Below are 72089 nucleotides of genomic sequence, written 5' to 3' on the forward strand. Positions count from 1 at the left end.
TAAGCTTTGTTTCATTAATTAAAAAGAAAGTTGTAAAGTTGTTGTATCTTGTTGGTAAAGTGAAGTTTGCTACTGGTTTTATTATTACCTGTGTTGCGATTCGAAATCCCACAAAGAGTAAGTAAGTTCGTTATTAAATGTGGTAGGCCTCAGTACCCCCTCCAATCCCCAACATAGGCCTACACATTGACTCAATTACGGCGCGGATTCAGGTGGCTGACGCTCGCCCCCCAAATAAAGAGAAGAGAAGGGGAAGAACGGAGCAAAAGAGAAGAGAAAATGGAGGAAAGGAGGAGAGAAACTAAATTGCACGTAATTGAGTAGGCCCATGTGTAAATAACCGCACAGTCGGGACGATTGGAAGTAGGTCCTATATAGGCCTGCGATTATTTTAGGCATCAGTTGCTTGAAGGCGGGTCCTCGTCCTAAAAGCATGTGAAAATTACTGCGGGTCCGCCGATATGCAGGGCCCCTCACATTTTGCCACCAAAGTCAGTATTAACGGGTTATGCCATTTTAAATCGACTTTCGAAAAGTTTTTTGATACATTCATTGATTTCTCAAAGAGTAAAAATCGCAGTTTAACAAATAACGGTTCAAATGAAAGCCATTATTGGGGGCTAATTGTTGTATCACTATGATAGGCCTGACACCAATATAAACACTTGTTTCGGTGACCCAAGTTCATGGTCATTTCTGCTCACGCACTTTTTACAGATGGCCTGGAATTTCATATTTCGGTTTCAGCGATTGCCCGAAAAAGGTGGTATGTTTTTGAAAAGCGTTTCCGCTTGGAATGTAGATAGTTATTGTTGCTATTACTCTTCGCGATTTTAATTTATGCCCTCTTTAGCCGACAATTTTCAATGCATTTTACACAATAGATACGTCGCTTGCATAAATACCGCTATTTTTTTAACAGTATCGTTTTTGTTAACCAACATAACATCAAAAGAGTTCTCAAGACTTTGATGAGACCATAGATACCAAATCGGACTACATGTGATGAACAGATTTTACACTAGAATCAAAAGAACCAGCGTAGGCCCTCTCAAAATGTACTTGTTTAAAATATCGCGTTGTGATAAAAATGACTGCCTTTTCCTTGTTTTTTATAACAAGGAAAAGCTTTACTTACCTCAAACTTCAAACGTAGTGCTGTCTCGGTGTCCGTTACTGGTTAGTATTATTCCGATTAAGCGATTTTCATGATTTAGGCCTACTTAGCCTACATTTGAGCAACTATTTGCCCACACCGTGTACGAATAAATTCCAAATATGGCGCTGCATTCAGTATCACGCTAACGACAAGCTTATACTAAGATGTGTAAGACTTTCTGACACTATATTCACGGTTGTTCTAATGGCTATTCAAACTTATGACAAATTTGGCTGGTTTAGGTTGTTCAATACCATTTCACCTAGTCTTGGTACCAGCCGGTTTGTGCTCCTCCGTCACTAACGGTGACGGAGGAGCACAAACCGGCTGGTACCGAGACTACATTTCACCCTGATGTGACAGTGACGTCACATCCGGGGTCACGTCAGTATAAAGCTGGTTTCCACAGAGGAGTAAGATATCTTACTCCTCTGTGCTGGTTTCATACTACCATGCCGGTTGCAATGAGCGGCGTGGCGCACGCGCATTGCAGACAAACGGACACAATCAAGACTTGTCATTGGTTGAAACGCTCTGCCGCTTGCCGGGTGTTCGTGATCGCGCGCCATTATCGTGATGATCGGGGATTCCTTTTTGTGATGAAGGCACCAGCCGAAATGTCCGTTTTCAGAATGCAATGAACATAACTCTGTACTCCCCCGGGGAGATGATGTATTTTGCGACACTCATGGCGGGAAAGAGATATGAAACGAATTTTATTAGGTGCAGCATCACTCGCTGGAGTTCGATGGCGCTGGTGTACATACGCACGCGCTTAAAGACACCGCATAGATGCGCGAGCGAAACAGCTGTTCACAACGCGTTGACATCACTGCCACATCGGGGTGAAAAATGGTAGGGCCTATAGGTAATAGATGACTATGAAACCTCAAACTCGCCCCTCGATAAAGGTTGGCAATTGAAGCAGGCCTCAGTTTAGCGAACTTTGTCTAGTTTAATGCGATGCGAGTGCAAGCGCCGCTCAGACTGTGAAGGTTTCTGGATACCGAATATGGGTTTAGATTAGGCCTATATCATGTCCTCTAGGCCATATAATTTATTTTTGGATAGGAAAGTCTAATCTCGGAGCCTATTCAATTGAGAAGGGACTGGATTTTGTCATAATAATATAAAAATTAATACTTAATGCCTCGCGATTTTTTTGATATCCAGCCATAGTATTTTAATTGATTAAACTGAACATAAAGCTAGATCTTTACTAGCTTCATGCACTAATTTGCAGACCCGCCCGGCCTTCTACATGTAGTGAGTACCACATTAGATTGTGTTTACAAGAAATAATAAGCGCTGCCTCCTCGAAATTTCTTATGCCATCAGCTTTGATGATTAAATATTATCTACAACTCGGCACCTGTGTTCAAGGCCTTTCTTTTATCTATTGACCTCAAAAGAAAGGATTAGAATGATCAGAATGCCGTCCCTGACCCCTTTCCACACATTAATAATGAGTCGGTAAGGGAATGTGCTACCGTTATACTTCAATGAGTACGTATGGCTACTACGCAGTTCAATGGCCTTATTGTGATCTGGCGGGAGTTTTAAAAGCACGGTCCCTGACTGCGTGGGCATATTTCCGGACAAGGAACAATAGAGACCAATTGCCTGGCAATGACGTCACATGTAATCCCAGTCTATAGTGTGATTAGAACATTATAGGCTGGTGGTCACTATAGTACGATCAGTACGAAAAGTCCAATGCGATTATTAATGTATTTTCTAAAATTAAAAGAACCACTTTTTAGCGGGAATTTTTGTAAGTTACACAGCTGAAGTTGTGAAAGGGTTGAAAGACTACAATATTACGGCTTAAACAAGAATTTCTTTGTTTGGTCGTTATTCCTATAGACTCATCCCTTAAGACGGACTCCATACCGACTTCATCGATTTATGCATGCTTTAGTAATTGCCAATCTCAAGTTTTGCAAATTGAGTTCGGGCCCTCAAATTGGCTTCAATTTGACCTTCATTTTGCAAATTTTTCAAACTTCTCAGGGGGAACATCCCCCTCAGACTCCCCTTGTGTAGTGGATAAACATATGACCATTTTCGCTCTTCTTCCAACATTTGCAAATTTAAGCCCTATGTTAACACAATTTGCGGTATAGGCTTACAGGGAAAACTTGTCCAAGGAAGGTTTCATGGACCATCATTTAACAAATTTGCGGCTTTTTCAAACTAAAATTTTACACACTAGTTCCAAAATGGTCCACCAAAACACTTCAATTTTCTTCATTTTCGATATACAAGTGGCCATTTTTGCTTCTTCTTTCGCCGATTTATGTTTAAAACAATTTATAGGCCTACGACAATAGGGAAACTTGTCCAAGAAAGGCTTCATGAACCGCACCATTTCACAAATTTTCGGCCGCCAAACTAAAATTTTACACTAGTAATAGTGCCAAAATTGTCCACCAAATCGCTTCAATTAGATCTTCATTTTGCACAAGTTTCTTACTTCTGAGGGGGGAACATCCTCCCTCAGACAACCTCCTGCGTCGCGCAAGCGCGCTCCGCGGCCATTTTTTAAAAATTTTATTTTATTTTTTTCTAAAAATTCGGCCCCCACCCCCTGACTGCTCTAGATCGACATTCGGTACCAAAAGCTGGTATCGCCCATCCCTATGGAGATTGACATCAAAGACCAGGCGGTGACGGAAGCGATATCGCCAATTTTGAGGTAGCCATAAGATTAACACATAATCATGAAATCGTCACAAACAATTCTAAATTTGGTATGTGGTGTCAAAGCAAAATTATCTTAGTCCAAAACCGTCGGGGTACGACAAAGTACCCCACTGCAAGTATGATAATTTTCTATTTGTAATTGCTAACCGTGTATTTTGAATGGGGCTGTCAGTGTATCTACGCCAGCCTCGTACGTCACGTGTTGCGCTTCCTACGCCGCCTGTCACAGACGTAAAAAGTGGATCGCTAAAAAAATAAGCGTCCTTACCAACCAGTCAACTTTGAGACAAATGGGTGAAAGAGGACACTTTTACGAAGTTTTTTCATAATTATTTTTATTTCACATGATCCGTGCATATATCGCCTAGCTATAAATGAAAACATATTTTTTTAGACCAAGCAAACCAATATATGGGTGTAGTACGGCCTTAAAGCCATAGAAGCTTTATATAATTTAATTTGGTTAGTCTTTGCCAAAAAGTTAGATTTTCTATGCGGAATTTCTTTTTGAATACATTACAATAAAAACAAGACGGGTATTACTTTTTAAACGTTCAACGCGTATGATTAGTAGGCCTTTACTAATTGTAGTTTTATTAATTTATCATGGCTGTTAATTATATTTAATAAAATTATATTTATTTTATTATAGTTGTATTAAAGTTTTATTAATTGCGGGTTTATTAGTGCCCCTATAAGAGGCGTTGCATATGATTAACATTATTCACGTTTTAATATGGATGTATTTGTGATGATATGAACATTCAAAAAGTGTTGCATAATAATAACCCAACGTGTTTATGATAAACCGTAACCAGTTATGCAACTCTTATTTATTTATTGTTTTACATGTGAGTAGAGTGGTTTAAAAATGTTTTGTGTTATCTGTTTTGTTTTGTTTGTTTTATTTTGGGTTTTTTTTGTTTGTTTTGGGTTTTTTTTTTATTCCAGCGTAGGCATCTCTCGATGTCTCTTCACAATTGTAGTGACTGGACCTTATGTAATTCCTAAAGCGGCACCAATACCCTTCTGTTTGTAGCCGCGATTACGTAAGTCAATGACGCGAGCGTATAAATCTACGCTCAACTTGTACCCCATGATCAGAAATATCGTATACAACAGACTAGACAGATGCATCAAAGTAAGGCTGGTTTCCTCACACCGTAATGCAAAAGCCAATGTAATCTTATGAATCATATCGCTAAAATAATTGCAAAAAGTATGCCCGATTGTTCATTGCTCAGGCATGAGAAGCCATTGTACTACATTAGGTATAGTGTGATATGGAATGGTACCTAAGACCTTGCCAGATACCCGTGATCCATTTTGCATGGCTGACGGGTCATTGATGGTAAGAAATCTGCACTTAAAAACAGGGTTATGCAAAAAAAAAATATTCCAAACTTTTGTCCATGACTGTAACTACCTTGTTGAATAGGAATGGTTTCTCGGGTGATTTCATCGAAAAACATTACTTTTGAAACAACCATTAATTTTTTTAAGGAATTTGTTTTCACTTACACCACAATAATAAATCAATATGCAAAGTACATCACTGCTCTTATACAATCATTAATCCTTTGTCTTTAATTAACCTCAGTCATTTCTCTTTTTGTTTCAAGTCCTTAAGCGAAAATACAATTCTACAAACCATGTCATTGTTCTTTTTCTCATCATTTCTATACATGTATAATTCAGAACATTACAACAGTTTTTCTTATCTACCTTTTACTTAAAATATTAGAAAGTGTATATTATCATTTTAATAATCAGTACCAAGTGCATCTTTATTCTTTTACTTACCCTGTAGAATAGGAATGGCTTCCCGGGTGATTTAATTGAAATCATGTTTTGAAACGACCATTAACACCCTTTTTAAAGGAATGTGTTTTCACTTACACCACATAATCTCAATATATATACAAAGTATATCACTACTATTATACATTAACTTTTTGTCTTTAATTAACCTCAATCGTCTCTCCTTTTGTTTCAAGTCCTTAAGCGAAAATACAAATCTGCAAACCATACCATTTCTCTGTTTCCCACCGTTTCTACATGTATTATTAGTTATCCCCTGTTTGTTCATGCAATACGAAAAATGTCACTGGTTTTGAAGTCGTATCACACGAGGCCGCAGGCCGATTGTGATACGACCTCAAAACCAGTGATATTTTTCGTAATGCATATGAACAGACAGGGTGGTAACGAATTTATCATTCAGTAGACATTAATTTAAAATAAATAAATAAATAAATAAATAAATAAATAAATAAATAAATAAATAAATAAATAAATAATACCAAAATCATAAAATAAATAAATAATACCACAATCATAAAATGATCAAGTTATAGGCCTACTCCAAACTCTTCCAAGTATGCTTTACAGTTTTCCGTCATGCAACTACCGCCAAGCCATGTAATACAGCGCGCCATTACCAACGCGTGACGCACACTTAGCACGCGACGCGAAGTAGCGCGTAATTGCCGTCTCTACTGCATACGCGATATGCAGGCCCGTTAATTGCCGGTACTGATTAAGAGCTAAATAATACGGCTATATGTTGTACGGTAATTTATGAACGCTGAACAATACGAAATTATATTATTTGGCTATTAACCAATGAAATGTCGTTATTCATGTCTACTGAATGATAAATGGTTATACAGAACATTACAACAACTTTTCTTATCCACCTTTTACTTAAATTACTAGAAGGTTTTTATTACCCTTTTGATAATCATTACCAAGTATAATCTTTTAGTAGGTTAAAATGGCACATGCCCCAATTTATAATTGAAAGTTATCCAAGTATTTCTGCAAACTCATATTTGCAATCTAACTTAAAGCCATAATGCACGCTTTCCGCCATTATTATTTTTTACCCAAAACGCTGAAATAACATTAGTAATAGCTGCCAGGACGGGTTTCTGTCCATTTTAAGCCGAGAAACAACGAAGAAAGGAAATAACGAGAAAAAGTGAAAAAAAAACCTCACGCGATTCAAGCTGTTATAACGTGGCAATCCATTGGGGACTTTTAAAATATCGTAAATTCGTATTTATGACTTTATGTCAAAAATTACTCTGTTAACTTAAAAGCAACGAATTTGGCTGATTCCATTCGTACATTATTGGGTAGTAAAGGTAACACAGCGAAATACGTCAAGAACCATTGAGGATTATAATTGACCTTGACCTATTTTGATGAATTACGAAACATCCTATTTTGTGTAATCCTAATATCTTTTTTGAATTGTTTTATCAAAACGAGCATTTTAACACCTCTTTTGACACTTTGATGTTTTTGACCTTCATGACTTTAGATCTTTTCCGTAATAAAAACGGTAGGTCCTATTATGTCGGTCTATACATTTTCTGAATCCTTATGACTAGAGGAATACATTTGTATGGTTTAAATAAAATTTGCACAAGTTTGATTTCAGTTTGATTTCATTTGATTTCACGAAGTTTTGATAAACTTGATGCTATCATTTATTTACATTGCCTTGTAAAAGTGGTACAATTGTGATTTTACCCTTTCGTTGAACTAAGATTTGAAAGCTATAAAGACTGCGTCCTGTCTCAACAGTACTTTCTAATTGCCAAAAAGGGCGCTTTTCACTTGCAACTTTTTGAGACATGCTGTACATAGCAAATGTGTAAAAGTTTTACTGAGTAACAACGTACTGTTTTCCCCCAAATAGCTAGGTTTATTTTCACAAAACATACGGTACGTAAAATTTTACACAATTTTTATGAGGTTCTATACATACATCGAAATAATTGTGTACAATTTTCTGTGTGTGTACATTATGGTTTTAACATAGCAAAGCTGGATGGTGGGTACTTGAAACCTCAAAATACCATGAAGACTGTCACGTGGACGATATGTATACCGTATACAGGGTGTCCCCGAAAAAAATACCGTGCGAATGAATTTAGACGTAAGTCGAAAAATTGAATTGAATAGAATTGAAATATCTAAAAATCAGCGTGTAGCCCATCTTATTCTGTATCTTATAGACTAATTTTACTGGAATTGGTTGATTAATTGCGAAGAAATGAGCGACTACATAACGCATGCGTCAATCCACTTCATTCCAAGTTTGAAAGAAAGATAATTCAACACGATGCGTACTAGTGGTTAATAACTGTCAATGGGCTTCATATTTTGTTCGGTGAAATCCTTATCGTTCTTTATAAACAATCTGTTTCTTGCCAAACATTTAATTAGGTTTTGTTCAAATTTGAAAACCTGCACGATATTGAAAATGAAGGCTTGCATGTCATGATGTAAGATGATGCTCGATACTTGTAAATATCTTTTTTCGTTAATGTTGATATAAACATGATAAATGTTGCATAAAGAATTATTGCACAAAGAATTCCAGCTGGCTTAAAATTTCTCACACACATTAATGTTTTTGGAATATTTCCAAGAAATTTTAGTGTACAGTTTGAATCTTTTAAAACTTCAACATTTATGTTGCACGATATCAAAAACCACATGCTGTAAGCACTCAAATTTTCTTTGGAAAGTTAGAATATAAGATATTTGCACAACCTAAAGAATTAAAGTTGGAAAGCTTCCAATTGCAGAAATTAAAGTTTTCTCGGGCAAACTGTTATTAATCTTCAGCGAAAGCATGAATAACATAACACCGTCGGATTATAAAATAGATAACATGGACTAAATTTAATGAGATACACAAACTTTAGGAAGCGGTGAGCGAGTATGAAAAAGGCACCTGTTAATCAAATATGGAATGAACTGCATTAATGCGCGCATTATGTAGTCGTTAATTTCTTCGCAACCAGTCAACCGAATCAAATACAATTTTCGTATGTGTTGCGCATTAAAATAGACTACAGGGTGTCCCAGAATCAAAAAATTAAAAATGTAATGCATAGCCTATTTTATTTGATTCGGTTTACTGGTTGCAAAGAAATTAACGATTACATAATGCGCGCATCAATGCAGTTCATTCCAAGTTTGATCAACAGACGTTTTTTCATACTCGCTCACCGCTTCCTAAAGTTTGTGTATCTCATTAAAACTAGTCCACAATATCTATTTTACAATCCGACGGGGTTATGTTATTCATGCTTTCACTGAAGACAAAATACAAGTTTGTACGAGAAAACTTTGATTTCTGCAATTGGAGGCTTTCCAACTTTCCATAATTTTGTAGGTTGTGCAAATATGTTATATTTTAACTTTCCAAAGAACATTTGAGCCAAGAAAGTCAATGATCAAGTGCTTAAAGCCAAAGTTGCGTGTGATTTGTGATACCATGCGATAATAATGTTGAAGTTTAAAAAAAAATTAACTTTGCATTACAATTTCGTGGAAATATTCCAAAAACATTAATCCGTGTGAGAAAGATTTTAAGCCAGCTGGAATTCTGTATGCAATAGTTCTTTATATCAACATTAACGAAAAAATATATTTACAAGTACTGAACATCATCTTACATTTTTAATATCGTGCAGATTTTCAAATTTGAACACAACCTAATTAAATGTTTTGCAAGAACGATTATTTAAAAAGAACGAAAAGGATTTCACCGAACAAAATATGTAGCAGATTGACAGTTAAACACTAGCGCGCATTCAGTTGAATGATGTTTCTTTCAAACTTGGAATGAAGTGAATTAAGGCATACGTTATGTAATCGCTCATTTCTTCGCAATCAGTCAATTGATTCCAGTAAAATTGGCGTATCAGATACAGAATAAGTTGAGCTACATGCTGTATTTAAGATTTTTGGGACACCCTGTATGCGCTACATTTTAAATTTTTTGATTCTGATGTCTATTTCTTGACTTACGTTCAATTTTATTTACTCGGTAATTTTTTCTGGGACACCCTGTATTAGGGTTATCCTTTTCTTCTGAAGGGGTCCCAAATTTACAAAAAGTAGGCGTCAATAAATTGCGACCCCAATATTTCGGCAACAAAAATTTCATGACCACCCACCCCAAGTCCCCCCACCAACACCACCCCTACCGATACACCTTGCCCCAGGCTAAAATTGTACTGAAATCAGTATTTTGGAATGAAATAAACACACTATCTGTGGTCATCTTGTGACTCCCTACATTTTGGTCATTGTTGACAATGTTATGACCTCCCTATTTTTATTTCCAAAAATTTACGATCCAGTAGTATTTGTGGGTCGGCCTTATTGTTGTTGGCAATTGACGCTCAATAGGTACATGACAATGTTCAGTCCTCATCAGTCCAGCCAAAGCTTGCAAACGAAAGGGGAATGATCTGTTTTACATGGAATATTAAGCCATTTAAACCTGTTTACAAAGTTATCATTTGCCCAGAGGGTACAATCTTTTGTAGGATAGCCCGTGGCCCATTCATTATAATCATAGGAGCTACCATCCGTCCAGACAAGACTACCGTCTACATTCCTGTCGTGCAACCCAAGATAGATGGTACAATCATAATATTCATCAGTGATGGGCGACGCGTTGGAGTCAGGAAGAAGCCGATGGATTAGGGAGTCATGCCAGAATTTATAGACAAAATCAGACTCTTCTACACTATGGATGGACACTAAATGTCCTTGAGCTGTGTCGGAGAACAATCCATTACAATGTGCTTCAGCTTCGTCCCAAGTCTTGGCAGTACCAAAGAATCGGTAGCAGTTGTCTCGGAAATGCGTCCAAAATGGCGGGCATTTATGACAACTTTGACCTGAAAGGGTAAGAAAATATGAAGAGTTTGTTTCCAAAAGGCGCTAAAAGTTTAACAGACATTTAACGATTGGAAAGGATACGTTTGTTGCCATTTTAGTTCCTTTTGGAACCCCCCCCCCCAAAAAAAAATCTTTTATATTCATGATATTTATCATTTTAAAGATAACGCACAAATTGTTATAACTATTCTAGTGGTCCAATGTTATTAGATTGGCAAGGTTGTTACTACTCTTAGTAATATTTTCAAGTGAGTTATACTCTGACAGCCAGAATGGAGTCGGGTGATTCTCGAAATGGAGTAAACTAGCACTGACTCTCAAAAGGAGTCGCCTAACTGTCACAAGAGTCCTGCACGGCGTGGATTTGCTATTTGCTATATCGATGCTAAAATTCTAGTCACCAAACCAGGGGGCAAAATTTCCAAATCTTCCTACTGATCTGCTCTAATCTGATCTGATCTAAAAGAACATTACATTAGACAAATGCGGGCGAAGCGCGCGAAAAACTTGCAATTTCAATGCTAACATGAACACAATTTAGGACGATATATACCCTAAAATCGTACTGAAGATATCACACCACCAAATAAATCCCCATAGAGATAGGTACTAAATTCGCCTCAAGAAAAAGTAATTTTTTCTTCGCAAGAGCGACTCAGTTCTTAGCCACAACAGCTATGATGGTTGAAATTAGCCCTAGCCTGATCCCTCTGACTGGGAAAAAATATAGGTTGACCGACATTATTTTTACGACTGGCCCTCGAAGTCTATGATGTATGGGAATTACCTAATTTACCTCCAAAATCATGCCAGTGTTTCTGTACAGAAACGACTGCTTAAAATCATTAAAAAATACTAGATCTCTCTATGGTACACTTGCAGGATTTGATATTACTAATCATGACCAATCCAAAGCCAATCTTATGCAAATTTCTGCTCATTTTAATGCTTACTGAAGGTTTTTTCTGAGAGATGCATTCAGGGCGCACGACCTTACAATACTATTTGGTGGTGTGAAATCTAAAGGAGGATGCATAGGTCTTTACATCTTTTAGTTAATTTAGTCTCAGTATTTTGATCCAGTACACAAGTTTTATGCTTTTTCCAGGCATCAGGAACTGCCCCAGCACTCATATTATTTTTGATTTACATTATAGAAAGGATGGAATTATATATAACTCTCATTTTTGAGATTCTTGTTCAAATTCGAGATCAAAAAATGGAATGTGAAAGGGGCACTCTAAAAATACCTATTCAAAAATGAATAGAATCTATTCAAATTTGAATAGGTAAACATGTACGGCGGGCACTTAAAATGAATAGAAAATTCTATTCAAACAAATGATCCCAAATTCTATTCAAAAATGAAGAGGTCACTTGTCAGAAAATGAAACCTTTATATTAGCAGATAGGCGAGATCTGCTTGTTCTCTGTTGACAAGGGGCAGTCTTCAGTGAACGACTCTTTTCAGAGTCATCAGTAGACTAGGGGCGGTCTACATGTTTCATTATTAGGTACTTTGTCCTGAAGAAGTCAGAGCTACTCCTGACGAAAGCTTGACAGTTCTAAACTTGTCCGACGGCGAACCCGCTAAAAACCCACTGATTGATAGAAAATGAATAGTTTACTAGTTACAGTTGATTAGAATCTATTCAATTTATTTGAATCTATTTGACTCTAGTCAAAAGGGAACGAACTTGGGAAATATGCCTGGAGATGCATCATCTCTTGTCCGCTTCGCGCTAAGAGAGGAACACTACGACTCATCACCGTGGTGTTGAATAGCTATCAAGTGTGTACATACATGTACTGTCTTGAAAGGGGATAGCAGAAAAGGTATTTTGCTTGAAAATATAAAATCTATGGTGTTAAATAGCGTTTGCCCTGTTTTCTTGATCCGTGGTTTCGTTTCCTATTATTTCAACTGAGTATAATATTTAGGATTTAGAGAAGATCCTCCAAACACTTTCTTACCAGTGCCTATGTCCCCACCGTACTGTACAAATGTGTAATGGCGGCCGACCAAGAAGCAATAGACCCCGGATACAGCAGCGTGCGTACTTTTGACCAATGAAATGCCTCATTATCGTTGACGTCATTTTGATGAGTGTGTTGATTCAAAGTTTTCTGCGATGTTGATACTAAATCGCATCAAACGGTATGATTCGATTTAAAAATGATAAGGGATCTATTCAAATTGACTTTCTATTAAAAAATGAATAGGCCGTCATTAGAGTGGGACATCTCGCCGATCTACTCACAGAGTAGAGATAGTTCAATGTTAAGAAAATGTTTCAGCTACTTGAGCTTTTAACAAACGTACCCTATTTTTGGGAAATTTAATATTGGAAACACTGTTTAAAGATGACAATATATTAAGCTATGAGACTCTGAACGCTCTCTGAAAAATTAAGACCTGTTTAGTAGTAGCGCCATCCAATTTACCATAAACTCTGTCATTATCTAGCTATAGAGGGCGCAGTATATGTTAATCACTTAATATTGAGCTATTCTGATTTTGGAATCTACCAGTTTATTGATAGCGAGAGCCCGAGTAAAAAGTTCGACTATGCACTTTGACTTTTAAGCAGAACTTTACCCCGGGACTTTGGTCTCTAAAACACACTGTCAATCATACTTGTTTATCAATCCAGTTTAGCCGCAAGTACCAAGCATGGTAGTAAGACGCGCTAGATGTACGTCCATACATACCACTGGGAGTTAAATTTTCGCGCCAGATCAAACGTGCTGCAAATTCCATGCTATGTACGATGTAGTTAATGGTAATAGCACGTGCCCGGAGGATTTAAACCATACCGAGATCTGAGCGACCAATCACAAGCCACATCCCTTTAAAGATACATTACATCATGGACAATTTTAGTTAGGCCAACTTCTGGTTTTAACTTAACTTAAGTTTTAACCGCAAGTCAAAGTAAGTAGTCCACTTGGGAAGCTAACAAACAGAGGGAGTACGGTGACTGAAAATATCAGATGTGAAAATCTATCAATTGCACACAAATTAATACAAATCAGCGTTTTATGCATAAAAAAGGTCCATAAGGGAGCGTTCAGAAATACTTTGGTGGGGGTGGCTGTTTAAAAGGGAGGGGGAGCCAAAAAAGTTTTGGACCTTAAAAGAGGGGGGACCAAAAGTTTTAGGTGGTAGGAAAGGGGGGCCAAAAAGTTTTCCGCTTTAAAACCCCAAATTATCGCATTGAGACCCTCTATATCACTTTTAACATAGGCAAGTTTTGGTTTTCAGTGCTTGTGTTTGAAAAAATGATGGCACTTAGTGTACACATATCTATTATTAAATATAACATTAAAGATGATCAGCAACATGCAACATCTGGGTTGGTCTAACAAATACTGGCACTTTTTATTATAGAATTTTATATCTCTTCAAACATGATTATGTACCAATCTGATCAAAATACAACTAAATCAAGAAAATATTGCAAATACATTGGATTTTTTTGCACGTAAACTGCACACTTCAGTTTATATTTCTTGTAGCAAAATTATTTTGAACACATAGGCCCATGGGTAGATTTACCATAGGGCAGAGTGGGCACAGGCCCATGTGCCACGGTCTTTGGGGGCCAAAACTGATACCTGTGTACATTTGTGTGACCAAATTAATCTCATAATTTGACCATTTTAGCTTTTTGCATATAATATAAATTAGTTCCAATTTAACAATATTTGACCATTCAAGCTTCAATATGGCCAAATTTTAGCATTTGTACTATCGTAATAGCCACGGACCCAAATTATATGCTGATGTGCATATGAACCTGAAAATAAATCCTCTATTTCATTAATACCTGTAAAATCAGATAAACACCCTGATTTGGGACACATCTAAATTAAGTATAAATGAAAATTTCCTTGTGCGTGTATTTCATGCGCAATTGCCCCACCGGGAATGTTTCAAACATTAACCTCCCTCAATGACATGTGACCCAGATACCACACCACTGGAAACAACACTATTAAGTATGTTTGTTATACGATAATGGGGGGGGGGTCAAAAAAGTTTTGTCTGTCAAAAGAGGGGGGGAAAAAAGTTTAGCGGTCCATCGAGGGGGGTCAAAAAGTTTTCGAGCGAAAAATTGGAGGAAGATCAGCCCCCCCTACCAAAGTATTAATGAACACTCCCTAAGCGTTGATCAACTGGCAGGTTTGTGCAGGAACTAAATACCAACAATTACTAAATGTTTATACTAGGGTTTGGGCAGGTAACCTTGTCCTTACATATCACAATGTTCTTTTAGATGGTCAGGTCCTTTGCGAGTTAGACAATTTTATTATCATGTACTATGTTATGCCATAAAATACTGAGCTTGGGTAACACTTTATGAATAAATCCAGATGCCAGAGTAAAATGGGCAAGTGGACTACGGAGAAGTCTATCGGATTTTAGAAGCGTCGGATTATAGAGCAGCAGGGGCGTAGCAAGAGCCTTGGGGCCCATGGACAAGGAGCAGTACGGGCCCTTTATCAGTACTTATGGCATTTTCGGCGTTCGGAATCCAGCCTTTTGCAGCTGGATTATGAGGCTAAAATGACCCTAAAATATCACTAAATGCCGGAAGCTGGAACATTTGGCAAAAACTTGACGATTTTCTTGCAAAAATATTTTGAAAATGTTCTGAATTTTTTCAAAATTTTTCAGCCAAAATCGATCATTTTTTGGCCCAAAATCGGTTGATTTTAGAAAAATAAAATAAAAAAAACAAGCAAAAAAAACCGTTCTCCTAAAATGCAAAATCTTGGTCGGCCGGGCCAATAAAACAAAGTTTATTTTTCATCGACAAATCGGACCCGCAGAAGTTTTTCCCCCGTCGCCTTGGTACTAAATTACGAACCATTTGAGAAAGAACAAAGAAAACAATGTCATACCTTCCTTTCGTGGTGTACGGTTTGCTGTTTGATGTGGAAGAATCGGGACCTGCAGTGTCACTGTAACAATGAGAGAAAACAAATTTAGGCCCTGTTTTTATAGCCACTTCACAGGTAAAAAGTGCCTGCATTATAGTACTCGGCATGATGCTTTATCATTTCATATCTCACCCTGACTCGCATCTCGCCTGTGTACGGTGTATCTTGCCTCTCGCCTGTGTATCTTGCCCTTGCATCTCTTTTGAACATTTTTTTTCGTTCAAATCGTCTCGAACAAACATTTTTTCAGTCCTAACCATACCATTTCACCGCGACCATGATGAGAAAAATATTACACAGATTAAATCTGTGGTAGGCCTAAGAGTGGTCTGGTAGCCCACTGACTTGCATTCGATGGGACAAGAAAAAACGAGTTCCACCTGAAACAAAATTATAAATATGCATTTTGATGCCAGGGCGAGATACAAACTACTCCCCATTCCAGATCAGTTCATGTTTTAGTTGCAAAACTTTGGAACAATCTGCCATTTTCAGTTCGCTCTGCAAGTAGCTAGATTGTGTAGTTTCAAAACAAACTTGAAAACACATTCCAGAATGCATTCTGGAATGTGTTTTCAAGTTTGTTTTGAAGTAGAAAAAGCCATATTGTCAGGAAACATGGAGGTGTAGAAAAACCAAATTTTGCAAGTGGCTATGGAAGGCCGACGAGGAGGGGAATGTAGAGTCCTATGATTTAACCATTAGACCACGGGGCTCGGCTGTGAAATAGCGTGTCGATGTACAATATTTATTATATGAATTGATGTGTCGTCCGAAAAGAACAAAAGAATTGTGAAAAACTTGATTTTTTGGCGAATGGGGTTCGGAATTTGTATGTACGGTATTTCAGAAATTGCTAGGGTATTATTGGAAGTGAATCTGAAAAAGTAGTGTGAAGGTGATAACCAGGTAGACCTGTAGCAGTGTCTAAAAATTCTGGTTCAGTATGATTTGCCACTAATTTTCGCTATGAAATACCGCGTGAAATGGAAGCAAAAATATTTGTGTATTACGAACAATGATTGACTGTAGGATTGGTTGCCCTTTTTGAATTAATGAGTTGTCAAGATATTACACCTGGGACTGTAAATAACATCTAGCATGGTTTTAGATACATTTTGTACCCAGCGAAAAATAACATCGAACAATAGAGTGTTTTAATGTTAGGTGTAAATATAGTCTCGCGGGAGCATCTGTTATTAGTCTTCTTTATCAGTCTTTTTTTTTAAAACTTGCTGGTCACGGCTACCGCGTGACTCTAATTGTTATTGAAATTTGTGCCCAGGCGTATAGAGGGCGACAGTCATGTTGGCCAGACGGAGAATGGCTAGATATGCTGGGCATGTCAAATTGCTGAGTGAAGGCTGATAATCACCTCTCTGTATTAGTCCTTCAAGGCTTGAGAAGTTTAAAACGACTAGTATAGGCCTATATATCGAGGCAAAGCCGAGACTTTCGCCTCGAGTACTCGGCCTTCGGACTCGTTGTTCGGCTTCGCCGAGCCCCCCCAAACACACACACAGACATAGCATAGGTCATTCTTGAAGGACTACTCTGTATAGGTAATGAGCTAGTATATTTCGGGTACCAGTTGGTAATAAAAAAAAATTAGTATCATATTAAATATATTAAGGGATGGAGTATGAACGTTTGGACAGTATTTATTGTGGGACATTAGAGCACATCAGACATATCGAATTGCATTCTGAGTACAAAGAATGTCCTTCTGATATCAAATAATTTTTTTGAAATTCACAATGTAATACAAATTGTATGGCAAATGATTAAAAATTTATATTTTTCATATTTAACAGTACTCGAAGTAAACTTTATAAATCTGATGATTTATACTTAAAGTGTATGTAGGCGGGATGAAAAGCCGACGATCAATTGAAAATGTTGACCTTTCGTATTGAAGATATGGATTTTTTTCCCAAAACACCAAACAAAATAAGGTCTTTTGGGGAAAAAATCCAGCGGAGGTTTGCGTTGCTAATAGAACAACCGTGCATTTAGTGTCACCCCTTCGTTGTACTTACCTTCCTCACAGTTGATTCCGGTGTACCGCGGTCCACAATCGCATACGTAGATATTTTGGCCATCTATACATACACCATCATTCCTACACGGGTTACTATCGCATTTATTGATATCTAGAGTGTATAAACATTGAATGTAATATCATGCTTAATAGCAGGAACATAATCAGTGAATAGATTCATCAGGTTTGTACAGGGTGTCCCAAAAAAAAGAGGCCCCACATTGCGCCCTCTTTTTCTCCTATTTCTGAAAAGTTGATCAACTATATTTAGGTATGTAAAGAAACCTACAATATTCCCCTACCCCTTAATATTGTTACACACGCTGCTACGTGTGGAAAAGTAACTATTTTACATTTTCAGTCTATTTTCCTGACAAACAGCGGTTGATCTCACCCCACACATATAGATATTCGAAATATTACATGAATGGCAACTTACCAAACAAATGTTGTTAATAGAACTTATATAGTTCAGCCGAGTGACATATTAAGACATGTAAAACACTCAACCCTGAACCCTATACACACCCCTAACCCAAACCCACACAACACAAACCAACATGCAAGCAAACATGCACATACATATATAAATATTTGAACCAGAACATCAAAGTTTGCCTAGATATGCTTGATATTAAAAACAAAATTAAAAAATGGAAACTTAATTAATTTTGAAAATAGAAATTGGCACAATAGTAAAATGTGAAGCCAATGTCACAAAAACACCCACCCTACGCATTGTTGTGAAAAATCTGATTTTTCACTAGTGTATGGACTGGCCACTTCCAATCATGATCAAATGAAACTTAGGTTTGCTTTCAAATAATAATAGGCAGTTAGAACAATCAGCAACGCCAAGCGTACCTCGAATGGCCGATCGTAAATAAATGCAATAGCATGAATCTCGCCGGAGTTTGCGATTTATTCCCGTATTCGATTACGTAATAAAGATTTACGAAGCTTAGGAGACTAGGAAATAGAAATACTATTTGGAAATTGCAGCAAGATTTCCAGATGTTTTTATTTGAACAGTACCAGTTGACCAGTTTTGCTAGTTTTCCTAATCTTTGGGCTAAATTAATAGCATCGTGAAGGTCATATATATCATTTTATACTGACAGCTTCGTATGTACTTTACACATTGTATGTGCATTGTGTTCAGTGTGTACATAGGCTATTTACTTTTCCAATCTTGTGACAAATTGTGCTTGCTGGTGCTTGTATAAGGTATTATAGACAAATTATTAGAATGCATATGCACCAGTAGAAATGGCCCAGGTTGAATAAAATAAATACACATATGAATGAATATTTTATTCCCTGGATTATTTTTGTTGGGACAAAATAATGATATAGTTTGACGCTTTGAAAAACATATATGTTTATCATAATAAACTTACAAAGTTAAAAAATAATATCGAAATATTGTAAAATCAAACTTTTCCCCTCATAAGTTGTATCAAAACAACATATTGAGGAAATTGATATGACAGATTTTTAAACTTTGAACTCCACCCCTGTTGTCTCACCAGAAAAGATGAGCAGAAGTCTTTCTATCTGATGATAAAAAACTCTAGGTATGATTACGAAAATGTTTTAAATAACTATTATCTACAAAAGTTTTATAGCAATGTTTTATATGAAATGTTAACATAAAACGTCTTCTGTTATGATGTGAAGGGTTAATATAAAAACAGGGAAAATCTGTTCCAACTGACCAGCAGGGAACCAAAGGATAAGCAATGGATAAGATTAAAATCAGGAAAATATGATGGCCCAACCTCCAATGGGGAATAATAAACGTATAAAGTTAAAAACTCTTTTAACTTTGTTTATACGTTTGGCGTTATTCCCCCATTGGAAATCGATGTTGTGTCATATTTTCCCTGTTTTAAATAATTGTGAAGAGTTACTTATTCTTTCATTTCTCTTGACAATTTTTCATTTGCCCGCCCTATTCCTTTTAAAGGAATTTTTATTAGGTCTATAATTTGATCAACATTGGCGTACTCAAAGAGGGGGCCTAGTCAGTGAGTGTGAAATATCACGCCGAGTAAAAAAATTGAGTACGTTTGAGAAAATATCATTTTGGCAGTCACTTTGAGACAATAATTTAAAAAAAATATTTCACAAGTCGTCTAGGTGTACGATGTTACCAGAAATCATTTGTAAGGCCTGAAAATTAATAACTTTAAAATAAAAAGAAAAAAAAAGAACCTTGTGTAGGGCCTATAAAAGTAAAATAATAAGCTTTTTCATAATATTTGTACAGATTACGTAAAACCATACATTTGACAGTATAACTGTATTAATATTACTTACCTGTCTCACAATGGATTCCTGTGTAACCCGCAACACATGAGCACGTGTATACGCCACCGACCTGATCTGTACATGTAGCCCCATTCACACACGGGGTACTTGAACATTCGTTGATATCTGGTGTGTATAAGAATTGAACCTTATATCATGCTTAGTAGGAACATAACATTTCTCCATTGTGAAGTCATTATTAGCAATTAACTACATAATGCACAACTGTGTTACTATGATAGATTGTTTCCTGATGTTGTTGTTGAGGCTTTTTGGGCGGGTGCGGCGTGCCGCACCCGCCCTATATTAGTCTATTGACCTACTTTTTGACACATGCAGTGTTGCGAAAATATTCGTGCCGGTTATATACCCAAACACCCACAGAGGTGATGGTTTACGGTGAGTTTTGTAATTATTAATACTTGATTTTGATATTTAAGCAATAAGATAAAGTCGTCATAGGTAGTAATGTGTTTGTATTAAAAGAAATAACAAAAATAATTATTTAAGTAATAGAAATACTATTTGGAAATTGCAGCAAGATTTGCAGATGTTTTTATTTGAACAGTACCAGTTGACCAGTTTTGCTAGTTTTCCTAATCTTTGGGCTAAATTAATACCATCGTGAAGGTCATATATATCATTTTATACTGACAGCTTCGTATGTACTTTACACATTGTATGTGCATTGTGTTCAGTATGTACATAGGCTATTTACTTTTCCAATCTTGTGACAAATTGTGCTTGCTGGTGCTTGTATAAGGTATTATAGACAAATTATTAGAATGCATATGCACCAGTAGAAATGGCCCAGGTTGAATAAAATAAATAAACATATGAATGAATATTTTATTCCCTGGATTATTTTTGTTGGGACAAAATAATGATATAGTTTGACGCTTTGAAAAACATATATGTTAATCATAATAAACTTACAAAGTTAAAAAATAATATCGAAATATTGTAAAATCAAACTTTTCCCCTCATAAGTTGTATCAAAACAACATATTGAGGAAATTGATATGACAGATTTTTAAACTTTGAACTCCACCAGACCTGTTGTCTCACCAGAAAAGATGAGCAGAAGTCTTTCTATCTGATGATAAAAACTCTAGGTATGATTACGAAAATGTTTTAAATAACTATTATCTACAAAAGTTTTATAGCAATGTTTTATATGAAATGTTAACATAAAACGTCTTCTGTTATGATGTGAAGGGTTAATATAAAAACAGGGAAAATCTGTTCCAACTGACCAGCAGGGAACCAAAGGATAAGCAATGGATAAGATTAAAATCAGGGAAAATATGACACAACCTCCAATGGGGGAATAACAAACGTATAAAGTTAAAAACTCTTTTAACTTTGTTTATACGTTTGGCGTTATTCCCCCATTGGAAATCGATGTTGTGTCATATTTTCCCTGTTTTAAATAATTGTGAAGAGTTACTTATTCTTTCATTTCTCTTGACAATTTTTCATTTGCCCGCTCTATTCCTTTTAAAGGAATTTTTATTAGTTCTATAATTTGATCAACATTGGCGTACTCAAAGAGGGGGCCTAGTCAGTGAGTGTGAAATATCACGCCGAGTAAAAAAAATTGAGTACGTTTGAGAAAATATCATTTTGGCAGTCACTTTGAGACAATAATTTTAAAAAAATATTTCACAAGTCGTCTAGGTGTACGATGTTACCAGAAATCATTTGTAAGGCCTGAAAAATTAATAACTTTAAAATAAAAAGAAAAAAAAAGAACCTTGTGTAGGGCCTATAAAAGTAAAATAATGAGCTTTTTCAAAATATTTGTACAGATTACGTAAAACCATACATTTGACAGTATAACGTTATTAATATTACTTACCTGTCTCACAATGGATTCCTGTGTAACCCGCAACACATGAGCACGTGTATACGCCACCGACCTGATCTGTACATGTAGCGCCATTCACACACGGGGTACTTGAACATTCGTTGGTATCTGGTGTGTATAAGAATTGAACCTTATATCATGCTTAGTAGGAACATAACATTTCTCTATTGTGAAGTCAGTCAGCCACCTGGACAACCAATTCTTTAGAAATGCTTAGTCGCGCTAAAAGTCGATCGATACATGTTAAAATCAGCACATTTCAGAGATACACCTTTTTGCTATGAAATTAATTTTCTCAGTCAAATATAAAGCAATATTTTTTTTTCTTCAGTAATATCAGTTAGAAACTTGGTGCTTGGATATACATTTTTTTTAAATCTTGGTGTTAAAATTAAGCATCAAATTGTGTCTTTTAGTGTGATATTTTTGATTTTTATAGGCCTTGAATTCGCCCGCGAGCTTTTTACGGAATTGGTTTTTTAGCGTCTCAAACTAATATAGTTTGATAAAGAAAGATATTTCCCACCTCTGTAACGCACATCGTGTGGGTCTAAATATTATAGTTTTGTCAGAATTTCCGTTTTTATTTTACCCTTTTTCCCTTCATGCTCCGAAAATGTCAAACTCAGTACTTTTATCTCGTGCGCAACCAGCAGAAATAGTCGATATTTTCATTGTTGTCATCCAGGGCAATTTTCCATTGAAAAGCATATTGCCCGACCAGCGATTTAGTAGCCAAAATCCCCAATTGGGTTTTCTGGTAAATGAGGTGAATTTTAAAAATTTGCTCCCGTGATAGCCTGCAATTTCAATTTATATGGATTCCATGATTATGAAAACCATTTTGTCTGTTTGTTTGTTTGTTTGTTTGTTTACCTATGTTAGTCCGTATTTTCTCTTAAAAGAGACGCACGCTTGAGGTCCATGGGAAAATCCACGGTCCAAACCTAGAAAAATTACCGTGTTATTATACGGGATTATAATCTTCTGTCCCTCCTATCTCCAGGTGAATTTTGTATGACCTACCCCCCCCCCCCATTGCGGGTTGCCATTTTCATTACACCCTTCAGACTTGTGTTCGGGTTTGTTTTTAATTTGACATGTAGGCGTATACCTAAATGTATAGCTATGCTATATATTATTATGTAATATCATGTGCATGTAGGCCTATGGGGTGGGGTGAGTGCAGAGGTGTGTGCGGTGGGTAGTGGGGGTGTATGTAGGGAAACATTAGGGCCTATGACTTTCGGTGGGTTTCCAAAAGCAGTTTCAAACAAACACAAACAAAAAGAACCATACCCAGTCACCTTCGTGACAATTGAAACACTACGTCAAGTATTAACATCCAAGTTATTCTGTTTTTAGGTAAGCAATTTTAAATAATTGCTTGAACAGGTTTTTGTTAAAAAACAAAAACCTGTTTAAGTTAACAATGATAATGAATGGTTCTTATAAGGCACAATCTCTGATGAGGAACTCAAAGCGCGTAAAGCACGAAATTTACAAACAAACATTAAAAAACAATCCATTTATAAAGATTGGTTTTAAGCTGGCGTTTAAATAACGAAAGTCTGGGGGCGTTACCAAGGTTATATGGAAGTGTGTTCCAAACAGATTAGTGTAGTCCCCAGAGGGGTTTCCCATGCACCGAGTGCTTTTTTTTTTCTAACTTACATTTTTATAATCCTGAAGGTGTCTAGTAAATGAATTTTGATGTTCCCAAAATTAAATATTGTCCCATGGGGTTCATTTGGCGGCCATCTTGGATTCCGACAAAATTCAATTAAATTGACATAACTTTTGAACTAGACATCATAGGAAGACAAATGACCCCATTTTTCGGGATAATGTGGACATGAGCAATCAATTAAAAGGTTTATTTTCATAATTTAAACATGTTGGATACATTAAAATGCAAAATATTATGTCCCATGGCGTTCATTTGGCGGCCATCTTGGATTCCGACAAAATTCAATGAAATTGACATAACTTTTGAACTAGACATCATAGGAAGACAAATGACCCCATTTTTCGGGATAATGTGGACATGAGCAATCAATTAAAAGGTTTATTTTCATGATTTAAACATGTTGGATACATTAAAATGCAAAATATTATGTCCCATGGCGTTCATTTGGCGGCCATCTTGGATTCCGACAAAATTCAATGAAATTGACATAACTTTTGAACTAGACATCATAGGAAGACAAATGACCCCATTTTTCGGGATAATATGGACATGAGCAATCAATTAAAAGGGTTATTTTCATGATTTAAACATGTTGGATACATTAAAATGCAAAATATTACTAAAAATAGTATCTTCTTTTTGGTACATTGAGAAGGATATTTTGATGTTATTGATTTATTTACTATTTTATCTTATAGGTGCATGACTTAACTTATTATTAGCTAGAACTGGTGTTAGTGAACTAAAAATCGTAGCATAGTAATAGTGAAGTGGTGGATAATCATGCCAAAACGCAAGGGTGATAAAGGTACCGAGTCAGACTCACTGCAGAAACGTCCACCTGTAAATTGTATTTTACATGTGAGTGGTATTGAGCATCTAGATTATACGCCGCTCAGTAAAGTAAGGGGCTCCGCCACTGACAAGCTACATGACATTTGCGACAAAAGACACATTGAACCTCTTGATTCACCATATCGCATGGATGATGTCTGTAATCACATTCCGGAGAGTCTTGCTGGTGCAGATTTATATAGAAACAATTGGATATCATCGAGGCTGCTACCAAAACTTTACTGAAAATTAATATCGTTTGAAATGTAGTGCAGGAACTAATGAATCTTCAACATCACAATCCTCTCGTAACCGTAAATTACAATTATCAACTGTCATGCGACTGTTCCTCCAGAATGTATCTTTTAGAGTTTAGTTTTTTAGAAATTAAAGTGTCTGGAAAGACTGAGAGACACATCAAATTCCCAGTATTCAAGGACAAATACGGAGCATTTAAGGAGCCTACTTAGAAACAGATTGACCCTCGGGCACTAGAACTAGGACTACATCGTCTACATAGCATGGTGCTAGGTGAGGACCTCCTTGCAAGAGAGGCAAATGAGAAGCTGGAGGTCCTACTTGAGAACCACATTATCCATGACTCGATCGCCTATGCCAAATTTCATCTAGGTGACAAAGGGTGTATCACCAACAACCTGGTCTACAGCGGCAGCATCTCTGTCGCAGACGCGGTGACTGGAAACTACCAAAGCACATACTGTTCTGCACTATCATCCGGCACCTCTATAGAAGCAAACAACTTGTCACTATTCTCAGTAAGCTGGATATAACTGTGACACTGAGACATATAACTTTGCCTTGGAACTTGAGACAGTGCTGGCCAAGGATCTTGATGAGGTTTCCACATCCCTTACTCCGCAGATCATTACCGGCGAGGGAAATGATGTGTTTCATCTCGAATGGGACAATCTAAACAAAACAATGACAAATATTCATGGGCCAAACGTGGTGAACAGCACTGGTGGGATAATGATACAAGATGTGAAACCCGGGTTTGATACCACTACTAACCAGGATCGGACTCTCCCTCTCTACGAGCGTAGATATACCCGAGACCATGGCTTCTGTTTATATCTGTAGTCAAGTCGGGCCCAAATTTCCTGATATGATAAATAGCGAAATGTACTCAACATGCATCTCAAAGAATATCGTGTCTGGTCATTTACACGGGAAGCAGTAGGAAGAAGCAGCCTGTCCCAGGGTTTGGTGACTTCCTCTCAGCTACCGGTGTGAAACCCCAAAGAAAGTCAACTATCGACTATTTCACCCCTATCCATCACCCCTTCACCCACCATCCAAGTGGGTCAGGAGTATGTCCTTGTCTTCATATGTGACATACTTCACAAGCATGGTAAAAATGGAGGGGTCCTGTAAAGCGAGGTCGAGGGTCTCACGAGGAGTACATGTCTGTACAAGATTCAGCAAGGTCTTGGGGTTGGTGACCTCAACGTTCTCCTCCTCAATGAATTGCTCAATTAACAAGCGCTTCATCGGCTTCACCGACTGTTAAGAGGCAGAACAGTGCTTTTGCATATGCCTTCCCTGTCAATACACTACGTAGGCAGCCACTGGTAATGAGATCAGCCACCAAACCCTGGGACAGGTTGCTTCTCCCAATAGCTTCCACAGATGTGAACAGGGAGCGCGTAGAGAGGAGAGTTCGATCCTGGTTAGTGGTATCAAACCCGGGTTTCACATCTTGTATAATTATCACACCAGTGCTGTTCACAACATTCTAGCCATGGATATTCATCATTGTTTTGTTTAGATTGTCCCATACAAGATGAAACACGTTGTTTCCCTTGCTGGTAATGATCTGAGGAGTATTATGTGGAAACCTTATCAAGAGCCTTGGCCATCACTGTCTCTAGTTCCTAAGGCGAAATTGCATGTCTCACAGTGACCCAGCTTACTGAAGATAGTGGTGAGTTGTTTCCTTCCATAGAGGTGCCCGATACTAGTGCAGCATCTGCTTTGGTAGTTTGGTAGAAGAAACAGGGCCACATCCTTATACTTATCTTTGAACCCCAGCTTATATGAATACGTCACCGCGTCTGCGACAGAGATGATGGCGCCGTAGACCAGGTTGTAGGTGATATCCTCACCCGGATAAAACTTGGTAAAGGTGATCGAGTCATGAATATTATGGTTCTCAAGTCGGACCTTCAGCTTGTCACCTCTGTACTCTGGATTGGGGAAGCCACTTCTTTCAAACTCTTGTATGATTGTACAGAAGACTCAGCGATGTAAGTAACATAACCCCTTCTGCCCAACAACTCGGTCGTGAATGAAATCAAGGACAGCAGTGAATGCTAGCAGATGTGCAGCAGCTTTACGATCCTGCTCTGTTTCAATTGTCGCTTTCGCTTCATCACGCAGGTAAGTTGTGTACTTCGTGTTGAAAGAATCGCGACAGGAATAGTGGAAATTCGCCTCTCTTGCAAACAGGTCCTCACCTTGCACCATGCTATGTAGACGAAGTAGTCCTAGTTCTAGTGCCCGAGGCTCAATCTGTTTCCAATTATGCTCCTTAAATGCTCCGTCTTTGTCCTTGAATGCTGGGAATTTGATGCATCTCTCAGTCTTTCCAGACACTTTCATTTCCAGTCTTTCACAAAAGATACATTTTGGAGTGAACAGTCGCATGACAGTTGATAATTGTAATTTACGGTTACGAGAGGATTGTGATGTTGAAGATTCATTAGTTCCTGCACTACATTTCAAACGATAATGATTTTAAGTAAAGTTTTGGTAGCAGCCTCGATGATAATTGTTTCTATATAGATCTGCACCAGCAAGACTCTCCGGAATGTGATTACAGACATCATCCATGTGATAGGGTGAATCATGAGGTTCAATGTGTCTTTTGTCGCAAATGTCAATTAGCTGAGCCAGCTTGTCATGGCGGAGCACCTTACTTTACTGAGCGGCGTATAATCTAGATGCTCAATACCACTCACATGTAAAATACAATTTACAGGTGGACGTTTCTGCAGTGAGTCTGACTCGGTACCTTTATCACCCTTTCGTTTTGGCATGATTATCCACCACTTCACTATTACTATGCTACGATTTTTAGTTCACTAACACCAGTTCTAGCTAATAATAAGTTAAGTCATGCACCTATAAGAGAAAATAGTAAATAAATCAATAACATCAAAATATCCTTCTCAATGTACCAAAACGAGCTCCCATTATATACAGACGAGTATGCCTTGAAGATACTATTTGTAGTAATATTTTGCATTTTAATGTATCCAACATGAAAATAACCCTTTTTCTTGATTGCTCATGTCCACATTACCCCGAAAAATGGGGTCATTTGTCTTCCTATGATGTCTAGTTCAAAAGTTATGTCAATTTCATTGAATTTTGTCGGAATCCAAGATGGCCGCCAAATGAACGCCATGGGACATAATATTTTGCATTTTAATGTATCCAACATGTTTAAATCACGAAAATAAACCTTTTAATTGATTGCTCATGTCCACATTATCCCGACAAATGGGGTCATTTGTCTTCCTATGATGTCTAGTTCAAAAGTTATGTCAATTTAATTGAATTTTGTCGGAATCCAAGATGGCTGCCAAATGAACCCCATGGGACAATATTTAATTTTGGGAACATCAACATTCATTTACTAGACACCTTCAGGATTACAAAAATGTAAGTTAGAAAAAAAAGCACTCGGTGCATGGGAACCCCCTCTGGGGACTACACTAGTTTGCTTGATCATAAAACATACAGCGTAATATTTATGTTTTGTAAATGAAAGTTTTGCTTAAAATATTGCCCGATTGCATGTAAGATTGTTGGGCAAAGTTGTTTTGAGGAGAAGAAAAATCACGGTGATGATGAGATCAAATAAATAATCACTCATCGTGCTTAAACATGAGTAGGAGCGCTATAGGCCTGGGAATTCCTTTGCTATATTGAAGTTCTGGCAACACTGTGGCTATGCCGGTATTCCTATTAAACCCAGGGATATCGATCCACAATGCTAATATTAGCCTTAGATTTCACGCGTTGAATTTGAAAAATGGTCAGCCGGCAGTATAAATAGTGAAATGAAAACGGAAATTCTGACAAAACTATGATATATCGCTCACGGTGATGTGCGTTAGAAAGTTGGGAAAATCCTTCAATAGACCCATTCCATGTCAACTCCAGGGATGTGCACCGCAGCACCTCTTCAATTTTTTTTTTTTTTTTTGTGGTGGTAGATATTGATGAGAAAGTAAAATCCCGAAAATTTGAGCTTCATACTCCATTTCGTTTTCCCGTGGCATCAATTTAAAATTTAGGGGGGTCAGCGTAAAAAATGTGTCGCAACGCGAAAGACAACGTTTGGAGGTCCATAAATGTATAAAGGGAACCCTTTACAACTTTGAAAAGTATATATCCTGGGGTACTTATTTGCGTAGAATTCAAATCTGGCATCAGACTCCTTTACTTTAAAAGATATAGGGCCCTCAAAATGCAACTTCGTCCATCCAGGACCAACTTTGGGGGGTCAGAACTCCAAAAGTAAAAATAATTTTATTGTCCATTTTTTGCCAGTCAGAGCCCTTTGGTAGGACATTACTCTTATCCAATATTGAGCCTATTAGAATACTTTTAGCTGAGATATTACCCATGCAAAACCCCAATTGTACATTTTTGTACATTTTGACCCCCTGAAAATCAATGTCAGACATTTGCCCCACCATCAACTTCAGGTATGTTGAAGATAAGTCCTTGGACAACATTTCTGAGAGATATTGGCTTGGGGTCTCGATGGCTTCAACACATCACTTAGGTTTGCCTACTCCATAGAGTTGTACACATTTTTGATTTTGCATGTATAATGACTTACGTACAACTCTATGGAGAATGCAAACCTAACTGATGTGTTGAAGCCATCGAGACCCCAAGCCAATATCTCTCAGAAATGTTGTCCAAGGACATATTTTCAACATACCTGAAGTTGATGGTCGATCAAAATGTCTGACATTGGTTTTCAGCAGACTTGTACCCGAGTCCAGCTTGTCCGAGTCCGAGCCGAGCCGAGTCCATTTGTATCCGAGTCCGAGCCAAGTCCGAGTCCTTTTGTGTCCGAGTCCGGACTCGAGTCCAAGTCCAGGGGTGCTGAGTCCGAGCCAAGTCCGAGTCCAACAAAAATAAGACCTGAGTCCGGACTCGAGTCCGGCTCGAGTCCGGACTCGGGGTGAGAGTCCATGCCCGGTGGTGGTGGTGGTGGGGGGGGGGGGGGTTCATTCAACTTTAATGTGACAGGTATCTACCTGTTGGCATTGCTTAGTTTGGGTATAACAAAATGAAAAAGGGGTAATTGGGTATACAATTTTGAAAGAAGTGGTCATTTGGTACAACATTTTGAAAAAATGGGTCATTATTTGCAAAAATGGAGCAAAATTTTATATTTTATTTCTTATTTGAACAATTTACAATACAAATTTGCTGAAAAAGGTCAATTTTAAAGTTTCCGCATAATTTTATGGCATTTTGATGATAAAATTGTAGAAATGTGATGAGAAGGTCACTCACTGCATCACACCACACACCACTCTACCAAACCCCACCCAACACTGTTGACTCAACCAACCAACCGTACACACTTTCTTCAAAAGCCATGTCCATGAACAGGTTACTCCTGAAGGTAAAAACTACATATCAGACCACCTAGCCTAGTACCTGTATCAGACAGCAGGCATGTGGGGGTATTTTGTGTGTGTGTGTAGCACACTACATGTAAACCCACAGTTAACTTAATTGCGCCTAGAGGGACAAGGCTGTAGGTATGCCAGGTGAATTCAAATTTGCCATCAAACTGCATCATTTTATATATCAAATTAAAGCCCTAGAGTAAAGAAAGTCAAAACTGAAAACCGTTTTGTCATAGCATTTTCCGTAGCAAAGTTACATCTTGTCAAAGATTGACTTTCATCAAAAAGATTCAGCTAACAAAACAGCATTTCGGTCATAGAAATACCACCTAGACCTATGACTGCCCATCCCTTACCACAGCGGGAGGTGAAGCCCCGTATCCAAGGTGATATTGACGGGGTTACTAGGCGCGGAGATAATCGGGTACATTCTGACGCTTTCGGTTGCGTGATTACTGCGCCGTTATCGCCCGCGTCAAATGCAACATGTTCTGTAGACACGAACATTATCTGCTTGTTTGCGTCCGGGTATGCGTCCTTGTTCAAGTCGTTGCTAAGCAGTGTCCGCTTCACTACGCGAGTCAAAGTCACTGGTCTAGGTACTAGTTTGTCTGGGATTTCGGTGGTGTTTCTAGATCTTAGTCTCATGATGATAGCAGCTTTTCTATGTGGAACCAGAGAAGATGTATCTTCTCTGGTGGAACTGTTATCAAAATCCGGGTCAAAATCCCTAAAATTACATGTGCGAGTGTCTAATCGCCATAAAAAAATCATATATTTGGGTCAAGTGAAGTATAGACAACATATTTATGTAGGTTTACTTGACCTACCTGTTCTTTTAAATTTCTATGTAAATATGTATTGTGTCTAGGCGAATTTGGCTGACTAGCAGATAGGTGGGGTTTGCCTGGCATACCTATAGGCTGTGTGCAGTATTACATGTAAATGAATTGCAACATATTCAAATACATTATAGAAAATTAACATCATCATCATTATTATAATAATAATACTAACAGAAATTCACCTTTATAATTCTAAACATATTTTCAAAATTGGCCCACACAAATGTCATGTGTACTCACTTACTGAGCACATGCAAACTATAGCCCTACTGAGTGGGAGCTGAGATGTATGGTCCAGTGTGCATGTTTCTCTTTCAAGAGCTTAATGGATTGGAAAGTTCCATGAAAGAAGACTTACATTGTAGACATTTTTATATAGTCCAAATATTTAATAAAATTATGCATTTGATTAATTATCAATTATTTCATTTTAAATGATAACAAAAATATGATTCTGCTAAGTGACAGATAAATCTAAATAATTTGGTGGATATGTAGGATAATAACAGGTCACAGATTTGACAGCCCCATCTATTTTTACATTTTTTGAAAATCATTTCACATTTTACATAGAATTGGACATTGGACTGGACTCGGACCGGACTCGCCTTCGAGTCCGAGTCCTTTTGTGTCCGAGTCCGAGCCGAGCCGAGTCTTTTTGTGTCCGAGTCCGAGCCAAGTCCGAGTCCAACCAAAAAGTGGACTCGAATCCGGACTCGAGTCCGAGTCCGGACTCGAACGATACATCTCTGGTTTTCAGGGGGGTCAAAATGTACAAATTGGGGTTTTGCATGGGTAATATCTCAGCTAAAAGTATTCTAATAGGCTCAATATTGGATAAGAGTAATATCCTACCAAAGGGCTCTGACTGCCAAAAAAATGGACGGTAAAATTATTTTTACTTTTGGATTTCTGACCCCCCAAAGTTGGTCCTGTATGGACGAAGTTGCATTTTGAGGGCCCTATATCTTTTAAAGTAAAGAAGTTACAAGTTTTCTGATGCCAGATTTGAATTCTACACAAATAAGTACCCCAGGATACATACTTTTCAAAGTTGTAATGGGTTCCCTTTATACGTTTATGGACCTCCAAATGTTGTCTTTCGCGTTGCGACACATTTTTTACGCTGACCCCCCTGAATTTCAAATTGAAGCCACGGGAAAACGAAATGAAGTATGAAGCTCAAATTTTCGGGATTTTTCTTTCTCATCAATATCTACCACCACAAAAAAAAAAAAAATTGAAGAGGTGCTGCGGTGCACATCCCTGGAGTTGACATGGAATGGGTCAATAGAGAACTATCTTACTTTGAAAAGCTAAAAAAAAAAAAAAAAAAAAAAGGCTCGCGGGCAGAGTTTAAGCCTATCAAAATCGAAAATCTTACACTAAATGACTAAATTTCACGCCTAAGTTTAACAGTAGAATTTGAAAAAAAAATACAGTATCAAGCACTACAATTTTTCCTGACATTTACTGAAAAAATGAAAATGATTGCTTTTCATTTGGCCGAGAAAATTAATTTTACATTGAAAAGGTGTAACTAAAAATTTAGCTCATTTCAACACCAAATTCGATCGTTTGTATTGCCTCATTAAATGACTGAGTGAGCCTTGCATAACAAAAGAATCGGTTGTCCAGGATGCTAACTGAAGTCATTATTAGCAATTAACTACATAATGCACAACTGTGTTACTATGGTAGATTGTTGCCTGATGTGTCTGTGGAAGCTTTTTATTTATATAGACGAATCCAACGAGCCAAGTCATGGCCAGGATTTGGTCGGCCATCTTTGGGTAGCCGCTAGCACCAACCTGGTGTTTTGAGCGCCCTATTGTGCTAATAAAAGCCGCCTAACACCTAGAGAAGATGCAAGGACGAGGAGGGTTAATAGAATAATACAATAGAGATAATTCCGCAGGTAATCCAGTCGCATCTATTCATACATAGTGCTTTTATTCGCAAGTACATCCATTTGTAGCGTTTGATATGGTGTAGTTAATCCGATTATTTTGTCACTTCAACAGCGAATAGACCATGTAGAAGCTGTGTGTTTTGCCGAAAGGAACTGTAGGGCCTATTTTGTTGTAAACTTTAATCATTCTTTTGTCTACCTGTGTTTTCGCGGAAGATGTAAAACGGGTGATGGAATGCAGTTTAAAATTTCCGCCAAGGCCGAATCATTTCACATTTTGGGTGCATTGTAGCCGACGGGTACCCAACTAAAGGCTGCTAGTCAGGTGTAGGAATGCGTGGATTTGGATTCGTCTATAATTTCAGCTGAAGCACGATATAGGGGAAATAAAAAGTGAAGATATTATTATGTATTATATTGTTTAAGTGATGAAAAAGTGAGGATTTGCAAAATCATTTTTGAAATGTTGTTAAATCGAAGTGATGAAAAGGTGAGGATTAGAGAAAATTATGGTTGACATTTTGTTAAAATCGAATTCTTATGTTTTCTCATATTTTTTTCACTTTCTCACTTTATCATCACTGGACGCCGTCATTACGATATTCTTATGTATCATATTGTTTAAGTGATGAAAAAGTGAGGAATTGCAAAATCATTGAAATTTTATCTAAATCGAATTCTTATGTTTTCTATTATTCAAGTGATTAAAAAATGAGGATTTGCAAAATCATTGTTGAAATTTTGTTAAAATCGAAGTGATGAAAAAATAAGGATTTAAAATGGGTGAAATGTTATTAAATTTTTTTTTTTCACTTCCTCACTTTTTCATCACTGGGGCGCCCTCATTAAGATATTCTTAAGTATTATATTGTTTAAGTGATGAAAAAGTGAGGATTTGCAAAATCGTTTTTGACATTTTCTTAAAATCCGTGTGATGAAAAATTGAGAATTTCAAAAAATTATGGTTGAAATTTTGTCAAAAATCGAATTCTTATGTTTTCTCTATTTTTTTTCACTTCTCACCTTTTCCTCACTGGGGCGCCTTCATTAAGATATTCTTATTAGGTCCGTATTCAGGATTTTTTGAGGGGGTGCTGATTTTGAAAAAGTGGACTTTTTTTCCAAGGTGGCGATTTTGTGAAAAGTGGACTTTTTTGACCTAAAAACGTAAAACCCACATTTTTTTGCTCGCTACGCTTGCAAATTCTTATATTTTGGACTTTTTGTATACTTTTGCAAATTTGGGGAGGTGCGGTCGCACCCCCCCCACCCCCCCTGCGCACGGGCCTGATTCTTATGTATTATATTGTTTACGTGATGAAACAGTGAAGATTTGGCTAATCATTGTTGAAATTTTGTTAAAATCGAAGTGATGAACAAAAATTATGGTTGAAATTTTGTCAAAATTTAATTCTTATGTTTGCTCTTTTTTTTCACTTCCTCAAATTTTCCTTCGCGCGGGTCCCCGCTAGTTGAGTAAACTAAAAACGTAAAACCCACATTTTTTTGCTCGCTACGCTTGCAAATTCTTATATTTTGGACTTTTGTATACTTTTGCAAATTTGGGGAGGTGCGGTCGCACCCCGACCCCCCCTGCGCACGGGCCTGATTCTTATGTATTATATTGTTTACGTGATGAAACAGTGAAGATTTGGCTAATCATTGTTGAAATTTTGTTAAAATCGAAGTGATGAACAAAAATTATGGTTGAAATTTTGTCAAAATTGAATTCTTATGTTTGCTCTTTTTTTTCACTTCCTCAAATTTTCCTTCGCGCGGGTCCCCGCTAGTTGAGTAAACGGGAGCGGTTAAAACGGGAGTGGTTAGTAAACATGGTAAACGGTGATGATAATCATGGTGTCTTGGTGTAGATTATTCATCCAGTATTAGTAATGGTCATGTTAGCTTGATAATCATTTTTTTTATGTTAGCTCTTGTCATATTAAAGAAGCTGAACTCTAAGTGAATATCCAGACATGTGATAATGTTGTTATACTCAGTGAAGTGAATATCCAGACCTGTGATAATGTTGTTGTACTCACTCAATCCCTCAGATTTCTTTTGAAACAGCTCGTGACAAAATAGTTGATTTTAACTTTATCCCAACAAACATAAAACATTAATGTTAGAAGAGGTTGCAAGAAAACGTTTCAATTTCGGGTTATAATGGTATAAAACATGTAAGCAACTTGTTTCAAAGTTGCAGCAAAACATTTTAAGCGAGCCCGTGTTGTTAATAGCTAGGCCTACATTGTAGCCAGGATTTATTTGCGGGGGCCGCAGAATTTCAAAAATGTGGACTTTCAAAGTTCCACTAAAGTTGGCTCACCCACACTAACATTTAATCTTTTCGGGCTATACTGAACAGTTGAACGACTCTGTTGGCTACATTTTAACATTCCCTCTGAAAAGTGGACTTTTTTGTAAACCTGTCACCCAATGCCCCCCCCCCCCTTTTCATCAGCTTACACCCAATGTTCCCCCGAAATGGCTTCAAGGCCTTTGCTTTGACCAAGTTTCCAATTCTGAGGGGACATAGACCGCTGCACGGTGCGCGACACAATGGTGCTTCGTAGCCATTCAAAAAGGTGGCGGCAAAAACTTAGAGTGTGCCCCCTTCCCACATTCCAGGATCCGCTGTCTCAGAGAAGCAGTCAGTCACGTATATGTACGTAGGCCTACTCGCGGTAAGCCAACAGCAATGCGCGTGAAACTATGGTGCCGTGTACTCGCAGATGCGTGACTGGCCACTTACCGCGCGTGTTGGACACCGCTTGCATTTGACGCGTTTGCTGTCATGACCTGACCAATAAGGTTATTGACCTCAACGGCCTAGCAACAGACCAATTTTTTTGTTATTTCTAAAGTGATTGATTAGTTTTGCAAAAATGAACGTTAGATGGTTTAATGGCAATATGTACCCGATCAATGTACGAATAAATCAGACCTGAAAGTGAAAGCATCTCGGAGCCTGCTTCTGGTCAAGATTTAGCGACTTCCTTTTCTTTATATAGATTCTTATGTATTATATCGTTTAAGTGATTTGCAAAATAATTGTTGAAACTTTGGCAAAATTTAATTATTATGTTTTCTATTATTCAAGTGATGAAAAAGTGAGGATTTGCAAAAAGATTGTTGAACTTTTGATCAAATCGAATTCTTATGTTTTCTATTAGTCAAGTGGTGAAAAAGTGAGGATTTGAAAAATCATTGTTTATTATTTTTGTAAAATCAAATTCTTATGTTCTCTTTTATTTTCAATCGGATTTCTTTCAACAAACCATATACTTTGAAAACTTGCTTAATTTGTTGCTGCTAATGAGTTATCTACGTTTTACAAAAGTGTTGTTGTTTCAGCCCGTTTTACAACATAACTCAAGAACTACAATACCTACAAAAATATATCTGTGATATTTAGATTCTTCTACAAGCTCGCTATGAATTGAGCAATTCAATTTTTGTCAAAGCTCACTACCATTCGCAAGATGTTGTAAACTACCAAATCGCAACAGTTTAAAGTTGTTGCTAACCTTAAGGGCTGGGGTATGAACGTTTGGACAGTATTTATTTTGGGACATTAGAGCACATCAGACATATCGAATTGCATTCTGAATACGATGAATGTCATTCTGATATCAAATAATTTTGATTTTTTGAAATTCGCAATTTAATACACATTTTGTGGCAAATCATTAAAAATCGATATTTTTGATATTTAACGGTACTTGAAGTAAACTTTGTAAATCTGATGATTTATACTTAAAGTTTATGTAGGTGGGATGAAAAGCCGACAATCAATTGAAAATTTTGACCTTTCGTATAGAAGATATGGATTTTTTTTCCCAAAACACCAAAAAAAATTAGGTCTTTTGGGGAAAAAAATCCATATCTTCAATATGAAAGATAAAAGTTTTCAATTGACCGTCGGCTTTTCCTCCTGCTACATACACTTTAAGAATATATCATTAGATTTATATAATTTACTTCGAGGACTGTTATATATCAAAAATTTGAAAAATATCAAATTTTTATAATTTGTCATAAAATTTGTATTATATTATGATTTTCAAAAAATGAAAATTATTTGATATCAGAAAGACATACTTCGTATTCAGAATGCAATTCGATAAGTCTGAGGTGCTCTCATGTCCCACAAAAAATACTGTCGAAAAGCAATAAACGCTCATTTTAGATCCCTTAAGTGATGAAAAAGTGAGGATTTGAAAAATCATTGTTGAAATTTTGTGCAATTCGAATGTTTATGTTTTCTTTGATCTTAAATCGAATTATAATAAAGAAGCGGCATACTGCAGTTACTGTCCGTTTTCCTATACACAATACACAGTACGTGACCTTACAAATAGTGTATGTTAGAAGTAATAGGCAATTGCCTAGTTAACGTCACTGTGTGAAAAATAACCGGCCAATATTTAAAGTACTCTCTGAAATTCTAGAAAATATAGTTGTGTAACATGTCCTAAATTTTTAGCTAATTTAGGTGTTTGGAAATAGTCGCACTTTTGTGTTTTAGGAAGGATATGTAAACGACAGATAACACCAAAAATATGAAGACATTATTTTCAAACCGTGTTAAGTCTGCAACCATACATGCTTCTCATTTTCAAGAATGCTGGTTAACAATAAGCAGACCATTGTCTCATTTCGTAAACAAAAGCCCACACATTATTGTATACCTTGCGCTGGCTTTATAATCGTTCATCCAACTGAAACTATAATACCAGCTCATTGCTCATTGCACAGGTAAAACAGACACATGTGTTGTGAGGATTTAACCAGAGAAGATCTGATTTAATCAGTTGAGCTGTTTTCAATGAGTGTTATCTTGGTTCAATAGCTTTTAATGAGGTCGTGGTGAATTCTACTGTAGACATGACTGCACCATGGCTGATTTTATCCATATATTTAAAAACCGTTAAATTTGTAATACTTAATTCAGATTTTTTCTGAGAATAACAGCAGTATACGTTCTGTGCATTGAGAATGTTTACAGTCCCTTCTCTCAAAGCAGGCACATCTCATTTCATGACGTCAACTTTTTTCTAGGTTAAATCTGTCTCGTTCGAAGGAACTCACCGCTTAAGTTGGTTTTTGCGGAATATCAATTTTAAACGTCTTATTTTCTCAAAAAAGGGCAATTTTCGTTGTCCTCATAATATTAGCTTGCCAATGATAGGATGTTGTCCGAGCAATATATATATATAGCGCAACCATCGTGGGATCAAAAGCGCAACCATCGTGGGATCAAAAGATGCCAGCTTGGATGTGGGTCCCTTCTCTCTACTGTCTATGGTTTAATACTGGCGCAATACACTTTAGATGCGTATTGGGGAAATCACAACTCCTGAAGGCTTCATTCAAAGATAACTTACCTTGAGCGACGGTTATTAAGGTGCCACTAAGGATCAAGATGTTCACAAGTGCAGCTAGGAATCCGCGGAACATTGCTCTGTTTAAGATTGCGAAACCTGGATTAAAAAAGAAAAAAATGTGAATTTACATTTACTTCGGAAAATACAAGAGAAAAGCAACAACAATTACCAAAAAAATACGCAAATACAATTTCTGAATATAAATAATGTCTAGCTCAGTACAACACATTATTTTGTGAATTCTTGAATTTAAGGAATGCACCATTGGATATTCAGAGTGGTCAGGCGAGGTTTTTGGCCACGTTCGTTGGCAGCTATTTTTATTTAAAATTTTAAGTATACCTTTATGCAGAGTTGTATATTAAAGAGGTATAAATCATGTTCTTTACTCATCCTTGGGACGAATTTGGATTTTTATAGTGCAGCTAAAATATACCTGTAGGCCAATTAATAGAAATTCTTAATAATTGAGGATATGATAGTTTAAATTATTAAGCCACATTGTCAAAAACAATAAAGGAAATAATTTATTTCCAAAACATACAATTTACAATTTTAAGTATTCTGTCGGTCCATGTCACGTCACTTCCGGTTGATGATGTTCGAGTGAAAACAAGTCCCTGATTCGATTTTTGTTGATGATTTCTGTCATTTGTGTTATGTAAATTTCGACCGCAAATAGTCAGTGGAATCACACAACCGTTTCTAAGTCTTCAGAGTGGAAGAAACTTACTTGATTTACCGTTTATATACTGACAAACTTAAAATTAAATTCCATGGTCGAGTGTTGTTTTTTCCAAAATTGAATGCCACTCCAGCAACATCGCTATGTAGCCTCCTTCACAGTCGGTTTCTGTCGTTCATAACAAACCGTGAGCCACATGCAGTTTGGGCCCGAGACTAGAGATAGCCCGGATGTCCGACCGACAGAATACCTTTATGCCGAGTTGTATATTAAAGAGGTATAAATCATGTTCTTTACTCATCCTTGGGACGAATTTGGATTTTTATAGTGCAGCTAAAATATAACTGTAGGCCAATTAATAGAAATTGTTAATAATTATTAATTATAATTATAATTATTAATTATAATTATAATTGATGATATGATAGTTTAAATCATTCAGCCACATTGTCAACAATAAAGGAAATATTTATTTCCAAAACTCTGTTAAAACTACTGGATGACTAAGCGTATTCACTCATTTGTAATCATTCACGCAAGGTATATATATAAACTATATAAACGTGTTGCAAAGATGATTTTGAATTTCCTAATCATTATCCATGCAGAAACAATGTTTTAGGACAGACAAATCAGTAAAATCGCCCGCTTTTTGCGCGTTATTCGGGGTTTTTTTCGCTATTTTTCTTCTAAATCCACCACACAAAAATCTCACGTCTGACATCGCCAGACGTCAAGATAGCGTAAATTATAAATCTCAATCTTGACCACAATGAAACCTCCTTCAGAGATGAAAAAGTTGTCTATTCTTTTCAAAAAGCTCGTACCACAGATAAAAAAAAAGTTAAGTAAAAAAAACCCTCTAAACAAACGCATTCCGCATTAGGATTTTGACTTGGGAAGGGCTTTGAGACGAACTAAATTTATTAAATTAAGATGGCCTAATGTAATGCACTCACCGTAACAAAGAATTATATTAGTCGTTGTATAGAGCCAATTCAGATGCTTCGTCAAAACACCGAGATAGCCTACTCTAGCTGAACTGATGCAGGTTGTGTCGCAGGTGACTGATATTACTGATATTCAGTGATATTTCTGAGCAAAATAACACATGAAAATTATGAACAAAATTCCCGTCAGTACTTCATTTCTGACCAATAAGATGTATTGTTCTTTCCTAACAAATAGTCTACAAGAAACGAGTCACCGCATTGGCCAGGTCTCAAACTCTTTATTATACTAAAATTGACGTACGTCATGTACTGCAAACCAGATGGTACGTGTAGAATTTTTGTAAACGCCCTTTGTGATCACGGTTGTTTGATGAGATCATTTATTAATTTTTCTAACAAAACCTGGGCAAAGCTATCATACTAATAGACACACATATGTTTTAGCTATTTTAGCATAGATGTTCCATTCTTTATCAAATTTTTCAGCTATTTCTGCCTTTTTGTGGTACTTTTTATTCTATAAATTATATGTTTGTGTGCAAATTGAAGGCGCTATTTACATTTATATCACTCATACATAAATTCCAGACAGTTCATTGGTTGATTACTGTTTATCATTTTTACTATCACCCTCTCCGTGTGATAGTCTTTACCATCATGTGCTCTGCCGTAGTGCGCCTGTGCAAAGCCGTGCGCTGACTCTTGGACTCGCCAATTTAGTAATGGGGTGGACCCCAAAATGTGAAGTATATCACGGCAAAACATGGTGTTATGTTAATGAAAAAATGTATTTCCTACCTTAAATAGTATTTTAGTAATAGAATTTATGCATGAGTGATATAAAACAAATATTAACTGTCTTGAATTCGTGTAATGGTCGAAATATAATCACTCGGTGAAAGATGTATTGTTCCATTCCACTCGCCGTTCCGGCTCGTGGAATGGAACAATCCATCTTTCACCTCGTGATTATATTTCAACCATCACACTCATAGACACTTAATATTTGTATAATATAAGTTTCATTTAGCCCAATAAGATGAGTTATTCCTTTCAGTTCATGATACAACTTAGCTTTTTTAGAAAATTATGTTGCTGTTTGTTTCCCATTTTGCTGATGTTTTAATGTCATTATACAAGCGTCTATCCCTTGTAAAGATGCAAACAAGATTTAAGATAAATTGCGCCATCAGTGTTCAACTTTGCTTTAAAATGAATACAGTTCATGTAATCAAACCGCGTGTGACTGCGCACACTCAACTTTAATTTGAACACTGACACCCACGTTAAGGTGCCACGCAGAATCACCGGAGTGTTACGTGACCAAAATTGAGTTTTCATCACTAATGTCATCTTCAAATTTAAATTTAAACCATAAGAAAAGCTATTTTCAAGACCGTTTTAAATTTTTTTTTAATTCGTCAAAATACAAAAGCAAGAAAATCAATTTTTTCCCGTATTATATCGCGTTTGAGTAACGTGTACTGCGGCGTTTTCGCGTAACCTGTATGTCGTGCCATGTCGCGCCTCAAACAGCGGTGTGACGCCGAGGCCGTGCCGCGCCGGGCGCTGCACCATGGAAACAAGACTGCAGTAAATAAAATGGCTACTACATGTGGATCAAAGATGTTTTACTTAAGTAAAACTAAATATGAATATTAATAAACTAAAAAATGTACGGCAAGAATTGTCGCACCACGTACGTCGAAGTTCACTTTTCAATGTGCGAACTGTAGTTAGGATATTACAAAAACGATTGCTAAGCAAGTCTACTAAATGACCTCAAAAAGTCAAGTCATCTGAGGGAAAAAAAGCGGACAAGAAAATACAGCTTATTTAGCCAATGTGAACATGGGGTCATCGGCAGAAATATTATCATATTGGACTAACACGTCAGCTAGCGGTATATTGTATTTCACAATATAGAGGGCCTAACAGTAATGGAAAGAAAAGTGCAAATGTTTGTTCGTCGGATGTTTGACAAAGTGGTCAGCTCTTTTTCTTCTTCTGGATACTGCTTAAATGACATAAACATCGTAGCGGTATTAATAACTAATTAGTTAATATCAAATATTGAGGTATCCAAAAGTATTCTAATTAGAAGGTTCAATGAATCAAAATACGATCCTGGTATCCACAATTCTGCAAATGACTTCAAGGAGGTTACGTGAACATGTACAGTGCATCGACTCTTGTGTGCAGTAGACCTCTGTGATGTGATAATTTTGTAATATTAAAACACTCCTTCAATCCGACACTGCGCTAGTCCGAATCTAAAAAACACTGCGCTAGTCCGAAACTGAAAACCATTGCGCTAGTCCGAATTTGAAAAACACTGCTAGTCCGAGGGTGTAAATAAACGAGTAGGTGTGAAGCATGAACGAAATGTTAACATCGCTATACGCCTTAATAATTGCGAAACGCCGGCTGTAGAGACAAGCAATAAATGTGTATTTCAGGATTTCACGCGATTCCTGCATTAGTTTTTATGAATAGAATAGAATACAATACAATACAATACAATACAATACAATACAATGCAATGCAATGCAATGCAATACAATACAATACAATACAATACAATAGCGGATACAATAGCTAATTCAATATAACTCTATTTCGGGTAAATTTCACTTCTTCTTTTTCATTAACTAACTCTTATTTCACTAACAAACCGTTATTTTTTAAACTTTGGAAAACCTCGACCGAGGTTTTTAATTTGTTCTGAGGCTAATGGGTGTATTTATAACAGGTGTGTTACTTTTTGTGCGCTAATGATGCTAAATCACGCATCACATAGCACTATTAAAATTGAAATTATTTACAAATGGAAATATACCGGTAACATGCATAGACAGTAAACTAGAAATAAATGAGTGTTAAACTAATCTTGGAGTATTGAAAGTTAGTACTAAATTGCTTCAATGTTGATATATTTTACATGAGTTTGATACGTTTAAATGTAGACCTACATTTCTTGATGTGAAATTAACATACATAACTAGTAATTTCTGATTTGTAATGTTGCTGCACGTTATTTGTGTATGTCATTAAAATAAATAGACTCATAATGTTTGCAACAATTTACGTTTTCCATGTTTTGAATACAATTCGAAATATTTACAACATAATTATAGTGACATTTCTACTGATGCTGATGAAAAAATCCTAGAGGTGAGTCTGGAGGTTTGTTCTGCACTACTTGTGATATCTTCACCAGCTCTAATCCGATATCCGCTTTCAATAGAATGAATAGACTCACAAATAGAAATATTTACAACATAATTATAGTGACATGTGCACATGCTGTTTATACGGGCTAGTTGACGATAGTCAAAATAATCCATACAGAGTAAAGATAATGCAGATATTGATACACTGACAATCAAAATGACAAGGCATGAACAGATGCCAATTAGGAAGGGCAAAAAGAGGACCAGATCTCTTCTCCAAAATGTTTTCGTTTTTTTTTTTCATTCCTCCGAATCCCAAAGGTATGGATTCCTTGTGACATTTCCCTTCTGAAAATGCATACTATTGTATCAAACAACCACTTTTTACAGTTTTTACGAGGGCCGGTCAATAAAGGGCCGGTCAGTATATAATGAGAGTTAACTTGTAATCTCATAATTTACATGTATTATTTTCATGGCATTTCTCTATGATCACATAAACACTGTACATCTCTTTTTCAAACAGCACATGTGAAAATTACATCACATGCTTGATTACGTAACATTAATATAAAATCAATGGTCTACATTCACTGGTTGAAAATGAACTGTTTTTGTTAAGGGAAATAAGATGCTGAAATGAGGTATTGTTGTACATTCTAGATCTCGGAATTTAAAGTACTAGCGGGATACCCGCGCTTCGCGCGGGACCCCGCTAGATGAGTAAATAGGAGCGTTCACTATAACAGGAAAAATTACAGAACAGGTAGAATCATTGAAAAGGTACATTTTATTTATCTAAATCTGTCTCTTCTTACATTTTCTTTTTTAGTTTCTTCTTCTTAGCTTATGATTTTCCGTTTCCATGTTATTTATCTATTTAACCCCGTTCCCATTATTTTCTAAATCTGTTCTTTCTTACATTTCCCTTTTAGCTTTTTTTTATTTGCTGCTTGTGATTTCCCGTTTCCATGTTTTTTTATTTAATTCTGTTCTCATTATTTTAGCTTCTTTTTTTCTTACATTTCCTGATTAGTTTCTTTCCTTCTTTGTTTCGTTCCCGTTTCATTTAGTTACTTTAACCCGTTGGCCTATATACCTTTTTTGGTTCTCATTTCATTGTTCTTTATAGTACCGCTTCATGTTATTTATACAACACACATCTTTTTCCCGTATTTATTACGTCCTCTCTGTAGCGTGTCTGCGGACGTGTTCACCCGTTATAATCCCGTGACCAGTCCATGTACCTTTTTGTCATTTATGTTTCCTTCTCTCCGTATTATCATGTCCACTGGTCTCTGGCTCGCAAGTCCCGTGGCTTTGCGCTGTTTACGCGCGCATTGGCGTAGTTCGCATTACGCACGCGGCGCCGACGCGCCGCACCAATTTCCATAACAAAAACCCCGTTTTTACCCATATTTTTTTCTGTTTTGCAGCCAATTATTGACCGATTTCAACCAAATAAAGTCCAGTCCATTTCCCGTATATTCTTTGATCTCCTGTATGAATTTAGCGAGATTTGGATCCAAACTGACGGACCCTTTTGATTGTCATAGATAGATACAACATTAGCCTATTTATAGTAAGATGGAGTGTGCTGCCTTCCAGCTAATAAAACCATTTTTGTTGGGCTGGAATCTGTTTAGAAAGTCCTGCTGCAGTGAAGCACTTGACAAAAGTGGCCATGCAGTCAGATTGGAGTCTCGATCATCGTCAGAAGGCAAAAATGTTAGGTCAAAGGTGTGTAAATACTTGTCATTTGTGTACAATATCTCGTATGCTATCAAAATGGGGTATTTCTTACACATTTTACACTGTGGAAAATCTGCAATAGGTGTAAATATTACAACTAATTCATAAAACAATCCATTGTAAATTTGTGAAACTTACATAGTATTGCTATTGCTATGAAAATATGAAATTGGGTAATATTTTACACATATTACATCCAATTCATCAAACATTTAACACATTTTAGAGTGTAACAAAAATTGCACCACTTTGGAATTCTACATCCACCAAGGCATTGACCCAAATGGGTGTACATATCACCTGGTGGTACTAGCAGTGGCGTAGCGTGGGTCATCCGATTGGGGGTTACCGACAATGATTGGGGGAACCGGGTCTGATTGGGGGGAGGGGGGCACAAGCCATTTTTTGGCAATTTTCCTATGGGATTTTCTAAATTTTGCAATCGATTGGGGGCATGTGCCCCCTCCAGTGCCCCTATGACGCTACGCCACTGGGTGGTAGTGGCCTTTTTCTACCTCACCGGATACCGGCACCTTATCTAAAGCCCTCTTTTCGTTTGGCTACTATATTAATACTGTGAAGGTCATATTGGATTAAAATCACAACTCTGTCAGTTCATTCCTCGCCGCTCTTGTGGGCAGACATTCGCTTTGTAAGATAAACGCGTTCGATCCCCAGTCCCTTCCCGAATTTGTAATTAATTCATTGGAAGGTTTTCAGTTTGGGGGAGGAGGGACATCGGGCTAGCCGAATTTATGCATGGCGTACGAGAGAGGTACGGGGCTGTTTAAAGGTCATACTCCGGCCTTTTTTGAAATGTGTGGGGGTGGGAGGCATGTTCCACGAATACATACTATATATCAAGAACGAAGTGCTAAAAACCATAAAAAACAAAAGGAACCCAGTAATACTAGACAAAAAACATAACAAAACTATATTCAAGAACAATATAAAGAACATAATACAAAGTAAACTCCAATGGATATAACTGCTCAATTTTATCTTGAAAACGTTAGGAGATTGAGTTAGCATTATATTCTATAGCTTTAAGGTAATCGGATCTATTAATTTATAAAAGAAACTTTGGGGTGACGAGGAATTTAAAAAAAATTTTGAAGTGCCAAAATCAAGATTTGAGGAGCATAATACATGTAATATGAAAAGTGCGATTAGTGGTTGATATGATTTGAGAGATTCAATTGTGTTGGTTCCAAATGCCACCACATGTTTTTGACATAAATGTAAAACATAAAACAAATACTAATGGAGTGATCAATATCCATTAACAGACAAACGAGTCTCGTTATTTTGCCTAAGATCCGGTCTAAGCTATGATATTAGTGCGCATAAATCATGACAAATGATTTGTTTTTAAGTACTTTGAATGTCATTAAGCTTACACTTTTCCAGGGTTTGACATAGAACACTAACCTCATAGATCGTGTGCAACTGATCATCACCCTGCGGTCTTCGTGTTAATGTTGTACTGAGCCCACGGATCATAGTAACATTTATCGAATTTACAAATACATGTATGTAATTAATCTTGACAGCACTAGCGAAATAATATTGTTGAGCAAAAAATAATTTTTTCTTTGCCGGGGGATGGATAAATGGCGAGTTAAGTGACGGTAAGTTATGGGCGAATTACGGGTAGACCATTGGGCGAGTTACGGTTAGACAGACTAATGGGCGCGTTACGCGTAACGGGTGCGTTACCGTATACGGTAAGACCATTTGGCGAGTTACGGTAAGACCATTGGGCGAGTTACGGTAAGACCAATGGGCGAGTTACTGTTAGACCATATTTTGGGGCGTTACAGTTAGACCATTGGGCGCGTTATATCAGTGCTTAGATGTGTGGTGGGGCAGGGGCCGGAGGATAGAGTAGAAAGCAGTTGGTAGGGGTATGGTGTGGAGCTGTGAAGTAAGAACGGATAGTGCACTTTTTATTGGATCGACTTGGAACTCTCGGAGAATTTTACTGGGGTATTATTAGTAATGTTCTGAAATATCAGTAAGATTGAAGCATGTTTCACCCAGACAATAGATTTTCACAAAATCCCTTCTTTTTTGCTATTTCTTACTGTATAACTCTATAGAGAAATTAGTAGAATTCAACCTGAGAAAAGTAGGAATTCAGATGACATCATAACCAATATCAAACACTTTGGGTAGCTTGTTTGGACCCTCTAGAACATCGTCAAATAACAAGCAATCTCCAATTGGTTACCATTAATTTTGCTAAAGGCACGTATGCAAGTTAAATATTAGTGATACTAGCGGTCACCATAAATGCAATTTTACAAATGCATCACCACCATCCGAGTTTTTATTGCGAACAATCTTACCACTCCTTAACTTATTACCGATTGATCAGTCGTTTCATTTAATCCATTTTAATCAACTTCTTCTTTGTTGTACCCCCCGTGTTGTCCCATATCCTCCTGTTCTTTCCATTGTTCCCTCTTCAGCTCACATACCTCTTCTCGCTCTTATCCGCTCTGCCTTTTATATGTCCCTTATAGTATCATGGTTTAGTATTTCTTCCTAGTCAACTGCTAAACTAGGTGAATGTGAAACATAAAATGTACAATTTTTAAGTCAGTATAAACAGTGGACTTCGGGTATATATATAAATGCGCTTATATAAATGCGCACGTGACATCTACAAGTCGCCATACCGTGTTCAACGATGTAAGGTACCCGGATGTGCACAAATTCCACACGCAAAAGTATAGGCAAAAATGACAGGTTACAAGGAAAATTAGTTTTGCAAAATAGTGGCATTGATTGCAAAGGGCAAAATAATTTGACCCGAAACATAAACTCTTTATTTGGATTTTCCATAACGGAAAAAAAGATTTATGACGGAAAAGCTAGATATAGCTGATTTAAAAAGTTATATTTCATTATTTCCGTGCTAAATGGGCGTGGCAATTGGCCATATTGATGACGAAATGTGATTCTTACTGGCATTAAGGTCAGAACTGGGTAGCTGCCGATGATGTTATTTGATAATGTTTGCACGTAGGGAACTTAGGGGGCTGTCATTTTCTTCGGAATGAAGGGGTCATGGATTTATTTATTTGGGAGTCAAGATAAGTATCCCCCCCCCCCCCGTAGCGCCGCCAATGAACATAACTCTGACCCTAATTTTAGCTCTAATTATAACGTAAATTGAGGAAACTATAACTTTAGCCCTTTTCGGTATAATGACCCTCTCAAACTAATAGGCTAGATGTCCCCGCCCGACCTCCTCAATTATAACTTACTCATTCGCTCGCAAATGGACAAAAAACAAATTCAAAATGTGTTTTTAAGCACCTTTTTGTGTCCCCCATGCTAAATCTGTAATCTGTACACCCTTTGTCACCCTTTGACGTACAATTCTCGCTATTCGCAATAAGGGCGCCGCCAGCGGTTTGCGATGTAATCGTGATGTATCATGGGAAAAGGTCGACATCCAAGTCCGCGCAATACGAATATTACCATGCTATTACATAGGAACACGTGACAATATTTTTTAGTTTGTCAAAATAAAGGTGTTACACGCGTGATTTGAAATGTGCACAATTAATTTTTTCTCTATCGATTTGCGTGTAATACCGTTATATTGACAAACTAAAAAATATTGTCACGTGTTCCTATGTAATAGCATGGTAATATTCGTATTGCGCGGACTTGATGTCGACCTTTTCCCATGATACATCACGATTTTCCCCTGATACATCAAGATTACATCGCAAACCGCTGGCGGCGCCCTTATTGCGAATAGCGAGAATTTAGAGTATAAACACGTAGATGACTGTACATGATCTAATCATCACGGCTGGAAGATGTTGAGCAAGACTCGTATACTATACATCACGCTCATACGTTATAAGACAATATGTGATGCATGGTTTGAGTCTGGTTTGAGGTTTATTCAGCTAGTAAGTTAGATCTCGTCATACATATTATTATCATGGTATATTGTAATTGTATACGTCAATTTTGTTCAGTTTGATTCAACCGGCTTATAAAGTTTTACTTTACACGGAAGGGGAAAGTTAGCAAAAAAACAATTAATTTATGAGTGTAAAAGGGGAGGGGTAGTTTTGGGGAAGGAGGGGGACAAATAATATCTATAAAATTATAAGTAAGGCGAGAAAGAGAGAAACCCTGTTCTACGGGCGAACGGACCTTTCAAGTAGGGTCGGTCGGTCGGTTGGTATTTTTTAAATTTTTTTTTAAATAACCCAAAAAATCACAAAAATCTGTAAATAAATTTCAATTTGAGAAAATACAAAAAAAAATTGTCCTGAAATTTCCGAAATTTGGGGTCGGCATTCATTTGTACAGGAAAATTTGTTTCCCAATTTGTTCAAAATAGAACAGAGTTTTCGTTTTTCGTCGCATCAATAAATAAATAAATAAATAAATAAATAAATAAATAAATAAATAAATAAATAAATAAATAAATAAATAAATAAATAAATAAATAAATAAATAAATAAATAAAAATAAATAAATAAACATTAGTTATGTTTGTACATGGGGTGCTGTGCAATAATCATGATCCTTTGATATCCATGATTTATCCTTGCAAATTTATAGCATCGAACCTCCAGCCAATGTTCCTTGTCAGTGCTAGCCACGAAACAAGGTCACAACTGTAGCCACTCCTTCAATGGTCGCCATTTCAGTGATTAACAGTGATGTAATGCAAATATGGCGCTGGCCATCTGGTCACGTGCGCATTTATAAAAGCACATTTATATATACAACCGAAGTCTACTGATAAATAGGTCCTAGGCCTCAAAAAATTTATAACGGCTATTAATTTGTATTTTTGCCATGTTCGCAAAGGTTGATGGTCACCCTTGCATCGTGGATTGTTAAATAATATCGCCACCCCATGGCACCCATGCACTCTTATCACTCGTTTTGATTTTCCCGTGTTTATTATTCCACCTGCTTTAGAGGAAGCAAGTTGATACGCGATGTCGCAAGATATTTTTGTTTGACGCGATGTAGTTGTTGGGCGGACATGATAACTGATGCTAACTATTTTTGAGGTCCCTGGATATTTTCCAAGGTATTTTTGCTCATTTTTAGACTTTAATCACTAACATTGAAAAAAATGAGGTGAATATGCAGCGTAACTCGGTGAATGATTAGGTTGCAGTTGCATCACCACCGTTCGAGTTTTTATCACGAAAAGTTTTGCAACTCGGTAATTTGTTATAGATATGAGTTGCTATTTAAGGGTAAGGGTAGCATTGTAGAGCATTTCCCCAGTTCAACTCAGTCAAATTTAACAAATTTGGTATTGTTGCATAGATATGAACAGCAAGCAGCATTGCCAAAAATAAATGATATATTAAACACTTCGGGTAGTTTGTTTGGACCCTCTAGAACATCACCAAATAGCAAACAGTCTCCAATTATATTATGATTTTCGGCTAGGTATGTTTTAACTAGAGGTCAAAAGGTCACAACCAAAAACCAAATGGAGACTACTTCCTATTTGGCGATGTTCTAGAGGGTTTAAACAAAACTAAAAAAGTGTTTAATATTTGCTATGATGTCATCTGAATGCCTACTTTCCCCAGGTTGTTCCTACTGATTTCTCTATATAGAGTTATACATTAAGAAATAGCAAATAAGTAGGGATTTTGTGAAAATCTACTGCCTGGGCGAAACATGCTCTGATCTTACTGATATTTTAGCACAAAAGTAGTGTGTACCCTACACAGCAAAAACACTGTTTAAAATGTCGCTGTTTAAAACGATGTTGTTCAAACTTTGAACAACATTGTTCGAATTTTGCAAAAGAGGGGTTTCCTTCCTTGAAATCAGGGTCAGATTCATCATCATGGCGGATAAAGTATGTGATTGACTTGCTCCAAAAGTGGGAAATGTCAGACCTAATTGATATATTCAGAGGTAAGTGTTTGGTTTAAATATTGTTTGATGTGATAGAGTATTATATGTGTGTTGTACATGCTAAATGATGCAAGCTGTGCAGTAGGATGCAGCCGTGACAAGTGTGAGTGACCACATCAAACAATATTTAAACCAAACACTTACCTCTGAATGCAGAGTCATTCACACTGCTCATGTACAGATGCATGGGGCTGATGTGCATGCCGGGGTGTGCATGTATTACAGTCAGTTCTTCTTGCCCATTCTCCCAAGTAAATTGATTTCAACAAACAAAACTGTTTATAACTTTTAAACAACAAGTTTAAACAACTATGTATGTTTTAAACAATTGTTTTAAACAACAGCCATAAACAGCTTTAAACAACTGTTTGTTTTAAACATTTGTTGTTTAAAATACTTTAAACAACAGTGTACATTTAAACAACTAAAGTTAAACAACCCAGATGTTTAAAAACTGTTGTTAAAAAATTGTTTAAAATTTTAAACAATTGGATGTTTAAAGTTTAAACAACCCAAGGTTGTTTAAACTTTGAACAGAAGTTGTTAGAGTGACCGGCGTAAACAGTGTTGTTTAAAAAATGTAAACAGTTGTTTAAAATATTTTTTACTGTGTAGTTAAATTCTCCGACAGTTCCAAGTTGATCCGATGGAACTGTGTAGTCACTCTTTTTTCGTTTTTTTTTTCCTTTTTTATTAAATTATTTATTAATTATTATTTTTTTTGGTTATGTTTTGTTTTGTGTAAAATTGGCAGGCCAATAAAATCTAATTCGTCGGCTGTATTCCATAGTGGCGTATGGTGATTTTTGGTCATTTTTTGGAAAATTGGCACATATTATGTCATGTATGTTTTTAATGATGTTCTCTTTCATTTTTGTAAGTCTCATTAGTCAAAATTAGCTAATTAATTAGTAATGAATTAATTAAATGTGGCGTATAGTTACAAAGTGAAATACACATTTTAGAATTATGAAATATTGGCAAAAATGAAAAACATTGTATGTCATAGTGGCGTACACCGTTCTACATGTCATAGTGATGTATCGGACCTATACGCCACTATGGAATACAAGTCGACGAAAAGTAACGCCATAGGGATTACACGGCGACCGAGGTGGCGTAAGGTTAACGTTAGGTTAGGGTATTGCGTTTTGCGTGTTTTCCATAGTGACGTATATTATTGTGCTTTTTGATTTCAGTTTGCCAGCAATATTATGCACTATACGCCACTATGGAATACAGCCGACGAATTGGAGACAATAAGGGTCACAACCTTGAGACATAGCTTACACCAAAGAATATGGTTTGCAATTGCATGCAATTTTTGTTTTGAAATTCCTCTTTTTTGTCTTAAACATTTATAGACCTAATACCAATAACAGGTTCTTCGCTGCATGGTCACAAACATTTTGTGGGGCAAAAGAATAGGGTTTATTATGTTATCAAAATTTTCAATGAAAACAGGAGCAAATTATATTTTCAATATCATAAAGTTTAGTATTTTCAAAGAACCCTAGGCGAAACGTCAACCATGATATTATGGCTGACCATGGTGAACCACGGTGTAATTGACCATGATCGACCATGGGTACGTTCAAGCATGGCTAACTGTAGTCTGTGCTACATACCGTGTTCTTATATTACCCATAGGAGATAAACTACTGGTAACCACACCCTGTTGGAAGCCACCTCGATACGCTCGCTATTCGTGAGGCATCGGGTTTTGCGACTGGCGACTCGCGCCGCCCTCAATCGCGAGTAGTCTTTGACAAAGACTAGGCTAACTGTAACTCGTCCTTTGGTCTAAGCGTAACTCGCCCAAATAATCTAACCGTACAAATGGTCTAACGGTAACTCGCCAATGGTCTAACCATAACTCACCCAATGGTCTAATAGTAACTCGCTCAATGTTCTAACCGTGGGTCTAACCGTAACTCGCCCAATGGTATATCAGTAACTCGCCCTTAACTTACTACCACATAACTCGTCAACGTACTAGTCCCACAAAACGGATTAAAAGTTTGTCGAAGATTCTGTATAAATATTCCTAGAAAATGTGGTTTTTTTGCCACGTACTTAACGTTCATCGGCCGTCATTTGTATATATTTCGATACTGGTACGTTTTTTTACGGTAAATTCGCCATGGCTTTCGGGAATTACCACTATATCTATTCCAAATGGTCAATTGTCGTGTAAAGTGTAGCATGGTGTTTCTATTCAGTAACTTAATTTGAATCCTACTAAGCACTTGAAATATTATTAGTTATCACTCAGTAGACATGAATAACGACATTTCATTGGTTAATAGCCAAATGATATAATTCCGTATCGTTCAGTACCGTACAATATAATTGCCGTAATATTCAGCTCTTAATCCGCACCAGGTCTGTATACTTGCGGAGTATTGTAACCCTGCTGATCGCGTATGCGGTAGAAACGGCAATTACATGCTGCTTTGCGTCACACGCTAACTGTGCGTTGCGCGTTGGAAATGGCTCCCCATATTGCATGCTTAGGCGGGAGTCGTCTGATATCCATGTACCGTGTACGTGGTATATGAATTTGTAAGCGCTCCTTTCATTCATATGGAAATGGTTTCTATACAAAAACGATTCTCTTATACACCATCTATGCATAGTTTCCACCTCGATACACATGAGCACACATTTTCGTCCAAGAGCTTCCAAGCAAGCAGTGAATTTGTCTCTACACAGTCTTTGATTACACTACACGGTTGAGTACATAGCATCGTAAAAGCTGTGGAGCTTCTAACTGAAAAATGGGCCTCTGTGTTTGGTTTTTGTCGAAAAGTGTTCCCTTCTTCTAATCAGAATTTTGTTTTATATCAAACGAAAGCTAACACTTCCCCCTAAAAACACTTTTCATCAATAGGTCAACAATTCAGGTCAATTCAGTGTTATAGCAAGGCGAATGTGGTAAATTGGTTGAAAACTACCTATCCAAGAGCATTTTTTGACCAAAATGTAGGTTTTAAAAGTCAAAACCTCAAATATATTGTTGGCCCCACTGTGACCTTCGACCACTCGTGGAAACCACAAGGGGTATGGAAAATCATTTAAGGTTTAAGGATGCATTGGTTTCACCAATGTAGGAAAGTAAAATCCCACCCCATAGCGCCACATACTACTATACCCATATCATATTATTGCACCCTGACATAGTGCAGTTATGTCTACAGTAAATTGTCCATGACCTTTACAACACTTACCGGGTTTTAGTGCTGTTTGTCAAGTGCCAACAATAACCCAGTACTAACTAGTTCCATCTACCACAGTCACAGCCAATTAGCGCCTAGAACGGGCCACTTGACTGCTATGATAACCATTTCCGGTTGGCTTCACACTGGTTTGGGCTCTCTCTGACTTGAGTTTCATGCGATCTCCTGCTATTTTACTTATCAAGGCGGTCTCCCGTTATTATAATGACTATGCTAATAAATTAAGAGCTGGCATAAAGAGTATAGATCAAGCTTGATTGACAGAAAGTACTAAATTCGTACCTCAAAGAGTTTTACGACACCCGTCTTCCAACTGCGGCAAACCCAGGCCGGTTCGGTGAGGTAAAATTAGCATTGAATTTGCACGGGACTTTGGACAAGATTTTGGGTTTTCATTTCTCACACAAATGTATGGTCCCCCCGTTAATAAAACTTGTATCGGGTTAAAATGCAAACACATTAAAAAGAATAGGTAATCTCACTAGAGCAAGTACTAAAATCATAGCTCTTATCATTTTTGATATATGATGCTAACTAAATTTAGTTGCCGTCCTATACCTACAACACAGCGCTATCAGTAGAGGTCAATTACCTATTGTGAGTGCCTTTGTGTTGTGTGTATACAGAAGGCAACAATAACTGCATGATGACGACTATACTATACTCACCAATGCACACATTCTTTAACAAGCTGGTAAGAATTAAGCAATCCTGACAAAACACTTTTTTAATGTTTCTAACATACTTTCATAGAATAAAACAGACCATAATTATAAATCATTTGTTTCAAAACATCCCCACTTAGTTTAAACCCACATAAGCGCATCTGTTAAGTTCACATGCATACTGTAATGTATTTGTAAAGATCACACACATTTTGTACAGAACTATCACCAGTAGATAGGACTGTGGTTTGGAATCAACGTTGGTAAGTTTGCCCACAGCAAATTATCATTAATGATGAAAGATGAAACATAAAATGACCACTAACACATTTTCAAATGACGCGTTAATGATTGCTAATAGCGATATTAGCCGTAATAGCGCACCTCACGCTAATGAGTGCTATTAGTACTTTTGACACATTTGCAAATGATACGCTACTGAGATCTATTAGCGCACATGATGAAATCTAATAATCGCTATAGCGCTATTTGCAAATGACGCGCTTATGAGTGATAATAACGTTATTAGCACACCTCACGCGATTAGCGCTTTAATATTGAACCAACGACTGTACACAGTCAATTACCATTATTTTATTATAAGTAATAGTAAACTAGCAAATATTTCTTACACAATAATATGTGATATTCTCAAGCATGCCTGCTGCACTGCATTAACAGGTATAACACACATCTGCGTAAACAATGGGCTACAGCATTATCAGCAGTGTAGTAGAGAAACTTAATTTGGGAGCAAAATGTCACTCTCAAATTTGCGCGGGCATTTGTTTCCTTCAATGTTCATATTTGATTACTGGTAGCTAAACACGAAACACGTTACTTTGAACATGTGTTCAAGCATTTTACACCAACCTCCCTCCCCAATGTCACAAAGGAATTTACGCCACTGCTGTTACCAACCCCCCCCACACACACACACACCCACACCCACACCCACCCCCGTATGAAGTCCTGCACCATCAACATCATCGCTCGGATGAAAGGGGCCCGTGCGTTCATTTTACCCCCGGGCCCGTAATGGCTCTCGGCGGCACTGTGCAAAATGTTACAAAATCCACATTTTTGGGAAAACATATCAAATTGGGGTCGTTTCCGTGGTTACCGAGGTTTAATTCAAAATTTGCTCTGACAAATTCAAGATATATTATGCCAATGACCTAATGTTCCAAATTGTAGAGTGACCGGAGTTGGCGTACAACCTCTCCACAACCTTCGTAAAATCGCAATTGGGAGAAAACACCATTTTAAGTCTAGAAACACTAAATATGCAAAACGACTGCTAATTATGCTTTATTTTCTATTCTAAAAACATGCTATTAACTCTGATAATAATTTTAACAATAAAAATCAACATTTGCATTACAAATCATTGCCAAATTGTTGTCGAATTGGCATTTATCTTTGAATTTGTTAAAATTCGCCCATTGAAAAACAATAATACAAAAGAAACGTAATGTACGTATTACTAAATCGGTAGAAATGTGTGGCAATTATGAATTTTTAGAAATTTACAACACTTAAATTTTACAATTAGACAACATTTTTATTGAAATAGTTGTACAATTAATTATAATTAACACTTTTCTTTGAATTTGCTGAAAATAGTCCTTTAAATACAATAAAAACAAAAGGAATACATTGCATGTATTGCCATAGGTAAAATTAAGTATTTTAATCTGCAAACAACTCAAAATGATGATATTTGCACTATTGGGCTATTTAACCAGTTCAGTATTTTTTTCACTATTAAGAAAAGACATTCTGGCTTTACGAAACGCTTTTCAGAAAACACTGCCAACTAAGAAAACCCACAAGTATATATGACTTTGTATACTTTAAGGGCTGGGGTATGAGCGACCTTGAAGTTCCGGTATCTGGAGAGGGGAAGCAATGAGTTACCCCAAATCACAGCGGCAGGTAGTGACTGGGCCGCCGAGTGCTAATATATATTTATTTTGGAAGGTTCGTGTTTGTTTTAAATTTTGGGGCGTTTTTCCAAAATTTGATATTTTTGGTCATATTTCAAAAAAGCGACATGCCAAAGGCAACTCTTTGGGCACATAGTTTGTTATTGTTATTGCAGTTCTTTTCCACATACCTACGTTAACATTCGATTTCGTGATTTACTAATACTATATATTTTATGACTGCAATTTGGCGTTTTCAATGCGTTTTACACGTATCATGAAATTAACGCAAATATCTAGTCACGCTGCTTTTAGAATTTTTACCTGATCGTCGGCTTTTGCAGGCAACAGAATGCAGATTGGCTCACGATAGATGTCGTATTCCTCTATGTGGTTCACTCATTGATAAAATGAGTTTGCATTCCTTGTAACAACACACACATTGCCGTCTGGAAACCGGGTCTGGTACTGATTTTGGGACAGCCAATAGACTTCAGCGCCGTATCAAATCTCATAAAAACCACACGACTGACGACTATGTGTTTATGTTTCCCGCACGAAAGCTTGTGTCTACATCTATTATTATACTTCTTTGGAAACGTTGACCTTTGACCATTCTTTTTATAACGCCCTGATATGACCTTGATATGTTCGCTTGATTGGGTACGTTATAGCATCCATTTCATTGAGGTGTTAGGACTTGGTCAGTATAATACTTGCAGGGATACAATAGTTTAACATGGTGTGTGAGCATGGTGAAAGACTCATTATTGATTAGGCGCGGACATATTAAAGGCACAGGTCCTTTGCGTGTATAGCAGAAAATTGTAATAGAATGTGTGAATACAATGTTTGGAATTTTGCAACTAAAATACTAACTGCATTCTGCATTATGTATTTATTTATTTATTTAGGCCTATGCCTATTTATTTATTTACTGACTTATTTATTTATTTTATTTATTTGGAATATTAGTTAGTAGGCCTAGTTAGTAATATTCCATGATAGGCCTACGTCGGTTTATTATTGATTGTTGATAACTTGACAACTTGATTGATTGATCGGTTGATAGTCATTTCACATTATATTCCTAGTTTATAGGCCAATTTGAATAGCATCGTACATTAGATAAATAGACCTATCAGTATTGATTTATTCTATTCAGCAATATCAAGGATTACTATCAAACTTCTCATAGCTGATTGTCAGTTGGCTCAGTGGTAACGCAGTAGGTTTTACAACACCGAGGTCCCGGGTTCGATTCCCACCTCTGCCTATTTTTTGCAAGGCTGAGAAAAAATGAAATTTCTGGACTGCAAACTTATTTGGCGCGCGATCTGAGCTGGTCCTTTTCTGGTGGCTGTGTCTGTTACAGGCACACTCCCTCTGCATCCAAACCAGGTTCACGCTCATTACACCTCCCTTAATGGGACCAATTTAAAAATGGTTGAAAAGCCACACAGGAAAGATTTTTCAAAACTTTGGCCCTTTTTTACGTTTCGAAACTTTTTGGGTAGATTACACTGTGTATGATACGATATTTTCACTAGGTAAGCCTGAGTACATAATGGGGTGACATTGTCATGCAGGGTTGCGTTTGACATGTCACTTGTTTTTGTGGCGCCCTCTACGGAGGCGCGCCACAATATAGGCATGACTTTGTGAAAAGCTTCTAATTTCACTCTTGCTAGATTGACTTTGCAATTGTTTTGCTAAAATTATGCCCAGCTCAGAAATAAAACCACAATTTGCTTGGATTTTATTTTATTATTGTTTTCTGATATGCACGGGATAAAATGGTGAGCGTATATTCTTTGTTTAAAATACAAAATTAGGATTTATAATAACACCAAATATATCCTTGACTTTGTATGCGTTCAACCAGTTTACCGTGTGCCTTAGAACCCGATAGACGGTGACATTTGACTATACACTAGGATCCACAACATGCTCATCTATCATGGGAACAGTTCTTAAACCCTAATACATTTGTACATTCATCCTTTGAAAATTTGGGAACACAAACTCATACTCTGCAACTTGAGGTCAAATTTTGCACTATGATTATGTAATTGAGGTTATTGGACTGTGCCATTGGGATGAGACCCTTGTGGTCCATAGTGATAAGATCAATTAACGAGGCCTCTTAAACTGGCTTTTGTTTGCTAATTACCATAGAATCTATATAGCGGTTATTGCCAAAGTTGCAATATGGTGGCACAATTGGGCGGCAAACTGTATGCAAACAACACAGCATATTAATTATACATGTTCTACATTGTTGTATTTTAAAACACTGAAGACCAAAATTGACTAGCTACTACCTCCATGATTGGATTAAGTAAATAACTAAATCCTGTTATCTACCCAGCAATGTTTGCTTATCTTAATAATTGTAACAAACTGTAGTGTACTAAATGGTATAAGACAGACAAGGCAAACAGACAGGAATTTAGAGTTTTAAATTAGAGAGTTGACAGGAAGTTGTAAGAGTTAAATTGTTATGGATATGATTGGTGTAAGCGCGAAAATGTTGAATGTCAGATCAAAGTCATCCGATGTGAATTAAGTAATGTTAATCACAAATTGCTACAGGTCATTTGAGGTGGACTAAGTTTATATTTGGATTGTCAGAACACCTTCCCCAATCAAACACATTCCTCTTGCATTTGATCATCTTCTACTCTTCCCTAGAAAAATCATTATAATACCAAATCTACACACCATGGAATTCACCATATCACGTCCAAGTTCACATTGGGCGCCACATTCCTTTTTTAAAGGAATTTTTATTAAGTTCAACTTTATACAGATCAATCAGAAATAGATTATCTTTCAAGCAATTCTTTTAAACATAATGAACCCCTACATTTCTGACATAGCGTTGAATTTGTAAAAGGGCACCACTATTTTGTAGAAGGTCGTATTCATCGGTACCTCTAGCTGGCGCGACATCTTATTTTGATAGTCAAACACCAATCAATAATCCTATTGTTGAAGAGGATAATAAGCTTCTACCTTAGATGGCTATATAATTTTAAATAGCTCTGGTCTTTGTTTGCTTTGGCTAAATCCTGTTCAAGTGGTGGGTTACCAGGCATTGTATTTTGTATAGGTATGTATAACCAACAATTAACAATGAGAGAACTTTCTTGAACCTCGTTGACTTGGGGATGATTTGAAATGACGGCCAATTATGACTGTTTGATATTTATTGCCAGCAGTGTGGAAAAAGAGACACACGTAGAAACGAAAAAAAGCTACCATTTTGTTGAAGGAGCAAAGTTCAACAAACCATAACCCCGCTTCTGAATATCATGCGAAGTCAAATAATATACCATTTTAAAGCTTATGATGTATATTTTCTAAACACGATATAAAACAAAATTGACCGGGGAGGAATTTACGGCTCATTCGCCGTATACGGTCACATATACAAAATGAGAGGGTAGCCCATTGAAAAATCTTTTTTGTTAGATTCACCCTATTATACACAAACAAATACCTGTTTCATTCTCATTGTGTGATATTTGAATTAATATTCAAATCTGATCAAATTCATCGAGAACAGGTTTACAGGTAATCCAATTAAACTTATTTGATTACTCTCACCCTTACAACTCCGAATTACCAATTAAAACAAACACTGGTGAAATGTCTTACATTGACTGTAGATTGATGAGAGATTTGAATAGATCATCATAGATTAATGTAGGTAAATTCCTGTCAGAAAGCCTCCTGTTTTGTTTTAAAAAAAATCAAAATGTACACATTTTCAAATATTACCAAGGCGCATTAGTACTAAAGTGTGTTACATATATTGAGTTTATGCTGTGTTTGCAAACCACACGTATAAAAGTAATAACAAAATTGGATATTTTACGATAACTGTATGTAATTTTATTATAAATTGATTTCTGTGGTATGTTAAATTGTATGTGATAGCGATAAATAATCTCTTTTAATGCAAAAAACATTACTAGATCGCTTGGTCTATAAGGAAACGATGCCCTATTGGTGGTTTCGACCAACATAATTTGACCACAAAATCTTGAATGCATATTAATAAAACTTACAAAATGTTAGTCAGACGTGCAACGTTTGCCAGTGTTTCGTAAGTCCATCGTCGACATTACGTGTGGAACTTTCCTGTATCAGAAGTACACCAACACTCAGTGGGACATCGCTTTGTTTTCTGTGATAATAATAATAATAATAATAATAATAATAATAATAATAATAATAATATTATATTATTATTATTATATTATTATTATTATTATTATTATTATTATTATTATTATTATTATTATTATTATTATTATTATTATTATTATTATTATTATATAACTGTGGCCACCCATACCACCCTTCGATTTCCCTTTAGTACACAAATATACAAGTAAACAGGTTTACAATATTAAAATTATATTTTGAATAATCAATTATATTCTGTAGTAAATCGATCAAATGACGGTGATTGTTCAGGTATTATATGCTTGATAAAATTAAACTGTCTGACCAGCTAGTATTCTCCTCCGCCGTCAGTGTGATTCCAGACATTCCACGTACCGTGTTGCGAAGGTGGAGGAGACTAAAGCTGTATTAACGAACACGCACGCGTTAAAAATGATGTAGTCTAAGTCGAACAATAGCGTGACGTAGTTTCCGGCATTGTTCCTATGCACTTTCACCCTCCTGACAGCGCCTTGGATCATACGACCTCGCGTTTACCAGACCGCTCAGCCGCGGGAGCAGCTGACGGGAGCTTCATGATTTGGCTGGCTAAATTTCGAACACATAAACGGTCACTTAAACTTATCGGCGAACCTGGCGAAAAAAAAATAAGTTCATTTTATATACTTCCCGTCGCTCATGCCGCTGTTTTTTCATGTTATATTTCCTCTACAGAAAATGTATTTCTCGCATGTACAGCCCTAGCTACTATGGGCTATTTGCGGGAGGACCTAAAAGTCGTCGGCAAAATTCAACACTGACGTAATTGACATTTTTGGCGAATTTTGTTTTTAAGATAAAATAGAAGTTAAATCTTTCAACATTTAATTAAACATTCTGCTAATTAAGTGTAAAAATAATATAAGTGCCATTTTAGTCAATGCAACACTAACGTAAGTGCCACTTACGTCACTGCATCTGAAATGTTGGAATGCAACACTGACGTAAGTGCAACATAGTGTTGCATTCTACTGCATAGGTGCTGCAGATTTGTATGTCTGCACATACGACATTCTATTTTTATATTTCCATAGTCATTTAAGCACTTATAAAGGCCAAACAATTTGAAAATAATAGAAAATGCATTTTATTTTATTTATTTAATGATTATTTACACATTTAATCACCGTTGTTAAACCGTGATGAACCCACACTTTTACTGTAGCGTATACGCGAACGCGGGCGAGACTACGCGTTACGCGAGAGCGCGTAAAATTCGTCATGCCTGGAACCTTTGTGCGTATGCCAGCTTACAAGTTGAATTCAGTATTTTCAGGTAGCGGCTAAACATTGCCGTTTTATTCTGTAGTTTTATTGCTGATATCAAAAGAGAAATCATTGAAGTTTTTGTAAGGCTGAGTGGCAATGATTAACTGACATTCCTCGTAAAATAATCGTGAATTATACGATATTTAGCTTCTTTTCGTTGTTGAAAGGATTCAATCATGTTTAACCGTTGTTCATCACCGTTTAACAACTCGCGTCCGCGCGTCTGCGTGAGTTTACTTCGCTCGGGCAGCTAAAGCTGCCCTCGCGAAGTAAACCACGCAGACGACGCGGCCGCATCGTTGTTAAACGGTGATGAACAACGGTGAAACATGATTGAATCCCTAAGTGAAACCCAGTAATGTCTCTCCTGTAAAATGGAGAAACATTTACTTATGAAGTTTAAGTGAGTGCTTATGGGTTCAAAATTCATCCATCTTAATAATGAAGCCCCCGTGGCCGAGTGGTTAAGGCACCGGTCATGTAAACCTGAGATTTTGGGTTCGATTACCGGACGGGATCACTTTTTCTGCTTGCCTAAAAAATTATGTTCATTTAATGAATCGGATGTTCTTATCAAAATGACAAGAAACAAGAAAAAGTAAAACTTGAAATGTTTGTCATGTCCGAGTGGGGATAAAACAGAATCTCCTCAAAATGAATTGGGTAATTTGGTAAAATAATGAGTTTGAAATCTTGTCAATTTGAATAGGTACTTGTTAAAATAAAACGGAAACTATAATAATCCAAATGAACCGCATATATCTCATCAAAACGAATAGTTACGGGATCAAAAACAAATGAATAGAGATTCTACTCACAAAATGAATAGTGCAAAGTTGCAATAAACAAAATCCATGCATCCAGCATAATTACCGCATTCCGTTTCGTCCTCGTCCGTGTAACAATGTTGAGTTCCATCACATACGTGTGCCATAGGGATACAAAATGGTACATTGCCAGTGTTAAACGTCCCTCTTTTGCATAAATAATGTCCGGGACAAATAATGTATGCTTTAAAACAGAGCAAATGCATTGAAAATAATACAATTAAAAGAGAATACTGTCCATAAAGCGCCGCAAATAAAACGAGTGCCAAAAAAAATACACACACCACCCAAATACACATTACTCCCCCAAAATTTGCATAACCATACATAGCATAAATACAGGGTGAGTAAAATAGTGCAATATGGCAAATAATCAATAGTCACCTGATGTGAAAAAAAGTAGTGAATCGCAACTACCATGACTACCGTTTAAAATGTCTGGGTCTTTTTACAGCGGTACCAAATTTTTTTTTGCTCACGAGGCCCCATGTATTTTGAATGAGAGCACACAATTGCAATAATAACATCAGATCTGCAACTGACTTTACCTTAAATCAAGGTTGACCTTTGCGTTGTTTCAATTATTTTTGTTTTTCAGTTCAAACACACAAATTTACTTAAGTCTTTCATACGTCACCCGACACCAACTCCAGTTTTTCTATTCCCAATATGCCAACTTACTGGATATTTTTTACTGGATTGTATGTCACTCCACTTTAATCTACATGCATTTTCATTCGGTATTTTTAAAAAAATTGAATGTTTAATAGAGAATGGACATATTTAAAGTAAAGGTAAATAATAAAAATAACAACAACTAATGTTTCTTCTACAATGAACAAGACCAGGGGCAATAACATCTGGTTGCTCCATTCTACTTCAGTGCCAATGAGGTTAAGAAGATGGCAGTTGTTCCAAATGTAATACATAGAGTGCGCTGACATTCAAAATTTAGATGTATCATGGACTAAACATTAAAATTAGGCATCACGTAGTTTAAAATGTGTCATAACAACTAAGAACCTAAAAAGTTCAATCTGATTCTTTGCCCTATTGCACTTTTTTTACTCACCCTGTATGTAAAAAAAATAAACAAGAAACACTATAATGACCACGCCGAGACATATCACATATCATACCACAAATTTCTTCGTCAGCTTTGTTGATATGACAATCATTAAAACCATCACATTCACCGGACGCTTCGATACAAAATCCTGTTGAGCCACAAGGAAACTCTTGCTCGAGGCAAATTGCTAAATATTGATGAAGAAGAAAGATAATAAACGAAAAGTCTAAAGTTACTTTTTGTTTGTTGACGAAGTTTTTAAGAACTTAGAAATAATTATAGTTAACCGTATCACCCTATCGCTTTTACATCCTTGTTCAAAAATGTCACTATACAGTGCTTGGTCTTGTGAATCATAATAAAGTTGCTGGAATCCCTTTGAAATATAAAGTAGTAATATAACATATGTAATGTTCCATTAATTTCTGGAAGACGCGATACTTATTTGCACATGTAATTGGCTGTGCTACATGACGTAGGAAATCCTGCAACTCAGCCTTTCTGTTCACGATGATCAGGTGAGTATAGATGAAATTTAAAACTGTGCTCAAAATGTTTTTTTTATTGGGGGGTGTGTCAGAAGTAATTTTATGGATTAAATCCTCCCTTTTAAAAGAGTGATATGTTAACCCCGCATAGATGTGTTTTGGGTATGTCATTTTTTTTTAAATCTTGGTATGTGTTATTGGGGGTTTTCGTCATGAGAATGTTTCGGCCATTATCACGTGCTTTTAATGGATGATTGTATTTATCAAAGAAACCTTGTCATTGCTGTTATAAATTCGTGTCCAAAATCATATTTAGTGATGTGAATATTTAGGGATTCAATCATGTTTCACCGTTGTTCATCACCGTTTAACAACGATGCGTCCGCGCCGTCTGCGTGGTTTATTTCGCGAGGGCAGCTTTAGTTGCCCGAGCGAAGTAAACCACGCAGACGCGCCGGACGCGAGTTGTTAAACGGTGATCGAACACGGAAATCTAATGGTGCGTTTACTAGGTGATAGTATGACTTTTAAGGTGGCACGCAGGATCACTCAAAGTGGGAAATTTTAGACATTGTTTTGTATTGTATCTTTAAAAGTAATGATGATAAGTACATAAAAGTATACATTTTCAGAAAGGAAATGGTGCAAGGAATACAACTAGCACTTTGTGAGAAAAGCGCCAAAATTGATTTTCCATGCCAATATTCTTCGGTCCGCCATAACAACGTACCCTAAATATCAACATTGACAAAAATGGCATATCTGTGTTCTAAAGACACAAATCTAGAAAGTGTTTTCTCAAATTTGTGAATTTTGTCTTCATTTTGAAAATATACCTTTAATTATCTCAAATGTTGGTCAAAATTGAAAATAAGTCAAATGTTGATCTTTTTTTACCCATATTTTCAGAAAACACTTTCTAGATGCGTGTTTTTAGAACAAAAATATGCAATTTTCATCAATTTTGATATTTAGGGTAAGTTGTTAAGGCGGACCGAAAAAAATTGGCATAAAAAACTGCTAATTTTTGCAGAAATCTGCCGTGCTAGTTGAATTCCTCGTGTCATTTCCTTTCTGAAAATGTATACTTTTATGTATTTATCTGCATTACTTTTAAAGATACAATACAAAATAATGTTTAAAATTTCCGACTTTGAGTGGTCCTGCGTGCCCCCTAAAGGGGTACTACACCCCTGGCCAATTTTGTGCCTATTTTTGCATTTTTCTCAAAATTATAGCGCATTGGTGACAAGTAAGATATGTATATTATAGGGCAAGGACTACAACTGCTGCACTGAAAATTCAGCAACTCAAGTCAAGTAGTTATTGATTTATTGATCAAATATTGGTTTTCCCTCATTTTTGACTGTAACTCCACAACTGCTGTCTGTGCTGAAATAAAACTTCCAGTGCAGTAGTTGTAGTCCTAGCCCCTATAATATACATATCTTACTTGTCACCAATACGCTATAATTTTTGAGAAAAATGCAAAAACAGGCACACAATTTGGCAGGGGTGTAGTACCCCCTTAAGGTCTAAAATTAATACCATCGAACGATTCTTCTTCGTAGAGGAGTCTGATGTCAATATTAAATCCAGATGCAGTACCAGATGAATCGGTCAAGAATTTTATCCAAACATTACTATTCGAAGAAACCATTGTACGAAGCTTAGGTTGTCCAGATAGTCTGGCTAATATTGAGCTGTAGTCTGACGAATCATCACCATTTCCGATTATAAGAAAGTCAAAACCTGTCTCTAGATGAAAACTATTGATACGAAGAACTATCTTACTAGATTCGAACGAAGAAATATAATATACACAGGTAACATCGTTAGAATATGCAAGCTGACCATCGCTGTTTGTGACAGAAGCTGAGTCTAATGTTTCTGTGTCATTAACCTCCAAGTTAAAATTCCTTATTCCACAAACTAGAATGACAAATTATGCCGTAAATCTATTTTAATGAAACGTGGAAAATAACGCTCGATTTCTAAAGTATTTCTTTGGTTTTTCTTTTGCTTTCGGGGTCTTTCTTATAACTTTTATGATAAAAAACATTAAAGTCTCATTCAGTGATCCCAGCGAAAGTGTAAAAAAAATTAAAATTGTTTATAAATTGCTTACAAGTGAAGGATAATTCATTCAAATTGTCATTTGGTATTTTTTTTTAAATGAAACATTTGACAAAAACGAAGAAAACAGCAGTATTGACAAAGTTGAAGCCCCATTCAAATACATGTAGCTAATTTATATACTGTCAGTTTTTAAATTACAGATTTGTGTAAAATGCCTTATTTTGTCTAAAAAACACGGCTTTCGGCTGGACCACTAGCAGGCTATGTTAGGACATCTATGAAAATGACAAAAGTACCAAAATCAGAATTTTGATGATTTTCACGATCGTCCGGGTGAGCAAATCACTAAATGGGCCTTTAAAACCTAATTTCCAGCGCAACATATAACAAAAAACACTATTCAACTTACAGCAGTCACTTTCTTCGTCGTTATTCACATATTTCGGTAAAAGGTGATTACAATGTTTTGTACCATCGCAGACATTATAGCCGTGTAGGCATATTAATAACTTTGGGTAATTCAATGCACATTGGTATTCACCGAATTTGCACCTCCACGTACCTTAGAATAAATAATGTGAGGCATTTGTAACCAGGCATGGATCTAGGTTTTCGAAATGGGACACTGAATAATTTCGATTGGGGACAATATTGTTATCAAGGTTGTAAAAAATGAAGACTTTTTTAGGAAAAGGATAAATTACACCCCCCCCCCCGCTCCCTTAACAAGAAACGCGGAAGGACTAGCGCCGGAAGAGACCCGGGACCACTTTTGTTTTCATTTACTTTTGCCTCTCTCTTTATCCCTCTTTTTTAGTGTAGTGGTCAGACACCCTGGATTAGCCCCTGTTTGTAATTTATAAGAAGAATGAAAATACCTTCTAACGTAACTAGCATACGATACAATCAAGCAAAGTGTTGATTGCAATATTTATATTCCATTTTTTATTGTTTTATTTATTTATTACTTTATTTTATTTATTTATTTATTTATTTATTTATTTATTTATTTATTTATTTATTTATTTATTTATTTATTTATTTTATTATTATTTTATTATTATTTATTTATTTGGTCAAGATACATAAGAATAGGAATTACTATTGTCTGTTTGAGACACCGCGGTGATATTAGCGAAAAATACTTCTTCTTTTGACCGTGTCGGTTGTATGACTTTCTCACGCAACGAAATGGAAATCAGTGTACTGTTTCCAATTGTTACTGATTTTGCTGCCCTTGAAGTGATAAATTCAAGGTAATGCTCTCTGTCAAATAACAATGTTTGAATTTGTGCCGTTAACCAATCAGGCCCCTCAAAGTGTACAATTTCGATCAAACATGCCATGTCATCGGGAACCAGAATAAACAAATTGCAATAATATGCGAAGTTAGATCGGGGAGTATTCGGATACATAGGACTGGTAATAGTTGTTGTAGGAACATCTATCAGAGAAATTACACTATCCGAGCATATCGTAAATAAATCTGAAATGAAAAAAAGTATTGAAAAAAGTGTACATCGCGTTATTTAGGTAAAGTTTGCATTTTTCCTTCACAACTATAGAGTTCTCTCTGAGTATTTCTATCTGACATTGGAGTAACCAATTTGAAAACCACCAGGTTGCTACAACGAGAGGCGGTGAACATGATACAGAATGGGTCAATTTGCTGTAGAAGTAGTCATGTAATGAGATCAGTTACCATGGCGATCATAATATTTAGTTAGACTTTCCGTCGTATATTCTATTTAACGGATCTGTCAAACGCACGAGTTGTAAAGCGGTTTGCTCTTTGATTTCGTACGAGCAAAATATTAAAAATACTGACTAAATAAAGGCTGCCTCACATTCATCATCATCAGTCGGCTGCGGAGCAGGCGACTACAAGCTTTCTCCAACTAATGCGATCTTGGGCAAGCGAAACAATTTTGTTTGGCTGCAGCATCCCTTCAGTATCTCCCAGGAGGTGCTGGACATACTGTAAGTACAGTGTGCGTGGCCGTCCCGGTTTCCTCTTCCCATGTGGTGGAATATAAAGCGCATATTCTTTCACAGGCTCGCCATCTTCAAGACGCAGTATATGGCCGAGAAATTTGAGTTGATGAATCTTGACTCTGGAAACCAGTGGAGTGGTGTTGGTCAGGTTGTAGATGGTTTCATTTGGAATCCGATCCACACGCTTGATGTTTAACATGACTCTGTAGCAAGATGTTGCAAATGCATTGATCTTATTTTCCATGTCCTTGGTAATTACCCATGACTCGCACCCGTACAGAAATACAGTAACACACGTTGTCTGAAACAGCTTGATTTTTGTTTCGATTGGCAAGGACGGGCTTCTCCAAAGGCGTTCCAGTTTCCAGAAAGCTGCCCAGGCTAGTGCTTTTCTTCTTTTTAGGTCTCCAACACTAGAGCCCATCTTGGAACCCAAATACTTGAAGTCTGTGACTTCAAGTGCTGGTTGGGCGTTACAGTTTGCAGTCATATATTCTGTCTTAGGTGCGCTGATGACAAGGCCTAGATCTGCTGCTGCAGTTGCAGTCCTAGTAAGCTGTGACTGGGCCCGGTCTATGGAAGATTCCAGCAGGGCAATATCATCAGCAAAATCCAGGTCATTCAGCATCTTGGCAGGATACCTGCTTGACCGACGTGGGTAGGTAACAATTCCAGCGTCAATTCCAGAAGTTGATTTCATCAGAAGGTAGTCTACCAGGATAATGAACAGGAATGGTGCCAACACAATGGTGCCCTCACATTATGACGAATATTGACGAAATTGCGTCCCGTCGCGTCCGTCGGCAAATTGAACGTTGTGAAGCGTGGGAACGCTAAATACGACCCGCGCACATACTGGCTTTGAGTCACGTCATTTTGGCCGCTGAGTAACGTCATCGTCGCCGCAATCCACCGTCAGCCGCCGTTCTTTGCCGCCAGCCAATACGCTGCCAGTTGCTTGTTGTCGGGCTCCGTCGAGACATCGTCACTCGCCGCCCAGACAACGTCCGATTTTGGACTCTAGACTCCGTTTCCTGCCGCATCCATTCTTCCCTTGCCGTCGTGTTGTCGCTGAAGGTTGTTCCCATCCGTTAGCGAATCTTGCTTTTCCCCTTTTGCTGTCGCTTGCCGCCAAAATGTTTTGATTTTCACGTCCGTCGCCTTTCGCGGATTAACTGCCGTTACTATGTGAGCCAGCCTTAAGCGACCCATTGCCCGTCACAAGGTAGTAGTTCTGAATATTTAGACGAGTGTACGATCATTGCGTACGGGAATAAAACCTCTCTAATATAGTAGGGTATGTTAAAGGCATTGTTTGACTGAGTTCTTTTAAATAGAGTTGGCTCAAAAAGTTTATAAGTGAGGACAATGACTTATTACTTAAAGACATATTATAACATTTGCTGAGGAGGACGCCCTCACTGAATTTTTTTAATTCTTTTTTACACGATTATATTGTACATTATTAAACCAATATACCCTGCAAAAATCAAGACTCTAGGTGCTGTAGTTTTGTCAAAATCTGAGAACCGGCGTTTTATTATTACGATGGAATTATTAGTCGAACGCATACACGATGTCCATAAAACACAGTACGTACACGGCGTGCGGGACGGTGATATACAAAACAAAGGGTCGTACCATAACATGACCGAAGGAGTGGTACGTATTGGCGACATGTGCGCTGGTAGTAAATTCCAATTTTCTTTGCTTTGCCGTAGTTGTTCAGCACAAAATAAAAGTGGATATATCTGACATTAAAAGCTAACATTTTATGGCAAAGAAATGCTAATCTAATTTGTTTGAAAATGTTATAATATGGCTTTAATAATAAATTCATTTTGCTGACATTCAATGGCAAACATCAATCAATGAACTTGTAGTCTTTTCATCACAGTGCATTATAAGACAAAACGCCGCGGGCATTGATACTTTGATCATAATATCTAATTTAAACTCTACTATTATATATATATATATAGCCACATACCACAACCTTCATCCGATCCATCAATACAGAGTTGTTCTCGATCACAAACAAGATAATGATCTATACATCCATATCCTGAATTACATTGAAATTCATGTGATTCACAAGGAACTAGACAGAGAAATATGTTTAATTAGTACAAAGCTTAAGCTTAAAAAGAGCTGTTGGAAAACTGATAATTCACACATTAAATACAAATTTAATACAAAAACAAGATCATGAAATTATACGAATGTTAAAGAAATCTACATATTAATTTGTTTAATATGCAGCATTTTCAAATAAGCAACATATTAAAATATGTTGCTTCGCTAGAGGATTCAATAAGAATGATGTGGATTAGACACAATAAAAATACCAAATAGTTCAGCGATCTCTGCCTCCACTACAAATCCTTTTGCTCGGTCATTTTGGTCAGATTTGAATAAAATCCACAGTTCTGATGAATTAATTGTCATTGAATTCGGATAACCGTTGTTTTCACGTATAATCATGACACTTTGATTAGCATTGATATGAAATCCAATTCCAATATGTAATTCATCCGCTCGAGCCAATTCTACTTGCACAAATCGTAGCAAAGTAAAGTTGGTATTCAAGTTTGATATTTTCCATATACATTCCATATCGTTTGGATATAGTACGGGAAAGAGTGGCGATGTTATGTTCAGAAAGCTTGAAGTGGTATTCAGTAATTCAAATTTTTCTCCAGAACAAAAATCTGTATACAATAACAAGCAAATTTCAACTGAAATATGAATTACTGCGCAGGTCAGTACCGTCATCATTGTCATGTCTTTATGATGATGATGATGATGATGATGATGATGATGATGATGATGATGATGATGATGATGATGATGATGATGCAACCAACATGATGATGATGATGATGATGATGATGATTATGCATCATCCCAGTCTTGAATTAAAAAATTCCCTCTCATTCAATCAAGATTAATTGATGTGAGTCTGACTTTTCTCTGAATTCTTTATTTTTCAAAAATACTTACCACAATATTCATCTGAATCTGGAACACATTGTCGCCATCCGTCACACACTAGATTGACATCAAAACACCCGAGACCACAAGGAAATGAGCGCTCCGTACAAGAGGTTTGAAAATCTATTACAAAAAGTGTGCATATTATTCCGATTTGATTTTATAATAGTTCAGAGATTTCGGAATCGCTAACAGCCAATATGTTTGCGAGCGTGTTACTCGACTTAATGTCTAACACACTTTAAAGAGAGTTTTATACCCGCATGCGAAGCATGGACGGGTATATTGTTATCCTTATACCCGTATGCGAAGCATGAACGGGTATATTGCCATTCTATGGTTTCTTCTCCTCCTTCTCCTTTTCCTCCATCAAACACAACATTCTGTCAAGGCTAGCGCTAAAACTACAAGGGCCACAGGGCCCATATGTGGTACACTTATGGGCCCTACCCCGTAGATTTATCCTTTGCCCATCTTGGCCCCAGAGGTCAAAGGTCACAGGCCCCAGGGGCCCAAATGTAAAAATACAAAGCATGCCGTTTCTCATCAAATGAAGCAGCCTCAGGGGCCTGAGTTGGTACACTGATAGCCCCAGGGGTACTCTATATATACAAGTATACATGAACCCCATATGTCATATATTATGGGCCCCAGGGCCCCAAATGTTAAAACAAGGGGTAACAGATTGACAAAGCTAG

General features: G+C 36.8%; 1 protein-coding gene and 1 long non-coding RNA gene across 2 annotated transcripts; both read right to left on the reverse strand.

Moving 5' to 3' along the window:
- Positions 1–9386: 9386 nt before the first annotated feature.
- LOC140143339 (echinoidin-like) lies at positions 9387–20561 on the reverse strand. Its single transcript, XM_072165195.1, has 5 exons — positions 20558–20561; positions 19893–20009; positions 17569–17682; positions 15491–15550; positions 9387–10581 (listed from the first exon to the last, which is right to left on the reverse strand). Exons 1-5 carry the CDS (start codon positions 20559–20561, stop codon positions 10109–10111), a joined length of 768 nt encoding a protein of 255 aa, XP_072021296.1. The 3' UTR covers positions 9387–10108.
- A 1209-nt stretch (positions 20562–21770) lies between these two features.
- On the reverse strand, positions 21771–39856 carry LOC140143362 (uncharacterized). The gene is made up of 3 exons (XR_011857747.1): positions 39753–39856; positions 38109–38204; positions 21771–21861 (listed from the first exon to the last, which is right to left on the reverse strand). It is a non-coding gene; the product is annotated as an uncharacterized lncRNA (long non-coding RNA).
- Between the last annotated feature and the right edge of the window lie 32233 nt (positions 39857–72089).

This window comes from Amphiura filiformis, unplaced genomic scaffold (genome assembly GCF_039555335.1).
Source record: "Amphiura filiformis unplaced genomic scaffold, Afil_fr2py scaffold_21, whole genome shotgun sequence".
Classification (NCBI taxonomy): Eukaryota; Metazoa; Echinodermata; class Ophiuroidea; order Amphilepidida; family Amphiuridae; genus Amphiura; species Amphiura filiformis.

What these genes read in the sequence shown, in the direction of transcription:
- LOC140143339 (XM_072165195.1), bottom strand. An exon ending in AGGAATCCATTGTGAGACAG is followed by an intron (nt 17,683 to 19,892) that starts GTAAGTAATATT and finishes TATACACTCTAG; the next exon opens with ATATCAATAAATGCGATAGT. An exon ending in CCGTACACCACGAAAGGAAG is followed by an intron (nt 10,582 to 15,490) that starts GTATGACATTGT and finishes TTACCCTTTCAG; the next exon opens with GTCAAAGTTGTCATAAATGC.